Source organism: Apis cerana, unplaced genomic scaffold, assembly GCF_029169275.1.
Source record: "Apis cerana isolate GH-2021 unplaced genomic scaffold, AcerK_1.0 Chr0_AcerK, whole genome shotgun sequence".
Classification (NCBI taxonomy): domain Eukaryota; kingdom Metazoa; phylum Arthropoda; class Insecta; order Hymenoptera; family Apidae; genus Apis; species Apis cerana.
The window spans coordinates 3,104,878-3,176,966 of NW_026893558.1; the positions used below are offsets into that span (position 1 = coordinate 3,104,878).

Consider the following 72,089-nt stretch of genomic DNA (forward strand, 5'->3'; position numbering starts at 1 on the left):
AAATAAATAAAATAAATAAAAATACTAATTCAGTAAATCCTAGATAATATTCTTATTATAAAACCTAATTGTCTTAATGTTGAATAAGCAACAATTTTTTTTTAAATCTAATTCAAAATTTGCTGAAATTCAGCAAATAATATTGTTAATTTTGAAATTAATAAAATAATATTTTTATATTTACGCTCTAATAAATCTACATAACGAATTGATAAATAAATTCCAGCTGTTATCAATATTGAAGAATGAATTAAAAATGAAACAGATGTTGGATCTTTCATTGCCATTGATAATCAAATTGAAAAAGGAATTTGAGCTCTTTTAGTGAAAGCTATTAACAATAAAAAAATCATTATAAATTTATTTATTTTATAAAAAGATAAATTTCATCTTCCGTAATAAATTATTAAACATATAATTAATAATTAATAATAATCCAATATCACGTTTTAAAATAAACTATATGTAATAGTTAAAGTTACCTGAAGTAAATGATTTTATTTTTATGCGACAAATTACTAAAAAATAAAAAATTAATTCTAACTTATCTCAACCTAAAATAATTGATAATATATTTGGTCTTGAAATTAATATATATATAGAAATTAAAAATAAAATTATTAAATATAAAAAAATATAAAAATATTTATTTTTAATTCTCTTAAATTTATATATCTAATTCAATAAATAATAATTATAGAAAAATCCTTACTAAAAAAATGAGTATTAATGATTTATAATCAATTATTATTAAAAAATTAAATTTTATAGAATTAAATGTATAAATATTTTATTTAAAATAACAATTTTACTTAAATATAAAAATCTTAATAATATAATAAATAATCTAAATTTAAATAACAAAATTCCAATTAATTATATTTTTATGATAATTTAAAATAAATTTATATTTATATAATTTCACAAATCAATATTTTTATTAAACTATTTAAATAAATATTAAATAAAATATAATTTTGAAAACATTAAATTTAATGGAATTCAATTATTAAAATAATGTATTATTAAAATAAAATATTCAACCAATAAATAAAATTATTAATTTTAAATCTTATATAAGTTTTTCCATGATTAGTTAATATAAATAAATAAATCTAAATAAACGATATATTTTTAAAATAATAATTATAAATTTTAATCATGATACTAAACCATAAGTATTAATATAATTTCACTTACTAAATTTAATGAAACAGGTGATCCTATATTATATAGATTATATAGATAAATATAGATGAACATATTACAAATCAAAATAAAAATATTGTAGATATAAAGTTAATTATATCTTTATTAACAAATATTAAACGTCTAGTTTGTTTATAAATTATATTTACTAAGAAAAAATAATCCTGAAAATTTAAGACCACGAGAAATTATTATTAAATAACCACCATTTATTCTTATTTTAAAAAAAGTTAATATTCTTATAATTATTAATCCTATATATACAATTGATGAAATTGCAACAATAGATTTTATATCATACTGAGATAAACATATTAATCTTAAAATTAAAATTCCAAATGAATTAATTACAATTAAAATTTTTGTATAAAAATAAATTGATTCTTAAAAATTTTTATTAATCATAATATTCCATATCCTCTAATTTCAATATAATTGAAGCTAAAATTATTGATTCATAATAACCATCATGCTTCAACATGAGTCTTTAATAATCAACCATGAAGTAAATAAATTGGAATTTTAACTAAAAATGATATTAATAAATACATAAATAATATTAAATTTAAATTTAAATTTAATTTTTCAATTAATATTAAATTTAATCTACAATTAATTTAATCTACAATTCAATAAATATAATAAATAATATATAATATAATTAATGAAAAAATTATTGTATAAAATATTAATTAAATTTGATAATTAAGGATTTTCTTAATCATCATCATTTGGCAATTAAATAAAAAATCAATAAAATAAATCTAATTCATAAAATAAATAAAATACCAATAAGTTTATTGATATAAAAACTAATAATAATGAAATTATTAATAATAAATTTATAAACAAACAATTTATTCTATTATTATTTAATTATAAAAAAATTAATCAAAAAACTCATAAAGTTAATATTATTAAATAGTAAGAAATATTATTGAAACTAAAATTACAAAAAATAAAAATTCATTCAATTCAATTAAAAGTAAGTAAATTAAGTAAATTTATTAATAATATTATAATTAAATTTAAATTATTTTTTTAATAAATAATATAAATAAATATACAAATATTAATAAAATTATAATAATCCTAAGTTAATAAATTAAATCTAATATTCTTAATTTTCGATGACATAATTCATAATTTATTCTTGCTAATAATGATATACCCAAAACTAATTCACAAACAGAAAATATTAAAAAAATTAAAAATAATCATGTATTAATTTCATTATCAATAATATAAAATAAAACTATAATAACCAAAAATTCTGTTAAAATTAAAAATCTTAGAAAATTTAGATTATAGTATAATGTAAATATAAAAAATAATAAAATTATTAAAAATATTAATTTAATAAATTTTAATTATTATTTAGCTAAATAGTTTAATTCCAACTTTATTCGATAATAGATTTGAAGCGATTGTCATAGAATAACTAGGGAAAATTTAGTGTAAATGACAATGTTTTCTGGTTGCAATTATAACAAAATATATATATGTCTATTATGTCTATTATCTTCAGTAATTCACCTATTTTAAGATTACCGAATTCTAAGGATTCCAAAATTTCTTCATACGAGCATGAAACCCATTGTCGAGAGAACTCATTACATTCAATTTTGGCTGGTTATTCTACATTATGATCGTATAACGAATAGGAAATTTTGAAATTTTAGAATTAGGTAATGTTAAAACCACTTTATCTCTGGATATAATAATAATATAATACATAAATCATATATATGTACTATAGCTATTTTATTATATTAGAGCTACATTATAGCTATATAGCTATCCATACATAAATCGTATAAGTACATATATAAATTCATACACACAAGAAATAATATATATACAGATTATATACAGAAACTACATATATAAGATAAAAAGAAAACGTATTTTCATTCGTTACTTTACATCTCTGGATTTACGTATTATATTTAGATAAAAAGAAAAAATTTCATATTTAAAACCGTTGAATCTCCGAAAATATATCGCATATACAACGTAATATAAATATAGTAAGTAAACGATACAGCGCTATACAAACGCACAAAAATAATATATACACACATACGTTCGTTTAAGATATACATACACATACATTATTCGAATAATATATATACAATAGACATATAAAAACGATATCTTGAAAAAAGTTTTAACGTTCTTATGTACAAGAGTGGTGGTGTTAAGAAACACACATATATGGACAGATAAAATGGTATATATATAAACACACGCAATTAAAACTATATATATGTACAAATATAATAGGAACATAACATAGTATAACACGATATAAATATAGTAGGTATATAATAATAACGATTTACACACACATGTAAAAATCATATATATATGTACAAACACACACAGAAACGATATATACCTAAACTAAAAAAGAAATGTATCTTCCTTCATACTCCGAAAATATAAAATATATATAATAAATATATCGTAACATAAATATAGCGGATATTTAATAATAGCGATATACATTCGAACAATAATCACATACGTATATATACATATTTATACACAAAGCATACAGAAAAGATGTATATACATACAAATAAGAAGAAGAACACTTTCATTAAATCATCGTTAAGTATCCAAGTTTAAATACATATATTCCGATATATTTCAAAGATATATATATATATCTAATAACATAATAAATATAACATAACGCAATATAAACATAGTACATACGCATAATAATAGCAATGCACAAATATACGAAAGAACCATACATATATTGAATAAATATATAGTAAATATAAAAACGATACAATACATGTATAACGAAAGAGATTACCGAATTCTAAAGAAATTCAAAAATTTCTTCATCTTTATACGATCATAACGTTCGACATTCCTTATCGTGAGAATCCTTTACCCAATTTTGACTGTCTACTCCTCTACAAACAGTTCATACATTCAGATCATATAAAGAAGGAAAAATTTTAGAATTTTATGAATAGTGTATTATTAAAACGATTATATCTCTGAAGATAAAGGAGACAAATATAGTTCTCTTCGTTCTTTACAAGCGGGAAACGTTGATCTTTATGCTCAATTTTAGCTGGTTACTCTACAACAAGCGATTCGTACGCTATGGTACATTATCATGCTTTTAACATTTCATTTGTGCATTTTCAAAATAAGATACAAGATTGTCAGAAGAATTTAGTTGTGAATATTAATTTAGATGAAAATTATTTAAGCGTATCAAAAGAACATTAATGTATCACGTAACAAGATGAACAAGATAAAATAGTATAAGCATTGGAATAAGAAGATTGGAGAAGATGAAATATTTTTATGAAATATTCATTTTACTTAAATAAAATTTTAGATTTCGATAATCTAACTACGGATGATGCAGATACACAAGTTTTCGAAATGATACTTTAACAGTTGCAAGTTTGGATAGAAATAGATTATATTTGGATTCAACGACTCAACACAATTTAGAATCTACAATTTTACTACGCAGTATTGAAAATTTTGAAGTTAGATGTTATCGTTTCTTATTGGAGGATAATATGATATCTATCTAATATATTTTTATATATTTAACATATATTCTATGGTAGGCAATGATAAAGATTGGCATGATGAAATTAGAAGTTTGAAAACATAATAAGCGATATAATAAGCGATACGTAATTGAACGAATGAGTCATAAAAAAAAATTGAAGATAAATTTATGAGTAAAAATAAGTATAAATTTAATATCTTCGTTAACGGTATTCTTACGTATTCAGAAGCATTGAAAAAGAAAGAAAAAGAAGGAAATGCGATAATAGTAATTTGGAAAATAATTTGATAGATAAGAAGGAAAAAAGATGAAAAAGCTGGAAAAACTGATATATATATATATATATACAAGCATGCATATATATATGTATACGTATATATATAAACAGGTAATATACAGTAAAACTATCATATTTCATGAATAATATAAATTATTGAATTATCTAAAAAATTATATTACGCACTTAGACTACTGATATTATAAACCGTTAGTTTGATTATTCGAGGTTTTATTTGTAATTTGATATATAGACATGCAAATTTTTTTATAGTATCTTGTAAAGAAATTGAATTATTATGAAAGATTTGATTTCAATGAAAACTTATATATAGCAATATATTAAAGTGTTATGTATAGAATAATTTATTTTTGGACAAAAAATTTTTTTGAGTATGTGAAATCAACTTTCATTTTTTCATATTTTGGATACAATTTTTGCTGAAAATATACTTCTTTTTATCTCCGATGATAGATTTAGAATTAAATATCTTGTAATTTAAAATTTTATTTTATCTTGAAACATTACGTAATGAAATTATATATAAAGAAAAATAATGTTGAAATTTGAAAAATTAATTTCACTGCTTTGAAATGATGTTCCATAATAAAAAAAAATGGTTTCATATTATTATACTCGCAATATTTCATATAAAACAAAATTATCGTTGATTTCGATAACACGAATTTAATTGAATATGTGTAAAGTGTATGAAAACTTCTGCGACTAACTGTACATATAAAATTCTTATTAACAAGTTAATAATTAAAAAATAAATAAATTTTACACAAAGTGGATTTACATATTTACATTAAAAAAAGTACTTCGTTCAAACATATTATCTAAATTAATTTAAAAAAAATTAAAGATTGATCGTATTTTATGTGTTTATATATGTATAAATGTGTGTGTATGTATACAATACAAATGTACATATATATACGCATATATTGTATCCTTTTATAAAGGTGAAAATTAAAGAAAGATAAAGATTTTTGATAATATAAATAGTTTATATTTTTATGAAAAACGTCATATATATCGTCTGATAATATTAGTGTTATTTATTCGATAAATAAATTTGTGATATCATATATTTGTTAATTAATTTTTATAACTAAATATATATCAAAATTATGATAATTAAAATAATTAAAATAATATTGTGAACAGGTGTGGTACATTATTAATTTATAACAATGTAATTGTTATATTGTAAATATATATATATATATATTTATATATAACAATTTAAATCGAATGCTGCTATAAAAGAGCTAAGATACGTTTAGGATATTTAAATATCGTTTTTGCCGTCACGTTTAATTATTTTCCAATAGATATTCTGTGAATTTATATTTTGTAAATCATATACATATACATAAACATATATTAATAATATATTTAAAAATACGATGTAAAATGTAAATTATAAATATATAAACAAATTTAATGCATAATTTTAAAAGATTGCTACGAATAATGCGAAATAACACGTAACCTTAACGATTATAAAATGAAAGTTATGAAAGTTGAAAATTTGACAGTAAAAAGAAATAAAAAAAGAAAATCAATGGTATGAAATAATAATATTTTAATAAATGCTTAATACATAAATATTAAATAAGTGCTTAGTGAAGTGTTTTAGTTTTCTTTAGTTTTCTTTATTTATTTAATTTGAAAGTGTGGAAATGTAAATAATTCAACTATTTTTCTGGAAATTTTTATCAATTCTGGAATATTTTTACCAATTTGTATTATAAAATTAACAATTGTTTATATAGTAGAATTTTAGAACATACGTAAATATAAATCTCACATATAGTTTCTCTCCATATTAATTTTCATAGTTTTGTTATTTTGAAGATTATACTTTTTAAAATTATACGATATAATTAGAATACGAAGAATTATAATAATGCAGAAATATTTAAATTCATAATAATTTTGGTGTTTAAATATATTGATAAACGTTCGTAATAATAATAATAATAATAATAATCCATTTTAAATATATCTTGTTCTAAAATAAGATTTAATTGTCTATATTAATGTTATTTAACTATATTACGTGGAAATCGACAATGTGGAATTTATAATGGTCTAATCTCGTGATTTGTCTTGTAAAAACAAATTCTATGACGCAGTGTTTAAAGAATCATGTGGATAAAGAAAATTCATCAATTCCGAAGCACACGTAACCTTATTACGGGCACGATTGCCTTAATTTTTTCTGTAGAAGATAAAATCGAGATAAAGGTCGAAAGATCCGTGGATTTGTTCAATTGTCATTAATAAATGCAAAAATTTGTAATGTAATGTCATCTCGTGTTTCATTAGAATCCATTGCATGCATTGAATCCATAGAATCCATAGAATGCATTGTATTTTCTTGTAAAAGTGGTGAAGAAAGTTTTGACTCTAGTGTTCTTAAATGTCGTGTAAGTTTTCATAAAATCATAAAATTAAAAATTAACCTCTATATATATTATTGGAATAAGTCAAATATTAACATCTGACTTTTATGTAATAAATATATAAATATTTTTTGTTTTTTTATAAGGAAAAAATTCATTATGCCTGTCTGACACTGCACACTGTCAGAATACACAGGCAGCCTTAAAATGTTATGCAGAAGCATGACTTTACAGCTATTCTATTCTATCATTTTTAAATGTAAGTAATGAAACGGAACAAGAAATTTGATTGGATTAGATATAGGAATACTTTTGGTCCTTCGGTAAAACATATATCTGAAAATATAATGGCAATAAAATACTAAGCTTGGATTAAATGTCCATCAGGTTAAAATATTCATTTTCTTTTTTCATTAGAAAATTAAAACAAACAGAATCAAACATTGTTATTTTTGTTATTCTTCTATGATTATAATCTTTATAATTTAATATTTAATTACAAACATATTTGCGTACATTTTTATGCTTTTTATGTTTCATTTGTGCATTTTCCAAATAAGATACAAGAAGAAGAATTTAGTTGTGAATATTAATTTAGATGAAAATGATTTAAGTATATCAAAAGAACATTAATATCAATGTATCATGTAACAAGATGAACGAGATAAAATAGTAAGTATTGGTAAGAAGATTGATATGAAGTATATGATAAAAAAAATGCTTTCCAATAAAGACTCTCCAATATTTTTAATTAATTTTATAGTTATTATTGAATTAGTTAAATTAATTATTTGACTTTATCAATGAACTTTATCAATTTGATTATCAGCAAATTTAATTTCAGGACATTTAATTTTAACATTATTAGGTATTTTTATTAGAAATTTTATTGCAATAATTCCAATTAATTTATTAATTCAAAATACATTATTAACTTTAGAAATTTTTATATCAATTATTCAATGATATGTATTTTCAATTTTCTTAATTTTATATTTTTCAGAATCAAATGAATTTTAATTAATAAATAATGAAGAAAAACTTTTCATTTAATGTAATCATAAATTGGCCATGACCAATTATTTTATCTTTTAGATTATTTGAATTAACAAGAACAATTTTTTTACTTATAATTTTAAATATAATTAATACCACTTTATAATTATAATATTTTGATTTTGTGATATTATTCGAGATAGAATATTTTATTATAAAGGATTACATACATTTTTATTATTAATTTTTAAAAATTTAGAATAATTTTACTTATTTCAGAATTAATATATTTTGTATTTTTTTTTTTTTTGATTTTTTTTCATACATCAATTTTCCCAAATATGAAATTGGAATTGATATATTATGATCACCAAAAAATATTAAATTTTTTAATTCAATAGAAATTCCATTATTAAATTCATTTACTTTAATTTCTCCAGGTAAGATTTACAGTAACATTAAGTCATTATTATTTAATTATTAATAAATTAAAATATAGAAAATTTTATTTAACACAAACAATTTTATTAGGGATTTATTTTACTATTTTATAAACAATTGAATATTTAAATTCTTTTTTTTTTTTGCTTTAATGATAAAATTTATGATTCTATTTCTTTTTTTTATTCAATTTTTTTTATAGCTATTAGATTTCATGGTTTACATGTACTAATTGGATCATTTTTCTTTTAGTATCTCCATATCGACTATTAAAAATTCATTTTTGAAATAAACATAATATAAATTTTGAATTAGCCATTTGATATTGACATTTTATTGATGTAATTTGATTATTTTTATTTATTTATATTTTGTTTATTTATTGATTTAAATTTAAAAATTAAATTTTAATTATTTATATATATATATTGTATAAATAAATACGTTTAATTTTCAATTAAGAAAATTAATTAAATTTAATATAATTATATATATATATATCTTTTTATGTTTTTATTAATCACTTTAATTTCATTAATCCTTTTAATAAATTTATTTCAATAAAAAAAAGATTTTGAAAAGATCTCCTTTTGAATGTGGATTTAGCCCTATTAGAAAATCTAATTTATCCTTTTCACTTCCTTCTTTTTTTTAATAACAATAATATTCTTAATTTTTGATGTTGAAATTATTTTATTTTTACCTGTTATTTATTATTTAAAATCTTATAGAACATTAATTTCATATTTTTTAATTTTATTAATTTTAATATTATCATTTGAGGGAATAAACAATTATTTAAATTGAATATTTTAATTAGATTATAATAATTACAATAACTAAAATAATATAAGGATTTAATTAATTGAATCAATCTTTAAGTCGAAATTAAATGTAAATTATTACTTCTTATATATTGTTATAATAAATAAATTTTAATAAATTTTAAATTAATTAAAGCTAATTATTTAGCAATTTATTGTTAATAAATTATTTAGATATTATATTATTCTAACTAAATTATATATTATTATCTATTTAAAAAATTTAAAAATTTTCATTAATATTTTCAATATTACACTCTATATATAAGCTATTTAAATAAATAATTTAATTAATTAATTAATAAAATTAATTATGTTAATTAAAAAATAAATTACATAAATTATACTAGTTAAAAATACATTAATTTTAATATAATATTAGTAATTTTAAAACTATGTAAATTTAATGTTAAAAATAAAAATTTACTTGATAATATTTTAATAATTGATTTTTCAATGAATACTTTATAATTAAATATTGATAAAATTAATTTTTTTTATAAATTCTTTTATAAATTATATTTATAAATATAAATAATATTTGCAATAAACCAATTATTACTTAATAAAACAAATTTATAAAAATTATGTCCTATAGTTATTCTTATAATTATTATTTTAAATATTATTAATTTATAAATTCATAATAAATTAATCTTAAAATTATTATTATTATAGAAATTTCCATAATTTCATCTTCTTTTTTAAATACAACATTAATTATTAAATATTTATTTGTTATTACTAAAATTATTCAAAAAGAACACGAAACGGTTAAAATTGTTCCAATAATTAAATTTACTGTTGAAAAATATAAATATATTTTTCTAGAGAAAAAACATTCAATAATTAAATCTTTAGAATAATAACCAACTAAAAATATAATGTTAAAATTGAACAAATAATAATTATCCTTTTTAATGGATAAGCATAATATATTTGAAGCATAATATAATTGAATATCTTGATTTCAATTTATAAAATGTATATATCTTCCAACACATTAATAAATAAATATTAATGACTTAAATTTTGCACGAATAAATAAATAAAATAAATAAAAATACTAATTCAGTAAATCCTAGATAATATTCTTATTATAAAACCTAATTGTCTTAATGTTGAATAAGCAACAATTTTTTTTTAAATCTAATTCAAAATTTGCTGAAATTCAGCAAATAATATTGTTAATTTTGAAATTAATAAAATAATATTTTTATATTTACGCTCTAATAAATCTACATAACGAATTGATAAATAAATTCCAGCTGTTATCAATATTGAAGAATGAATTAAAAATGAAACAGATGTTGGATCTTTCATTGCCATTGATAATCAAATTGAAAAAGGAATTTGAGCTCTTTTAGTGAAAGCTATTAACAATAAAAAAATCATTATAAATTTATTTATTTTATAAAAAGATAAATTTCATCTTCCGTAATAAATTATTAAACATATAATTAATAATTAATAATAATCCAATATCACGTTTTAAAATAAACTATATGTAATAGTTAAAGTTACCTGAAGTAAATGATTTTATTTTTATGCGACAAATTACTAAAAATAAAAAATTAATTCTAACTTATCTCAACCTAAAATAATTGATAATATATTTGGTCTTGAAATTAATATATATATAGAAATTAAAAATAAAATTATTAAATATAAAAAAATATAAAAATATTTATTTTTAATTCTCTTAAATTTATATATCTAATTCAATAAATAATAATTATAGAAAAATCCTTACTAAAAAAATGAGTATTAATGATTTATAATCAATTATTATTAAAAAATTAAATTTTATAGAATTAAATGTATAAATATTTTATTTAAAATAACAATTTTACTTAAATATAAAAATCTTAATAATATAATAAATAATCTAAATTTAAATAACAAAATTCCAATTAATTATATTTTTATGATAATTTAAAATAAATTTATATTTATATAATTTCACAAATCAATATTTTTATTAAACTATTTAAATAAATATTAAATAAAATATAATTTTGAAAACATTAAATTTAATGGAATTCAATTATTAAAATAATGTATTATTAAAATAAAATATTCAACCAATAAATAAAATTATTAATTTTAAATCTTATATAAGTTTTTCCATGATTAGTTAATATAAATAAATAAATCTAAATAAACGATATATTTTTAAAATAATAATTATAAATTTTAATCATGATACTAAACCATAAGTATTAATATAATTTCACTTACTAAATTTAATGAAACAGGTGATCCTATATTATATAGATTATATAGATAAATATAGATGAACATATTACAAATCAAAATAAAAATATTGTAGATATAAAGTTAATTATATCTTTATTAACAAATATTAAACGTCTAGTTTGTTTATAAATTATATTTACTAAGAAAAATAATCCTGAAAATTTAAGACCACGAGAAATTATTATTAAATAACCACCATTTATTCTTATTTTAAAAAAAGTTAATATTCTTATAATTATTAATCCTATATATACAATTGATGAAATTGCAACAATAGATTTTATATCATACTGAGATAAACATATTAATCTTAAAATTAAAATTCCAAATGAATTAATTACAATTAAAATTTTTGTATAAAAATAAATTGATTCTTAAAAATTTTTATTAATCATAATATTCCATATCCTCCTAATTTCAATATAATTGAAGCTAAAATTATTGATTCATAATAACCATCATGCTTCAACATGAGTCTTTAATAATCAACCATGAAGTAAATAAATTGGAATTTTAACTAAAAATGATATTAATAAATACATAAATAATATTAAATTTAAATTTAAATTTAATTTTTCAATTAATATTAAATTTAATCTACAATTAATTTAATCTACAATTCAATAAATATAATAAATAATATATAATATAATTAATGAAAAAATTATTGTATAAAATATTAATTAAATTTGATAATTAAGGATTTTCTTAATCATCATCATTTGGCAATTAAATAAAAAATCAATAAAATAAATCTAATTCATAAAATAAATAAAATACCAATAAGTTTATTGATATAAAAACTAATAATAATGAAATTATTAATAATAAATTTATAAACAAACAATTTATTCTATTATTATTTAATTATAAAAAAATTAATCAAAAAACTCATAAAGTTAATATTATTAAATAGTAAGAAATATTATTGAAACTAAAATTACAAAAATAAAAATTCATTCAATTCAATTAAAAGTAAGTAAATTAAGTAAATTTATTAATAAATTTATTATAATTAAATTTAAATTATTTTTTAATAAATAATATAAATAAATATACAAATATTAATAAAATTATAATAATCCTAAGTTAATAAATTAAATCTAATATTCTTAATTTTCGATGACATAATTCATAATTTATTCTTGCTAATAATGATATACCCAAAACTAATTCACAAACAGAAAATATTAAAAAATTAAAAATAATCATGTATTAATTTCATTATCAATAATATAAAATAAAACTATAATAACCAAAAATTCTGTTAAAATTAAAAATCTTAGAAAATTTAGATTATAGTATAATGTAAATATAAAAAATAATAAAATTATTAAAAATATTAATTTAATAAATTTTAATTATTATTTAGCTAAATAGTTTAATTCCAACTTTATTCGATAATAGATTTGAAGCGATTGTCATAGAATAACTAGGGAAAATTTAGTGTAAATGACAATGTTTTCTGGTTGCAATTATAACAAAATATATATATGTCTATTATGTCTATTATCTTCAGTAATTCACCTATTTTAAGATTACCGAATTCTAAGGATTCCAAAATTTCTTCATACGAGCATGAAACCCATTGTCGAGAGAACTCATTACATTCAATTTTGGCTGGTTATTCTACATTATGATCGTATAACGAATAGGAAATTTTGAAATTTTTAGAATTAGGTAATGTTAAAACCACTTTATCTCTGGATATAATAATAATATAATACATAAATCATATATATGTACTATAGCTATTTTATTATATTAGAGCTACATTATAGCTATATAGCTATCCATACATAAATCGTATAAGTACATATATAAATTCATACACACAAGAAATAATATATATACAGATTATATACAGAAACTACATATATAAGATAAAAAGAAAACGTATTTTCATTCGTTACTTTACATCTCTGGATTTACGTATTATATTTAGATAAAAGAAAAATTTCATATTTAAAACCGTTGAATCTCCGAAAATATATCGCATATACAACGTAATATAAATATAGTAAGTAAACGATACAGCGCTATACAAACGCACAAAAATAATATATACACACATACGTTCGTTTAAGATATACATACACATACATTATTCGAATAATATATATACAATAGACATATAAAAACGATATCTTGAAAAAAGTTTTAACGTTCTTATGTACAAGAGTGGTGGTGTTAAGAAACACACATATATGGACAGATAAAATGGTATATATATAAACACACGCAATTAAAACTATATATATGTACAAATATAATAGGAACATAACATAGTATAACACGATATAAATATAGTAGGTATATAATAATAACGATTTACACACACATGTAAAAATCATATATATATGTACAAACACACACAGAAACGATATATACCTAAACTAAAAAGAAATGTATCTTCCTTCATACTCCGAAAATATAAAATATATATAATAAATATATTGTAACATAAATATAGCGGATATTTAATAATAGCGATATACATTCGAACAATAATCACATACGTATATATACATATTTATACACAAAGCATACAGAAAAGATGTATATACATACAAATAAGAAGAAGAACACTTTCATTAAATCATCGTTAAGTATCCAAGTTTAAATACATATATTCCGATATATTTCAAAGATATATATATATATCTAATAACATAATAAATATAACATAACGCAATATAAACATAGTACATACGCATAATAATAGCAATGCACAAATATACGAAAGAACCATACATATATTGAATAAATATATAGTAAATATAAAAACGATACAATACATGTATAACGAAAGAGATTACCGAATTCTAAAGAAATTCAAAAATTTCTTCATCTTTATACGATCATAACGTTCGACATTCCTTATCGTGAGAATCCTTTACCCAATTTTGACTGTCTACTCCTCTACAAACAGTTCATACATTACGATCATATAAAGAAGGAAAAATTTTAGAATTTTATGAATAGTGTATTATTAAAACGATTATATCTCTGAAGATAAAGGAGACAAATATAGTTCTCTTCGTTCTTTACAAGCGGGAAACGTTGATCTTTATGCTCAATTTTAGCTGGTTACTCTACAACAAGCGATTCGTACGCTATGGTACATTATCATGCTTTTAACATTTCATTTGTGCATTTTCAAAATAAGATACAAGATTGTCAGAAGAATTTAGTTGTGAATATTAATTTAGATGAAAATTATTTAAGCGTATCAAAAGAACATTAATGTATCACGTAACAAGATGAACAAGATAAAATAGTATAAGCATTGGAATAAGAAGATTGGAGAAGATGAAATATTTTTATGAAATATTCATTTTACTTAAATAAAATTTTAGATTTCGATAATCTAACTACGGATGATGCAGATACACAAGTTTTCGAAATGATACTTTAACAGTTGCAAGTTTGGATAGAAATAGATTATATTTGGATTCAACGACTCAACACAATTTAGAATCTACAATTTTACTACGCAGTATTGAAAATTTTGAAGTTAGATGTTATCGTTTCTTATTGGAGGATAATATGATATCTATCTAATATATTTTTATATATTTAACATATATTCTATGGTAGGCAATGATAAAGATTGGCATGATGAAATTAGAAGTTTGAAAACATAATAAGCGATATAATAAGCGATACGTAATTGAATGAGTCATAAAAAAATTGAAGATAAATTTATGAGTAAAAATAAGTATAAATTTAATATCTTCGTTAACGGTATTCTTACGTATTCAGAAGCATTGAAAAAGAAAGAAAAAGAAGGAAATGCGATAATAGTAATTTGGAAAATAATTTGATAGATAAGAAGGAAAAAAAGATGAAAAAGCTGGAAAAACTGATATATATATATATACAAGCATGCATATATATATGTATACGTATATATATAAACAGGTAATATACAGTAAAATTATCATATTTCATGAATAATATAAATTATTGAATTATCTAAAAAATTATATTACGCACTTAGACTACTGATATTATAAACCGTTAGTTTGATTATTCGAGGTTTTATTTGTAATTTGATATATAGACATGCAATTTTTTTATAGTATCTTGTAAAGAAATTGAATTATTATGAAAGATTTGATTTCAATGAAAACTTATATATAGCAATATATTAAAGTGTTATGTATAGAATAATTTATTTTTGGACAAAAAATTTTTTTGAGTATGTGAAATCAACTTTCATTTTTTCATATTTTGGATACAATTTTTGCTGAAAATATACTTCTTTTTATCTCCGATGATAGATTTAGAATTAAATATCTTGTAATTTAAAATTTTATTTTATCTTGAAACATTACGTAATGAAATTATATATAAAGAAAAATAATGTTGAAATTTGAAAAATTAATTTCACTGCTTTGAAATGATGTTCCATAATAAAAAAAATGGTTTCATATTATTATACTCGCAATATTTCATATAAAACAAAATTATCGTTGATTTCGATAACACGAATTTAATTGAATATGTGTAAAGTGTATGAAAACTTCTGCGACTAACTGTACATATAAAATTCTTATTAACAAGTTAATAATTAAAAAATAAATAAATTTTACACAAAGTGGATTTACATATTTACATTAAAAAAAGTACTTCGTTCAAACATATTATCTAAATTAATTTAAAAAAAATTAAAGATTGATCGTATTTTATGTGTTTATATATGTATAAATGTGTGTGTATGTATACAATACAAATGTACATATATATACGCATATATTGTATCCTTTTATAAAGGTGAAAATTAAAGAAAGATAAAGATTTTTGATAATATAAATAGTTTATATTTTTATGAAAAACGTCATATATATCGTCTGATAATATTAGTGTTATTTATTCGATAAATAAATTTGTGATATCATATATTTGTTAATTAATTTTTTATAACTAAATATATATCAAAATTATGATAATTAAAATAATTAAAATAATATTGTGAACAGGTGTGGTACATTATTAATTTATAACAATGTAATTGTTATATTGTAAATATATATATATATATTTATATATAACAATTTAAATCGAATGCTGCTATAAAAGAGCTAAGATACGTTTAGGATATTTAAATATCGTTTTTTGTCGTCACGTTTAATTATTTTCCAATAGATATTCTGTGAATTTATATTTTGTAAATCATATACATATACATAAACATATATTAATAATAGATATATTATATATAATATAGATATATTAATAATAGGAATATAACATAATATAATACGATATAAATATAGTAGGTATGTATAGTAGGTAGGTAATAATAATTTTTAACGAATATACACACATATAAAAATCATATAAACACACACAGGAACGATATATACATAAACTAAAAGGAAATGTATTTTCCGTCATACTTTGGAAATATAAAATATATATATAATAATAATAAATATACTGTAAATATATATAATATATATATAATATACTGTAAATATATATATATATAATATATATAAATATACCGAATATATAATAATAGTGATATACATTCGAACATTAATCACATACGTATATATACATACGTATATATACATATTTATACACGAACACATACAGAAAAGACGTATATACATACAAATAAGAAGAAGAACATTTTCATTAAATCATCGTTAAGTATCCAAGTTTAAATACATATATTCCGATATATTTCAAAGATATATAACATATATATATATAATAATAACATAATAAATATAACATAACGCGATATAAACATACGCATAACAATAGCAATGCACAAATAGACGAAAAAACCGTATATATATTGAATGAATATGTAGTAAATACATATATACATATATACATATAGACATATATTGAATAAATATGTAGTAAATATAAAAACGATACAATATATGTATAACGAAAGATATACGAGATTACCGAATTATAAGGAATCCAAAATTTCTTCATCTTTATACGACTATAATATATAACTTTTGAAATCCCTTAGCGAGAGGAGCTCTTTACACTCAATTTTGGTCGTTTACTTCTCTACAAGCAGTTCATATATTACGATCGTATAAAGAAGAAAAATTTTAGAATTTTATGAATAATGTATTTTTTTAACTGTATTTTTTTAGTGTATTTAATTAAAACGATTGTAAATCTCTGAAAATAAAGGAGACAAATATAGTTTTCTGCGTACTTTACAAGCGGGAAACGTTGATCTTTATGCTCAATTTTAGCTGGTTACTCTACAACAAGCGATTCGTACGCTATGGTACATTATCATGCTTTTAACATTTCATTTGTGCATTTTCAAAATAAGATACAAGATTGTCAGAAGAATTTAGTTGTGAATATTAATTTAGATGAAAATTATTTAAGCGTATCAAAAGAACATTAATGTATCACGTAACAAGATGAACAAGATAAAATAGTATAAGCATTGGAATAAGAAGATTGGAGAAGATGAAATATTTTTATGAAATATTCATTTTACTTAAATAAAATTTTAGATTTCGATAATCTAACTACGGATGATGCAGATACACAAGTTTTCGAAATGATACTTTAACAGTTGCAAGTTTGGATAGAAATAGATTATATTTGGATTCAACGACTCAACACAATTTAGAATCTACAATTTTACTACGCAGTATTGAAAATTTTGAAGTTAGATGTTATCGTTTCTTATTGGAGGATAATATGATATCTATCTAATATATTTTTATATATTTAACATATATTCTATGGTAGGCAATGATAAAGATTGGCATGATGAAATTAGAAGTTTGAAAACATAATAAGCGATATAATAAGCGATACTAATAATTGAACGAATGAGTCATAAAAAAAAAATTGAAGATAAATTTATGAGTAAAAATAAGTATATATTTAATATCTTCGTTAACGGTATTCTTACGTATTCAGAAGCATTGAAAAAGAAAGAAAAAGAAGGAAATGCGATAATAGTAATTTGGAAAATAATTTGATAGATAAGAAGGAAAAAAGATGAAAAAGCTGGAAAAACTGATATATATATATATACAAGCATGCATATATATATGTATACGTATATATATAAACAGGTAATATACAGTAAAATTATCATATTTCATGAATAATATAAATTATTGAATTATCTAAAAAATTATATTACGCACTTAGACTACTGATATTATAAACCGTTAGTTTGATTATTCGAGGTTTTATTTGTAATTTGATATATAGACATGCAAATTTTTTTATAGTATCTTGTAAAGAAATTGAATTATTATGAAAGATTTGATTTCAATGAAAACTTATATATAGCAATATATTAAAGTGTTATGTATAGAATAATTTATTTTTGGACAAAAAATTTTTTTGAGTATGTGAAATCAACTTTCATTTTTTCATATTTTGGATACAATTTTTGCTGAAAATATACTTCTTTTTATCTCCGATGATAGATTTAGAATTAAATATCTTGTAATTTAAAATTTTATTTTATCTTGAAACATTACGTAATGAAATTATATATAAAGAAAAATAATGTTGAAATTTGAAAAATTAATTTCACTGCTTTGAAATGATGTTCCATAATAAAAAAATGGTTTCATATTATTATACTCGCAATATTTCATATAAAACAAAATTATCGTTGATTTCGATAACACGAATTTAATTGAATATGTGTAAAGTGTATGAAAACTTCTGCGACTAACTGTACATATAAAATTCTTATTAACAAGTTAATAATTAAAAGTAAATAAATTTTACACAAAGTGGATTTACATATTTACATTAAAAAAAGTACTTCGTTCAAACATATTATCTAAATTAATTTAAAAAAAATTAAAGATTGATCGTATTTTATGTGTTTATATATGTATAAATGTGTGTGTATGTATACAATACAAATGTACATATATATACGCATATATTGTATCCTTTTATAAAGGTGAAAATTAAAGAAAGATAAAGATTTTTGATAATATAAATAGTTTATATTTTTATGAAAAACGTCATATATATCGTCTGATAATATTAGTGTTATTTATTCGATAAATAAATTTGTGATATCATATATTTGTTAATTAATTTTTATAACTAAATATATATCAAAATTATGATAATTAAAATAATTAAAATAATATTGTGAACAGGTGTGGTACATTATTAATTTATAACAATGTAATTGTTATATTGTAAATATATATATATATATTTATATATAACAATTTAAATCGAATGCTGCTATAAAAGAGCTAAGATACGTTTAGGATATTTAAATATCGTTTTTGTCGTCACGTTTAATTATTTTCCAATAGATATTCTGTGAATTTATATTTTGTAAATCATATACATATACATAAACATATATTAATAATAGATATATTATATATAATATAGATATATTAATAATAGGAATATAACATAATATAATACGATATAAATATAGTAGGTATGTAATAATAATTTTTAACGAATATACACACATATAAAAATCATATAAACACACACAGGAACGATATATACATAAACTAAAAGGAAATGTATTTTCCGTCATACTTTGGAAATATAAAATATATATATAATAATAATAAATATACTGTAAATATATATAATATATATATAATATACTGTAAATATATATATATATAATATATATAAATATACCGAATATATAATAATAGTGATATACATTCGAACATTAATCACATACGTATATATACATACGTATATATACATATTTATACACGAACACATACAGAAAAGACGTATATACATACAAATAAGAAGAAGAACATTTTCATTAAATCATCGTTAAGTATCCAAGTTTAAATACGTATATTCCGATATATTTCAAAGATATATAACATATATATATATAATAATAACATAATAAATATAACATAACGCGATATAAACATACGCATAACAATAGCAATGCACAAATAGACGAAAAAACCGTATATATATTGAATGAATATGTAGTAAATACATATATACATATATACATATAGACATATATTGAATAAATATGTAGTAAATATAAAAACGATACAATATATGTATAACGAAAGATATACGAGATTACCGAATTATAAGGAATCCAAAATTTCTTCATCTTTATACGACTATAATATATAACTTTTGAAATCCCTTAGCGAGAGGAGCTCTTTACACTCAATTTTGGTCGTTTACTTCTCTACAAGCAGTTCATATATTACGATCGTATAAAGAAGAAAAAATTTTAGAATTTTATGAATAATGTATTTTTTAACTGTATTTTTTAGTGTATTTAATTAAAACGATTGTAAATCTCTGAAAATAAAGGAGACAAATATAGTTTTCTGCGTACTTTACAAGCGGGAAACGTTGATCTTTATGCTCAATTTTAGCTGGTTACTCTACAACAAGCGATTCGTACGCTATGGTACATTATCATGCTTTTAACATTTCATTTGTGCATTTTCAAAATAAGATACAAGATTGTCAGAAGAATTTAGTTGTGAATATTAATTTAGATGAAAATTATTTAAGCGTATCAAAAGAACATTAATGTATCACGTAACAAGATGAACAAGATAAAATAGTATAAGCATTGGAATAAGAAGATTGGAGAAGATGAAATATTTTTATGAAATATTCATTTTACTTAAATAAAATTTTAGATTTCGATAATCTAACTACGGATGATGCAGATACACAAGTTTTCGAAATGATACTTTAACAGTTGCAAGTTTGGATAGAAATAGATTATATTTGGATTCAACGACTCAACACAATTTAGAATCTACAATTTTACTACGCAGTATTGAAAATTTTGAAGTTAGATGTTATCGTTTCTTATTGGAGGATAATATGATATCTATCTAATATATTTTTATATATTTAACATATATTCTATGGTAGGCAATGATAAAGATTGGCATGATGAAATTAGAAGTTTGAAAACATAATAAGCGATATAATAAGCGATACGTAATTGAACGAATGAGTCATAAAAAAATTGAAGATAAATTTATGAGTAAAAATAAGTATAAATTTAATATCTTCGTTAACGGTATTCTTACGTATTCAGAAGCATTGAAAAAGAAAGAAAAAGAAGGAAATGCGATAATAGTAATTTGGAAAATAATTTGATAGATAAGAAGGAAAAAAGATGAAAAAGCTGGAAAAACTGATATATATATATATACAAGCATGCATATATATATGTATACGTATATATATAAACAGGTAATATACAGTAAAACTATCATATTTCATGAATAATATAAATTATTGAATTATCTAAAAAATTATATTACGCACTTAGACTACTGATATTATAAACCGTTAGTTTGATTATTCGAGGTTTTATTTGTAATTTGATATATAGACATGCAAATTTTTTTATAGTATCTTGTAAAGAAATTGAATTATTATGAAAGATTTGATTTCAATGAAAACTTATATATAGCAATATATTAAAGTGTTATGTATAGAATAATTTATTTTTGGACAAAAAATTTTTTTGAGTATGTGAAATCAACTTTCATTTTTTCATATTTTGGATACAATTTTTGCTGAAAATATACTTCTTTTTATCTCCGATGATAGATTTAGAATTAAATATCTTGTAATTTAAAATTTTATTTTATCTTGAAACATTACGTAATGAAATTATATATAAAGAAAAATAATGTTGAAATTTGAAAAATTAATTTCACTGCTTTGAAATGATGTTCCATAATAAAAAAATGGTTTCATATTATTATACTCGCAATATTTCATATAAAACAAAATTATCGTTGATTTCGATAACACGAATTTAATTGAATATGTGTAAAGTGTATGAAAACTTCTGCGACTAACTGTACATATAAAATTCTTATTAACAAGTTAATAATTAAAAAATAAATAAATTTTACACAAAGTGGATTTACATATTTACATTAAAAAAAGTACTTCGTTCAAACATATTATCTAAATTAATTTAAAAAAAATTAAAGATTGATCGTATTTTATGTGTTTATATATGTATAAATGTGTGTGTATGTATACAATACAAATGTACATATATATACGCATATATTGTATCCTTTTATAAAGGTGAAAATTAAAGAAAGATAAAGATTTTTGATAATATAAATAGTTTATATTTTTATGAAAAACGTCATATATATCGTCTGATAATATTAGTGTTATTTATTCGATAAATAAATTTGTGATATCATATATTTGTTAATTAATTTTTTATAACTAAATATATATCAAAATTATGATAATTAAAATAATTAAAATAATATTGTGAACAGGTGTGGTACATTATTAATTTATAACAATGTAATTGTTATATTGTAAATATATATATATATATTTATATATAACAATTTAAATCGAATGCTGCTATAAAAGAGCTAAGATACGTTTAGGATATTTAAATATCGTTTTTGTCGTCACGTTTAATTATTTTCCAATAGATATTCTGTGAATTTATATTTTGTAAATCATATACATATACATAAACATATATTAATAATATATTTAAAAATACGATGTAAAATGTAAATTATAAATATATAAACAAATTTAATGCATAATTTTAAAAGATTGCTACGAATAATGCGAAATAACACGTAACCTTAACGATTATAAAATGAAAGTTATGAAAGTTGAAAATTTGACAGTAAAAAAAATAAAAAAAGAAAATCAATGGTATGAAATAATAATATTTTAATAAATGCTTAATACATAAATATTAAATAAGTGCTTAGTGAAGTGTTTTAGTTTTCTTTAGTTTTCTTTATTTATTTAATTTGAAAGTGTGGAAATGTAAATAATTCAACTATTTTTCTGGAAATTTTTATCAATTCTGGAATATTTTTACCAATTTGTATTATAAAATTAACAATTGTTTATATAGTAGAATTTTAGAACATACGTAAATATAAATCTCACATATAGTTTCTCTCCATATTAATTTTCATAGTTTTGTTATTTTGAAGATTATACTTTTTAAAATTATACGATATAATTAGAATACGAAGAATTATAATAATGCAGAAATATTTAAATTCATAATAATTTTGGTGTTTAAATATATTGATAAACGTTCGTAATAATAATAATAATAATAATCCATTTTAAATATATCTTGTTCTAAAATAAGATTTAATTGTCTATATTAATGTTATTTAACTATATTACGTGGAAATCGACAATGTGGAATTTATAATGGTCTAATCTCGTGATTTGTCTTGTAAAAACAAATTCTATGACGCAGTGTTTAAAGAATCATGTGGATAAAGAAAATTCATCAATTCCGAAGCACACGTAACCTTATTACGGGCACGATTGCCTTAATTTTTTTCTGTAGAAGATAAAATCGAGATAAAGGTCGAAAGATCCGTGGATTTGTTCAATTGTCATTAATAAATGCAAAAATTTGTAATGTAATGTCATCTCGTGTTTCATTAGAATCCATTGCATGCATTGAATCCATAGAATCCATAGAATGCATTGTATTTTCTTGTAAAAGTGGTGAAGAAAGTTTTGACTCTAGTGTTCTTAAATGTCGTGTAAGTTTTCATAAAATCATAAAATTAAAAATTAACCTCTATATATATATTATTGGAATAAGTCAAATATTAACATCTGACTTTTATGTAATAAATATATAAATATTTTTGTTTTTTTATAAGGAAAAAATTCATCCAATATGCCTGTCTGACACTGCACACTGTCAGAATACACAGGCAGCCTTAAAATGTTATGCAGAAGCATGACTTTACAGCTATTCTATTCTATCATTTTTAAATGTAAGTAATGAAACGGAACAAGAAATTTGATTGGATTAGATATAGGAATACTTTTGGTCCTTCGGTAAAACATATATCTGAAAATATAATGGCAATAAAATACTAAGCTTGGATTAAATGTCCATCAGGTTAAAATATTCATTTTTTCATTAGAAAATTAAAACAAACAGAATCAAACATTGTTATTTTTGTTATTCTTCTATGATTATAATCTTTATAATTTAATATTTAATTACAAACATATTTGCGTACATTTTTATGCTTTTTATGTTTCATTTGTGCATTTTCCAAATAAGATACAAGAAGAAGAATTTAGTTGTGAATATTAATTTAGATGAAAATGATTTAAGTATATCAAAAGAACATTAATATCAATGTATCATGTAACAAGATGAACGAGATAAAATAGTAAGTATTGGTAAGAAGATTGATATGAAGTATATGATAAAAAAAATGCTTTCCAATAAAGACTCTCCAATATTTTTAATTAATTTTATAGTTATTATTGAATTAGTTAAATTAATTATTTGACTTTATCAATGAACTTTATCAATTTGATTATCAGCAAATTTAATTTCAGGACATTTAATTTTAACATTATTAGGTATTTTTATTAGAAATTTTATTGCAATAATTCCAATTAATTTATTAATTCAAAATACATTATTAACTTTAGAAATTTTATATCAATTATTCAATGATATGTATTTTCAATTTTCTTAATTTTATATTTTTCAGAATCAAATGAATTTTAATTAATAAATAATGAAGAAAAACTTTTCATTTAATGTAATCATAAATTGGCCATGACCAATTATTTTATCTTTTAGATTATTTGAATTAACAAGAACAATTTTTTTACTTATAATTTTAAATATAATTAATACCACTTTATAATTATAATATTTTGATTTTGTGATATTATTCGAGATAGAATATTTTATTATAAAGGATTACATACATTTTTTATTATTAATTTTTAAAAATTTAGAATAATTTTACTTATTTCAGAATTAATATATTTTGTATTTTTTTTTTTTTTTTTGATTTTTTTTCATACATCAATTTTCCCAAATATGAAATTGGAATTGATATATTATGATCACCAAAAAATATTAAATTTTTTAATTCAATAGAAATTCCATTATTAAATTCATTTACTTTAATTTCTCCAGGTAAGATTTACAGTAACATTAAGTCATTATTATTTAATTATTAATAAATTAAAATATAGAAAATTTTATTTAACACAAACAATTTTATTAGGGATTTATTTTACTATTTTATAAACAATTGAATATTTAAATTCTTTTTTTTTTTTGCTTTAATGATAAAATTTATGATTCTATTTCTTTTTTATTCAATTTTTTTTATAGCTATTAGATTTCATGGTTTACATGTACTAATTGGATCATTTTTCTTTTAGTATCTCCATATCGACTATTAAAAATTCATTTTTGAAATAAACATAATATAAATTTTGAATTAGCCATTTGATATTGACATTTTATTGATGTAATTTGATTATTTTTATTTATTTATATTTTGTTTATTTATTGATTTAAATTTAAAAATTAAATTTTAATTATTTATATATATATATTGTATAAATAAATACGTTTAATTTTCAATTAAGAAAATTAATTAAATTTAATATAATTATATATATATATATCTTTTTATGTTTTTATTAATCACTTTAATTTCATTAATCCTTTTAATAAATTTATTTCAATAAAAAAAAAGATTTTGAAAAAGATCTCCTTTTGAATGTGGATTTAGCCCTATTAGAAAATCTAATTTATCCTTTTCACTTCCTTTTTTTTTTTTAATAACAATAATATTCTTAATTTTTGATGTTGAAATTATTTTATTTTTACCTGTTATTTATTATTTAAAATCTTATAGAACATTAATTTCATATTTTTAATTTTATTAATTTTAATATTATCATTTGAGGGAATAAACAATTATTTAAATTGAATATTTTAATTAGATTATAATAATTACAATAACTAAAATAATATAAGGATTTAATTAATTGAATCAATCTTTAAGTCGAAATTAAATGTAAATTATTACTTCTTATATATTGTTATAATAAATAAATTTTAATAAATTTTAAATTAATTAAAGCTAATTATTTAGCAATTTATTGTTAATAAATTATTTAGATATTATATTATTCTAACTAAATTATATATTATTATCTATTTAAAAAATTTAAAAATTTTCATTAATATTTTCAATATTACACTCTATATATAAGCTATTTAAATAAATAATTTAATTAATTAATTAATAAAATTAATTATGTTAATTAAAAATAAATTACATAAATTATACTAGTTAAAAATACATTAATTTTAATATAATATTAGTAATTTTAAAACTATGTAAATTTAATGTTAAAAATAAAAATTTACTTGATAATATTTTAATAATTGATTTTTCAATGAATACTTTATAATTAAATATTGATAAAATTAATTTTTTTTATAAATTCTTTTATAAATTATATTTATAAATATAAATAATATTTGCAATAAACCAATTATTACTTAATAAAACAAATTTATAAAAATTATGTCCTATAGTTATTCTTATAATTATTATTTTAAATATTATTAATTTATAAATTCATAATAAATTAATCTTAAAATTATTATTATTATAGAAATTTCCATAATTTCATCTTTTTTTAAATACAACATTAATTATTAAATATTTATTTGTTATTACTAAAATTATTCAAAAAGAACACGAAACAGTTAAAATTGTTCCAATAATTAAATTTACTGTTGAAAGATAATATATTTTTCTAGAGAAAAAACATTCAATAATTAAATCTTTAGAATAATAACCAACTAAAAATATAATGTTAAAATTGAACAAATAATAATTATCCTTTTTAATGGATAAGCATAATATATTTGAAGCATAATATAATTGAATATCTTGATTTCAATTTATAAAATGTATATATCTTCCAACACATTAATAAATAAATATTAATGACTTAAATTTTGCATGAATAAATAAATAAAATAAATAAAAATACTAATTCAGTAAATCCTAGATAATATTCTTATTATAAAACCTAATTGTCTTAATGTTGAATAAGCAACAATTTTTTTTTAAATCTAATTCAAAATTTGCTGAAATTCAGCAAATAATATTGTTAATTTTGAAATTAATAAAATAATATTTTTATATTTACGCTCTAATAAATCTACATAACGAATTGATAAATAAATTCCAGCTGTTATCAATATTGAAGAATGAATTAAAAATGAAACAGATGTTGGATCTTTCATTGCCATTGATAATCAAATTGAAAAAGGAATTTGAGCTCTTTTAGTGAAAGCTATTAACAATAAAAAATCATTATAAATTTATTTATTTTATAAAAAGATAAATTTCATCTTCCGTAATAAATTATTAAACATATAATTAATAATTAATAATAATCCAATATCACGTTTTAAAATAAACTATATGTAATAGTTAAAGTTACCTGAAGTAAATGATTTTATTTTTATGTGATAAATTACTAAAAAATAAAAAATTAATTCTAACTTATCTCAACCTAAAATAATTGATAATATATTTGGTCTTGAAATTAATATATATATAGAAATTAAAAATAAAATTATTAAATATAAAAAAATATAAAAATATTTATTTTTAATTCTCTTAAATTTATATATCTAATTCAATAAATAAATAATTATAGAAAAATCCTTACTAAAAAAATGAGTATTAATGATTTATAATCAATTATTATTAAAAAATTAAATTTTATAGAATTAAATGTATAAATATTTTATTTAAAATAACAATTTTACTTAAATATAAAAATCTTAATAATATAATAAATAATCTAAATTTAAATAACAAAATTCCAATTAATTATATTTTTATGATAATTTAAAATAAATTTATATTTATATAATTTCACAAATCAATATTTTTATTAAACTATTTAAATAAATATTAAATAAAATATAATTTTGAAAACATTAAATTTAATGGAATTCAATTATTAAAATAATGTATTATTAAAATAAAATATTCAACCAATAAATAAAATTATTAATTTTAAATCTTATATAAGTTTTTCCATGATTAGTTAATATAAATAAATAAATCTAAATAAACGATATATTTTTAAAATAATAATTATAAATTTTAATCATGATACTAAACCATAAGTATTAATATAATTTCACTTACTAAATTTAATGAAACAGGTGATCCTATATTATATAGATTATATAGATAAATATAGATGAACATATTACAAATCAAAATAAAAATATTGTAGATATAAAGTTAATTATATCTTTATTAACAAATATTAAACGTCTAGTTTGTTTATAAATTATATTTACTAAGAAAAATAATCCTGAAAATTTAAGACCACGAGAAATTATTATTAAATAACCACCATTTATTCTTATTTTAAAAAAAGTTAATATTCTTATAATTATTAATCCTATATATACAATTGATGAAATTGCAATAATAGATTTTATATCATACTGAGATAAACATATTAATCTTAAAATTAAAATTCCAAATGAATTAATTACAATTAAAATTTTTGTATAAAAATAAATTGATTCTTAAAAATTTTTATTAATCATAATATTCCATATCCTCCTAATTTCAATATAATTGAAGCTAAAATTATTGATTCATAATAACCATCATGCTTCAACATGAGTCTTTAATAATCAACCATGAAGTAAATAAATTGGAATTTTAACTGAAAATGATATTAATAAATACATAAATAATATTAAATTTAAATTTAAATTTAATTTTTCAATTAATATTAAATTTAATCTACAATTAATTTAATCTACAATTCAATAAATATAATAAATAATATATAATATAATTAATGAAAAAATTATTGTATAAAATATTAATTAAATTTGATAATTAAGGATTTTCTTAATCATCATCATTTGGCAATTAAATAAAAAATCAATAAAATAAATCTAATTCATAAAATAAATAAAATACCAATAAGTTTATTGATATAAAAACTAATAATAATGAAATTATTAATAATAAATTTATAAACAAACAATTTATTCTATTATTATTTAATTATAAAAAAATTAATCAAAAAACTCATAAAGTTAATATTATTAAATAGTAAGAAATATTATTGAAACTAAAATTACAAAAAATAAAAATTCATTCAATTCAATTAAAAGTAAGTAAATTTATTAAGTAAATTTATTAATAATATTATAATTAAATTTAAATTATTTTTTAATAAATAATATAAATAAATATACAAATATTAATAAAATTATAATAATCCTAAGTTAATAAATTAAATCTAATATTCTTAATTTTCGATGACATAATTCATAATTTATTCTTGCTAATAATGATATACCCAAAACTAATTCACAAACAGAAAATATTAAAAAAATTAAAAATAATCATGTATTATATTCATTATCAATAATATAAAATAAAACTATAATAACCAAAAATTCTGTTAAAATTAAAAATCTTAGAAAATTTAGATTATAGTATAATGTAAATATAAAAAATAATAAAATTATTAAAAATATTAATTTAATAAATTTTAATTATTATTTAGCTAAATAGTTTAATTCCAACTTTATTCGATAATAGATTTGAAGCGATTGTCATAGAATAACTAGGGAAAATTTAGTGTAAATGACAATGTTTTCTGGTTGCAATTATAACAAAATATATATATGTCTATTATCTTCAGTAATTCACCTATTTTAAGATTACCGAATTCTAAGGATTCCAAAATTTCTTCATACGAGCATGAAACCCATTGTCGAGAGAACTCATTACATTCAATTTTGGCTGGTTATTCTACATTATGATCGTATAACGAATAGGAAATTTTGAAATTTTTAGAATTAGGTAATGTTAAAACCACTTTATCTCTGGATATAATAATAATATAATACATAAATCATATATATGTACTATAGCTATTTTATTATATTAGAGCTACATTATAGCTATATAGCTATCCATACATAAATCGTATAAGTACATATATAAATTCATACACACAAGAAATAATATATATACAGATTATATACAGAAACTACATATATAAGATAATAGAAAACGTATTTTCATTCGTTACTTTACATCTCTGGATTTACGTATTATATTTAGATAAAAAGAAAAATTTCATAATTAAAACCGTTGTATCTCCGAAAATATATCGCATATACAACGTAATATAAATATAGTAAGTAAACGATACAGCGCTATACAAACGCACAAAAATAATATATACACACATACGTTCGTTTAAGATATACATACACATACATTATTCGAATAATATATATATAATAGACATATAAAAACGATATCTTGAAAAAGTTTTAAAAGTTCTTATGTACAAGAGTGGTGGTGTTAAGAAACACACATATATGGACAGATAAAATGGTATATATATAAACACACGCAATTAAAACGATATATATGTACAAATATAATAGGAACATAACATAGTATAACACGATATAAATATAGTAGGTATATAATAATAACGATTTACACACACATGTAAAAATCATATATATATGTACAAACACACACAGAAACGATATATACCTAAACTAAAAGAAATGTATCTTCCTTCATACTCCGAAAATATAAAATATATATAATAAATATATTGTAACATAAATATAGCGGATATTTAATAATAGCGATATACATTCGAACAATAATCACATACGTATATATACATATTTATACACAAAGCATACAGAAAAGATGTATATACATACAAATAAGAAGAAGAACACTTTCATTAAATCATCGTTAAGTATTCAAGTTTAAATACATATATTCCGATATATTTCAAAGATATATATATATATATCTAATAACATAATAAATATAACATAACGCAATATAAACATAGTACATACGCATAATAATAGCAATGCACAAATATACGAAAGAACCATACATATATTGAATAAATATGTAGTAAATATAAAAACGATACAATACATATATAACGAAAGAGATTACCGAATTCTAAAGAAATTCAAAAATTTCTTCATCTTTATACGATCATAACGTTCGACATTCCTTATCGTGAGAATCCTTTACCCAATTTTGACTGTCTACTCCTCTACAAACAGTTCATACATTACGATCATATAAAGAAGAAAAATTTTAAAATTTTATGAATAGTGTATTATTAAAACGATTATATCTCTGAAGATAAAGGAGACAAATATAGTTCTCTTCGTTCTTTACAAGCGGGAAACGTTGATCTTTATGCTCAATTTTAGCTGGTTACTCTACAACAAGCGATTCGTACGCTATGGTACATTATCATGCTTTTAACATTTCATTTGTGCATTTTCAAAATAAGATACAAGATTGTCAGAAGAATTTAGTTGTGAATATTAATTTAGATGAAAATTATTTAAACGTATCAAAAGAACATTAATGTATCACGTAACAAGATGAACAAGATAAAATAGTATAAGCATTGGAATAAGAAGATTGGAGAAGATGAAATATTTTTATGAAATATTCATTTTACTTAAATAAAATTTTAGATTTCGATAATCTAACTACGGATGATGCAGATACACAAGTTTTCGAAATGATACTTTAACAGTTGCAAGTTTAGATAGAAATAGATTATATTTGGATTCAACGACTCAACACAATTTGGAATCTACAATTTTACTACACAGTAAAATGAAAATTTTGAAGTTAGATGTTATCGTTTCTTATTAGAGGATAATATGATATCTATCTAATATATTTTTATATATTTAACATATATTCTATGGTAGGCAATGATAAAGATTGGCATGACGAAATTAGAAGTTTGAAAATGATATAATAAGCGATACGTAATTGAACGAATGAGTCATAAAAAAAAATTGAAGATAAATTTATGAGTAAAAATAAGTATAAATTTAATATCTTCGTTAACGGTATTCTTACGTATTCAGAAGCATTGAAAAAGAAAGAAAAAGAAGGAAATGCGATAATAGTAATTTGGAAAATAATTTGATAGATAAGAAGGAAAAAAGATGAAAAAGCTGGAAAAACTGATATATATATATATATACAAGCATGCATATATATATGTATACGTATATATATAAACAGGTAATATACAGTAAAACTATCATATTTCATGAATAATATAAATTATTGAATTATCTAAAAAATTATATTACGCTCTTAGACTACTGATATTACTACCGTTAGTTTGATTATTCGAGGTTTTATTTGTAATTTAATATATAGGCATGCAAATTTTTTTATAGTATCTTGTAAAGAAATTGAATTATTATGAAAGATTTGATTTCGATGAAAACTTATATATAGCAATATATTAAAGTGTTATGTATAGAATAATTTATTTTTGGACAAAAAATTTTTTTGAGTATGTGAAATCAACTTTCATTTTTTCATATTTTGGATACAATTTTTGCTGAAAATATACTTCTTTTTATCTCCGATGATAGATTTAGAATTAAATATCTTGTAATTTAAAATTTTATTTTATCTTGAAACATTACGTAATGAAATTATATATAAAGAAAAATAATGTTGAAATTTGAAAAATTAATTTCACTGCTTTGAAATGATGTTCCATAATAAAAAAAAATGGTTTCATATTATTATACTCGCAATATTTCATATAAAACAAAATTATCGTTGATTTCGATAACACGAATTTAATTGAATATGTGTAAAGTGTATGAAAACTTCTGCGACTAACTGTACATATAAAATTCTTATTAACAAGTTAATAATTAAAAAATAAATAAATTTTACACAAATTGGATTTACATATTTACATTAAAAAAAGTACTTCGTTCAAACATATTATGTAAATTAATTTAAAAAAAATTAAAGATTGATCGTATTTTATGTGTTTATATATGTATAAATGTGTGTGTATGTATACAATACAAATGTACATATATATACGCATATATTGTATCCTTTTATAAAGGTGAAAATTAAAGAAAGATAAAGATTTTTGATAATATAAATAGTTTATATTTTTATGAAAAACGTCATATATATCGTCTGATAATATTAGTGTTATTTATTCGATAAATAAATTTGTGATATCATATATTTGTTAATTAATTTTTTATAACTAAATATATATCAAAATTATGATAATTAAAATAATTAAAATAATATTGTGAACAGGTGTGGTACATTATTAATTTATAACAATGTAATTGTTATATTGTAAATATATATATATATTTATATATAACAATTTAAATCGAATGCTGTTATAGAAGAGCTAAGATACGTTTAGGATATTTAAATATCGTTTTTGTCGTCACGTTTAATTATTTTCCAATAGATATTCTGTGAATTTATATTTTGTAAATCATATACATATACATAAACATATATTAATAATATATTTAAAAATACGATGTAAAATGTAAATTATAAATATATAAACAAATTTAATGCATAATTTTAAAAGATTGCTACGAATAATGCGAAATAACACGTAACCTTAACGATTATAAAATGAAAGTTATGAAAGTTGAAAATTTGACAGTAAAAGGAAATAAAAAAAGAAAATCAATGGTATGAAATAATAATATTTTAATAAATGCTTAATACATAAATATTAAATAAGTGCTTAGTGAAGTGTTTTAGTTTTCTTTAGTTTTCTTTATTTATTTAATTTGAAAGTGTGGAAATGTAAATAATTCAACTATTTTTCTGGAAATTTTTATCAATTCTGGAATATTTTTACCAATTTGTATTATAAAATTAACAATTGTTTATATAGTAGAATTTTAGAACATACGTAAATATAAATCTCACATATAGTTTCTCTCCATATTAATTTTCATAGTTTTGTTATTTTGAAGATTATACTTTTTAAAATTATACGATATAATTAGAATACGAAGAATTATAATAATGCAGAAATATTTAAATTCATAATAATTTTGGTGTTTAAATATATTGATAAACATTCGTAATAATAATAATAATAATAATCCATTTTAAATATATCTTGTTCTAAAATAAGATTTAATTGTCTATATTAATGTTATTTAACTATATTACGTGGAAATCGACAATGTGGAATTTATAATGGTCTAATCTCGTGATTTGTCTTGTAAAAACAAATTCTATGACGCAGTGTTTAAAGAATCATGTGGATAAAGAAAATTCATCAATTCCGAAGCACACGTAACCTTATTACGGACACGATTGCCTTAATTTTTTCTGTAGAAGATAAAATCGAGATAAAGGTCGAAAGATCCGTGGATTTGTTCAATTGTCATTAATAAATGCAAAAATTTGTAATGTAATGTCATCTCGTGTTTCATTAGAATCCATTGCATGCATTGAATCCATAGAATCCATAGAATGCATTGTATTTTCTTGTAAAAGTGGTGAAGAAAGTTTTGACTCTAGTGTTCTTAAATGTCGTGTAAGTTTTCATAAAATCATAAAATTAAAAATTAACCTCTATATATATTATTGGAATAAGTCAAATGTTAACATCTGACTTTTATGTAATAAATATATAAATATTTTTGTTTTTTTATAAGGAAAAAATTCATCCAATATGCCTGTCTGACACTGCACACTGTCAGAATACACAGGCAGCCTTAAAATGTTATGCAGAAGCATGACTTTACAGCTATTCTATTCTATCATTTTTAAATGTAAGTAATGAAACGGAACAAGAAATTTGATTGGATTAGATATAGGAATACTTTTGGTCCTTCGGTAAAACATATATCTGAAAATATAATGGCAATAAAATACTAAGCTTGGATTAAATGTCCATCAGGTTAAAATATTCATTTTTCTTTTTTCATTAGAAAATTAAAACAAACAGAATCAAACATTGTTATTTTTGTTATTCTTCTATGATTATAATCTTTATAATTTAATATTTAATTACAAACATATTAATTATTTCCAATAGATATTCTGTGAATTTATATTTATGTACATTTTTATGCTTTTTATGTTTCATTTGTGCATTTTCCAAATAAGATACAAGAAGAAGAATTTAGTTGTGAATATTAATTTAGATGAAAATGATTTAAGTATATCAAAAGAACATTAATATCAATGTATCATGTAACAAGATGAACGAGATAAAATAGTAAGTATTGGTAAGAAGATTGATATGAAATATATGATAAAAAAAATGCTTTCCAATAAAGACTCTCCAATATTTTTAATTAATTTTATAGTTATTATTGAATTAGTTAAATTAATTATTTGACTTTATCAATGAACTTTATCAATTTGATTATCAGCAAATTTAATTTCAGGACATTTAATTTTAACATTATTAGGTATTTTTATTAGAAATTTTATTGCAATAATTCCAATTAATTTATTAATTCAAAATACATTATTAACTTTAGAAATTTTTATATCAATTATTCAATGATATGTATTTTCAATTTTCTTAATTTTATATTTTTCAGAATCAAATGAATTTTAATTAATAAATAATGAAGAAAAACTTTTCATTTAATGTAATCATAAATTGCCCATGACCAATTATTTTATCTTTTAGATTATTTGAATTAACAAGAACAATTTTTTTACTTATAATTTTAAATATAATTAATACCACTTTAATTATAATATTTTGATTTTGTGATATTATTCGAGATAGAATATTTTATTATAAAGGATTACATACATTTTTATTATTAATTTTTAAAAATTTAGAATAATTTTACTTATTTTAGAATTAATATATTTTGTATTTTTTTTTTTTTTTTGACTTTTTTTCATACATCAATCTTCCCAAATATGAAATTGGAATTGATATATTATGACCACCAAAAAATATTAAATTTTTAATTCAATAGAAATTCCATTATTAAATTCATTTACTTTAATTTCTCCAGGTAAGATTTACAGTAACATTAAGTCATTATTATTTAATTATTAATAAATTAAAATATAGAAAATTTTATATAACACAAACAATTTTATTAGGGATTTATTTTACTATTTTATAAACAATTGAATATTTAAATTCTTTTTTTTTTTTTTTTTGCTTTAATGATAAAATTTATGATTCTATTTCTTTTTTATTCAATTTTTTTTATAGCTATTAGATTTCATGGTTTACATGTACTAATTGGATCATTTTTCTTTTAGTATCTCCATATCGACTGTTAAAAATTCATTTTTGAAATAAACATAATATAAATTTTGAATTAGCCATTTGATATTGACATTTTATTGATGTAATTTGATTATTTTTATTTATTTATATTTTGTTTATTTATTGATTTAAATTTAAAAATTAAATTTCAATTATTATATATATATATATATATATTGTATAAATAAATACGTTTAATTTTCAATTAAGAAAATTAATTAAATTTAATATAATTATATATATATATCTTTTTATGTTTTTATTAATCACTTTAATTTCATTAATCCTTTTAATAAATTTATTTCAATAAAAAAAAAGATTTTGAAAAAGATCTCCTTTTGAATGTGGATTTAGCCCTATTACAAAATCTAATTTATCGTTTTCACTTCCTTTTTTTTTTTTTTTAATAACAATAATATTCTTAATTTTTGATGTTGAAATTATTTTATTTTTACCTGTTATTTATTCTTTAAAATCTTATAGAACATTAATTTCATATTTTTTAATTTTATTAATTTTATCATTTGAGGGAATAAACAATTATTTAAATTGAATATTTTAATTAGATTATAATAATTACAATAACTAAAATAATATAAGGATTTAATTAATTGAATCAATCTTTAAGTCGAAATTAAATGTAAATTATTACTTCTTATATATTGTTATAATAAATAAATTTTAATAAATTTTAAATTAATTAAAGCTAATTATTTAGCAATTTATTGTTAATAAATTATTTAGATATTATATTATTCTAACTAAATTATATATTATTATCTATTTAAAAAATTTAAAAATTTTCATTAATATTTTCATTAATATTACACTCTATATATAAGCTATTTAAATAAATAATTTAATTAATTAATTAATAAAATTAATTATGTTAATTAAAAAATAAATTACATAAATTATACTAGTTAAAAATACATTAATTTTAATATAATATTAGTAATTTTAAAACTATGTAAATTTAATGTTAAAAATAAAAATTTACTTGATAATATTTTAATAATTGATTTTTCAAGGAATACTTTATAATTAAATATTTTTTTATAAATTCTTTTATAAATTATATTTATAAATATAAATAATATTTGCAATAAACCAATTATTACTTAATAAAACAAATTTATAAAAATTATGTCCTATAGTTATTCTTATAATTATTATTTTAAATATTATTAATTCATAAATTCATAATAAATTAATCTTAAAATTATTATTATTATAGAAATTTCCATAATTTCATCTTCTTTTTTAAATACAACATTAATTATTAAATATTTATTTGTTATTACTAAAATTATTCAAAAAGAACACGAAACAGTTAAAATTGTTCCAATAATTAAATTTACTGTTGAAAAATAATATATTTTTCTAGAGAAAAAACATTCAATAATTAAATCTTTAGAATAATAACCAACTAAAAATATAATCTTAAAATTGAACAAATAATAATTATCCTTTTTAATGGATAAGCATAATATATTTGAAGCATAATATAATTGAATATCTTGATTTCAATTTATAAAATGTATATATCTTCCAACACATTAATAAATAAATATTAATGACTTAAATTTTGCATGAATAAATAAATAAAATAAATAAAAATACTAATTCAGTAAATCCTAGATAATATTCTTATTATAAAACCTAATTGTCTTAATGTTGAATAAGCAACAATTTTTTTTTAAATCTAATTCAAAATTTGCTGAAATTCAGCAAATAATATTGTTAATTTTGAAATTAATAAAATAATATTTTTATATTTACGCTCTAATAAATCTACATAACGAATTGATAAATAAATTCCAGCTGTTATCAATATTGAAGAATGAATTAAAAATGAAACAGATGTTGGATCTTTCATTGCCATTGATAATCAAATTGAAAAAGGAATTTGAGCTCTTTTAGTGAAAGCTATTAACAATAAAAAAATCATTATAAATTTATTTATTTTATAAAAAGATAAATTTCATCTTCCATAATAAATTATTAAACATATAATTAATAAGTAATAATAATCCAATATCACGTTTTAAAATAAACTATATGTAATAGTTAAAGTTACCTGAAGTAAATGATTTTATTTTTATGTGATAAATTACTAAAAAATAAAAAATTAATTCTAACTTATCTCAACCTAAAATAATTGATAATATATTTGGTCTTGAAATTAATATATATATAGAAATTAAAAATAAAATTATTAAATATAAAAACCGATTTATTTTTAATTCTCTTAAATTTATATATCTAATTCAATAAATAAATAATTATAGAAAAATCCTTACTAAAAAAATGAGTATTAATGATTTATAATCAATTATTATTAAAAAATTAAATTTTATAGAATTAAATGTATAAATATTTTATTTAAAATAACAATTTTACTTAAATATAAAAATCTTAATAATATAATAAATAATCTAAATTTAAATAACAAAATTCCAATTAATTATATTTTTATGATAATTTAAAATAAATTTATATTTATATAATTTCACAAATCAATATTTTTATTAAACTATTTAAATAAATATTAAATAAAATATAATTTTGAAAACATTAAATTTAATGGAATTCAATTATTAAAATAGTGTATTATTAAAATAAAATATTCAACCAATAAATAAAATTATTAATTTTAAATCTTATATAAGTTTTTCCATGATTAGTTAATATAAATAAATAAATCTAAATAAACGATATATTTTTAAAATAATAATTATAAATTTTAATCATGATACTAAACCATAAGTATTAATATAATTTCACTTACTAAATTTAATGAAACAGGTGATCCTATATTATATAGATTATATAGATAAATATAGATGAACATATTACAAATCAAAATAAAAATATTGTAGATATAAAGTTAATTATATCTTTATTAACAAATATTAAACGTCTAGTTTGTTTATAAATTATATTTACTAAGAAAAAATAATCCTGAAAATTTAAGACCACGAGAAATTATTATTAAATAACCACCATTTATTCTTATTTTAAAAAAAGTTAATATTCTTATAATTATTAATCCTATATATACAATTGATGAAATTGCAATAATAGATTTTATATCATACTGAGATAAACATATTAATCTTAAAATTAAAATTCCAAATGAATTAATTACAATTAAAATTTTTGTATAAAAATAAATTGATTCTTAAAAATTTTTATTAATCATAATATTCCATATCCTCCTAATTTCAATATAATTGAAGCTAAAATTATTGATTCATAATAACCATCATGCTTCAACATGAGTCTTTAATAATCAACCATGAAGTAAATAAATTGGAATTTTAACTGAAAATGATATTAATAAATACATAAATAATATTAAATTTAAATTTAAATTTAATTTTTCAATTAATATTAAATTTAATCTACAATTAATTTAATCTACAATTCAATAAATATAATAAATAATATATAATATAATTAATGAAAAAATTATTGTATAAAATATTAATTAAATTTGATAATTAAGGATTTTCTTAATCATCGTCATTTGGCAATTAAATAAAAAATCAATAAAATAAATCTAATTCATAAAATAAATAAAATACCAATAAGTTTATTGATATAAAAACTAATAATAATGAAATTATTAATAATAAATTTATAAACAAACAATTTATTCTATTATTATTTAATTATAAAAAAATTAATCAAAAAACTCATAAAGTTAATATTATTAAATAGTAAGAAATATTATTGAAACTAAAATTACAAAAAATAAAAATTCATTCAATTCAATTAAAAGTAAGTAAATTTATTAAGTAAATTTATTAATAATATTATAATTAAATTTAAATTATTTTTTAATAAATAATATAAATAAATATACAAATATTAATAAAATTATAATAATCCTAAGTTAATAAATTAAATCTAATATTCTTAATTTTCGATGACATAATTCATAATTTATTCTTGCTAATAATGATATACCCAAAACTAATTCACAAACAGAAAATATTAAAAAAATTAAAAATAATCATGTATTATATTCATTATCAATAATATAAAATAAAACTATAATAACCAAAAATTCTGTTAAAATTAAAAATCTTAGAAAATTTAGATTATAGTATAATGTAAATATAAAAAATAATAAAATTATTAAAAATATTAATTTAATAAATTTTAATTATTATTTAGCTAAATAGTTTAATTCCAACTTTATTCGATAATAGATTTGAAGCGATTGTCATAGAATAACTAGGGAAAATTTAGTGTAAATGACAATGTTTTCTGGTTGCAATTATAACAAAATATATATATGTCTATTATCTTCAGTAATTCACCTATTTTAAGATTACCGAATTCTAAGGATTCCAAAATTTCTTCATACGAGCATGAAACCCATTGTCGAGAGAACTCATTACATTCAATTTTGGCTGGTTATTCTACATTATGATCGTATAACGAATAGGAAATTTTGAAATTTTTAGAATTAGGTAATGTTAAAACCACTTTATCTCTGGATATAATAATAATATAATACATAAATCATATATATGTACTATAGCTATTTTATTATATTAGAGCTACATTATAGCTATATAGCTATCCATACATAAATCGTATAAGTACATATATAAATTCATACACACAAGAAATAATATATATACAGATTATATACAGAAACTACATATATAAGATAAAAAGAAAACGTATTTTCATTCGTTACTTTACATCTCTGGATTTACGTATTATATTTAGATAAAAAGAAAAAATTTCATAATTAAAACCGTTGTATCTCCGAAAATATATCGCATATACAACGTAATATAAATATAGTAAGTAAACGATACAGCGCTATACAAACGCACAAAAATAATATATACACACATACGTTCGTTTAAGATATACATACACATACATTATTCGAATAATATATATATAATAGACATATAAAAACGATATCTTGAAAAAAGTTTTAAAAGTTCTTATGTACAAGAGTGGTGGTGTTAAGAAACACACATATATGGACAGATAAAATGGTATATATATAAACACACGCAATTAAAACGATATATATGTACAAATATAATAGGAACATAACATAGTATAACACGATATAAATATAGTAGGTATATAATAATAACGATTTACACACACATGTAAAAATCATATATATATGTACAAACACACACAGAAACGATATATACCTAAACTAAAAAGAAATGTATCTTCCTTCATACTCCGAAAATATAAAATATATATAATAAATATATTGTAACATAAATATAGCGGATATTTAATAATAGCGATATACATTCGAACAATAATCACATACGTATATATACATATTTATACACAAAGCATACAGAAAAGATGTATATACATACAAATAAGAAGAAGAACACTTTCATTAAATCATCGTTAAGTATTCAAGTTTAAATACATATATTCCGATATATTTCAAAGATATATATATATATATCTAATAACATAATAAATATAACATAACGCAATATAAACATAGTACATACGCATAATAATAGCAATGCACAAATATACGAAAGAACCATACATATATTGAATAAATATGTAGTAAATATAAAAACGATACAATACATATATAACGAAAGAGATTACCGAATTCTAAAGAAATTCAAAAATTTCTTCATCTTTATACGATCATAACGTTCGACATTCCTTATCGTGAGAATCCTTTACCCAATTTTGACTGTCTACTCCTCTACAAACAGTTCATACATTACGATCATATAAAGAAGAAAAATTTTAAAATTTTATGAATAGTGTATTATTAAAACGATTATATCTCTGAAGATAAAGGAGACAAATATAGTTCTCTTCGTTCTTTACAAGCGGGAAACGTTGATCTTTATGCTCAATTTTAGCTGGTTACTCTACAACAAGCGATTCGTACGCTATGGTACATTATCATGCTTTTAACATTTCATTTGTGCATTTTCAAAATAAGATACAAGATTGTCAGAAGAATTTAGTTGTGAATATTAATTTAGATGAAAATTATTTAAACGTATCAAAAGAACATTAATGTATCACGTAACAAGATGAACAAGATAAAATAGTATAAGCATTGGAATAAGAAGATTGGAGAAGATGAAATATTTTTATGAAATATTCATTTTACTTAAATAAAATTTTAGATTTCGATAATCTAACTACGGATGATGCAGATACACAAGTTTTCGAAATGATACTTTAACAGTTGCAAGTTTAGATAGAAATAGATTATATTTGGATTCAACGACTCAACACAATTTGGAATCTACAATTTTACTACACAGTAAAATGAAAATTTTGAAGTTAGATGTTATCGTTTCTTATTAGAGGATAATATGATATCTATCTAATATATTTTTATATATTTAACATATATTCTATGGTAGGCAATGATAAAGATTGGCATGACGAAATTAGAAGTTTGAAAATGATATAATAAGCGATACGTAATTGAACGAATGAGTCATAAAAAAATTGAAGATAAATTTATGAGTAAAAATAAGTATAAATTTAATATCTTCGTTAACGGTATTCTTACGTATTCAGAAGCATTGAAAAAGAAAGAAAAAGAAGGAAATGCGATAATAGTAATTTGGAAAATAATTTGATAGATAAGAAGGAAAAAAGATGAAAAAGCTGGAAAAACTGATATATATATATATACAAGCATGCATATATATATGTATACGTATATATATAAACAGGTAATATACAGTAAAACTATCATATTTCATGAATAATATAAATTATTGAATTATCTAAAAAATTATATTACGCTCTTAGACTACTGATATTACTACCGTTAGTTTGATTATTCGAGGTTTTATTTGTAATTTAATATATAGGCATGCAAATTTTTTTATAGTATCTTGTAAAGAAATTGAATTATTATGAAAGATTTGATTTCGATGAAAACTTATATATAGCAATATATTAAAGTGTTATGTATAGAATAATTTATTTTTGGACAAAAAATTTTTTTGAGTATGTGAAATCAACTTTCATTTTTCATATTTTGGATACAATTTTTGCTGAAAATATACTTCTTTTTATCTCCGATGATAGATTTAGAATTAAATATCTTGTAATTTAAAATTTTATTTTATCTTGAAACATTACGTAATGAAATTATATATAAAGAAAAATAATGTTGAAATTTGAAAAATTAATTTCACTGCTTTGAAATGATGTTCCATAATAAAAAAATGGTTTCATATTATTATACTCGCAATATTTCATATAAAACAAAATTATCGTTGATTTCGATAACACGAATTTAATTGAATATGTGTAAAGTGTATGAAAACTTCTGCGACTAACTGTACATATAAAATTCTTATTAACAAGTTAATAATTAAAAAATAAATAAATTTTACACAAATTGGATTTACATATTTACATTAAAAAAAGTACTTCGTTCAAACATATTATGTAAATTAATTTAAAAAAAATTAAAGATTGATCGTATTTTATGTGTTTATATATGTATAAATGTGTGTGTATGTATACAATACAAATGTACATATATATACGCATATATTGTATCCTTTTATAAAGGTGAAAATTAAAGAAAGATAAAGATTTTTGATAATATAAATAGTTTATATTTTTATGAAAAACGTCATATATATCGTCTGATAATATTAGTGTTATTTATTCGATAAATAAATTTGTGATATCATATATTTGTTAATTAATTTTTATAACTAAATATATATCAAAATTATGATAATTAAAATAATTAAAATAATATTGTGAACAGGTGTGGTACATTATTAATTTATAACAATGTAATTGTTATATTGTAAATATATATATATATTTATATATAACAATTTAAATCGAATGCTGTTATAGAAGAGCTAAGATACGTTTAGGATATTTAAATATCGTTTTTTGTCGTCACGTTTAATTATTTTCCAATAGATATTCTGTGAATTTATATTTTGTAAATCATATACATATACATAAACATATATTAATAATATATTTAAAAATACGATGTAAAATGTAAATTATAAATATATAAACAAATTTAATGCATAATTTTAAAAGATTGCTACGAATAATGCGAAATAACACGTAACCTTAACGATTATAAAATGAAAGTTATGAAAGTTGAAAATTTGACAGTAAAAGGAAATAAAAAAAGAAAATCAATGGTATGAAATAATAATATTTTAATAAATGCTTAATACATAAATATTAAATAAGTGCTTAGTGAAGTGTTTTAGTTTTCTTTAGTTTTCTTTATTTATTTAATTTGAAAGTGTGGAAATGTAAATAATTCAACTATTTTTCTGGAAATTTTTATCAATTCTGGAATATTTTTACCAATTTGTATTATAAAATTAACAATTGTTTATATAGTAGAATTTTAGAACATACGTAAATATAAATCTCACATATAGTTTCTCTCCATATTAATTTTCATAGTTTTGTTATTTTGAAGATTATACTTTTTAAAATTATACGATATAATTAGAATACGAAGAATTATAATAATGCAGAAATATTTAAATTCATAATAATTTTGGTGTTTAAATATATTGATAAACATTCGTAATAATAATAATAATAATGATCCATTTTAAATATATCTTGTTCTAAAATAAGATTTAATTGTCTATATTAATGTTATTTAACTATATTACGTGGAAATCGACAATGTGGAATTTATAATGGTCTAATCTCGTGATTTGTCTTGTAAAAACAAATTCTATGACGCAGTGTTTAAAGAATCATGTGGATAAAGAAAATTCATCAATTCCGAAGCACACGTAACCTTATTACGGACACGATTGCCTTAATTTTTTTCTGTAGAAGATAAAATCGAGATAAAGGTCGAAAGATCCGTGGATTTGTTCAATTGTCATTAATAAATGCAAAAATTTGTAATGTAATGTCATCTCGTGTTTCATTAGAATCCATTGCATGCATTGAATCCATAGAATCCATAGAATGCATTGTATTTTCTTGTAAAAGTGGTGAAGAAAGTTTTGACTCTAGTGTTCTTAAATGTCGTGTAAGTTTTCATAAAATCATAAAATTAAAAATTAACCTCTATATATATTATTGGAATAAGTCAAATGTTAACATCTGACTTTTATGTAATAAATATATAAATATTTTTGTTTTTTTATAAGGAAAAAATTCATCCAATATGCCTGTCTGACACTGCACACTGTCAGAATACACAGGCAGCCTTAAAATGTTATGCAGAAGCATGACTTTACAGCTATTCTATTCTATCATTTTTAAATGTAAGTAATGAAACGGAACAAGAAATTTGATTGGATTAGATATAGGAATACTTTTGGTCCTTCGGTAAAACATATATCTGAAAATATAATGGCAATAAAATACTAAGCTTGGATTAAATGTCCATCAGGTTAAAATATTCATTTTTCTTTTTTCATTAGAAAATTAAAACAAACAGAATCAAACATTGTTATTTTTGTTATTCTTCTATGATTATAATCTTTATAATTTAATATTTAATTACAAACATATTAATTATTTCCAATAGATATTCTGTGAATTTATATTTATGTACATTTTTATGCTTTTTATGTTTCATTTGTGCATTTTCCAAATAAGATACAAGAAGAAGAATTTAGTTGTGAATATTAATTTAGATGAAAATGATTTAAGTATATCAAAAGAACATTAATATCAATGTATCATGTAACAAGATGAACGAGATAAAATAGTAAGTATTGGTAAGAAGATTGATATGAAATATATGATAAAAAAAATGCTTTCCAATAAAGACTCTCCAATATTTTTAATTAATTTTATAGTTATTATTGAATTAGTTAAATTAATTATTTGACTTTATCAATGAACTTTATCAATTTGATTATCAGCAAATTTAATTTCAGGACATTTAATTTTAACATTATTAGGTATTTTTATTAGAAATTTTATTGCAATAATTCCAATTAATTTATTAATTCAAAATACATTATTAACTTTAGAAATTTTTATATCAATTATTCAATGATATGTATTTTCAATTTTCTTAATTTTATATTTTTCAGAATCAAATGAATTTTAATTAATAAATAATGAAGAAAAACTTTTCATTTAATGTAATCATAAATTGCCCATGACCAATTATTTTATCTTTTAGATTATTTGAATTAACAAGAACAATTTTTTTACTTATAATTTTAAATATAATTAATACCACTTTAATTATAATATTTTGATTTTGTGATATTATTCGAGATAGAATATTTTATTATAAAGGATTACATACATTTTTATTATTAATTTTTAAAAATTTAGAATAATTTTACTTATTTTAGAATTAATATATTTTGTATTTTTTTTTTTTTTTTTTGACTTTTTTTCATACATCAATCTTCCCAAATATGAAATTGGAATTGATATATTATGACCACCAAAAAATATTAAATTTTTAATTCAATAGAAATTCCATTATTAAATTCATTTACTTTAATTTCTCCAGGTAAGATTTACAGTAACATTAAGTCATTATTATTTAATTATTAATAAATTAAAATATAGAAAATTTTATATAACACAAACAATTTTATTAGGGATTTATTTTACTATTTTATAAACAATTGAATATTTAAATTCTTTTTTTTTTTTTTTTGCTTTAATGATAAAATTTATGATTCTATTTCTTTTTTTTATTCAATTTTTTTTATAGCTATTAGATTTCATGGTTTACATGTACTAATTGGATCATTTTTCTTTTAGTATCTCCATATCGACTGTTAAAAATTCATTTTTGAAATAAACATAATATAAATTTTGAATTAGCCATTTGATATTGACATTTTATTGATGTAATTTGATTATTTTTATTTATTTATATTTTGTTTATTTATTGATTTAAATTTAAAAATTAAATTTCAATTATTTATATATATATATATATATATTGTATAAATAAATACGTTTAATTTTCAATTAAGAAAATTAATTAAATTTAATATAATTATATATATATATCTTTTTATGTTTTTATTAATCACTTTAATTTCATTAATCCTTTTAATAAATTTATTTCAATAAAAAAAAAGATTTTGAAAAAGATCTCCTTTTGAATGTGGATTTAGCCCTATTACAAAATCTAATTTATCGTTTTCACTTCCATTTTTTTTTTTTTAATAACAATAATATTCTTAATTTTTGATGTTGAAATTATTTTATTTTTACCTGTTATTTATTCTTTAAAATCTTATAGAACATTAATTTCATATTTTTAATTTTATTAATTTTATCATTTGAGGGAATAAACAATTATTTAAATTGAATATTTTAATTAGATTATAATAATTACAATAACTAAAATAATATAAGGATTTAATTAATTGAATCAATCTTTAAGTCGAAATTAAATGTAAATTATTACTTCTTATATATTGTTATAATAAATAAATTTTAATAAATTTTAAATTAATTAAAGCTAATTATTTAGCAATTTATTGTTAATAAATTATTTAGATATTATATTATTCTAACTAAATTATATATTATTATCTATTTAAAAATTTAAAAATTTTCATTAATATTTTCATTAATATTACACTCTATATATAAGCTATTTAAATAAATAATTTAATTAATTAATTAATAAAATTAATTATGTTAATTAAAAAATAAATTACATAAATTATACTAGTTAAAAATACATTAATTTTAATATAATATTAGTAATTTTAAAACTATGTAAATTTAATGTTAAAAATAAAAATTTACTTGATAATATTTTAATAATTGATTTTTCAAGGAATACTTTATAATTAAATATTTTTTTATAAATTCTTTTATAAATTATATTTATAAATATAAATAATATTTGCAATAAACCAATTATTACTTAATAAAACAAATTTATAAAAATTATGTCCTATAGTTATTCTTATAATTATTATTTTAAATATTATTAATTCATAAATTCATAATAAATTAATCTTAAAATTATTATTATTATAGAAATTTCCATAATTTCATCTTTTTTTAAATACAACATTAATTATTAAATATTTATTTGTTATTACTAAAATTATCTTAAAGAACACGAAACAGTTAAAATTGTTCCAATAATTAAATTTACTGTTGAAAAATAATATATTTTTCTAGAGAAAAAACATTCAATAATTAAATCTTTAGAATAATAACCAACTAAAAATATAATCTTAAAATTGAACAAATAATAATTATCCTTTTTAATGGATAAGCATAATATATTTGAAGCATAATATAATTGAATATCTTGATTTCAATTTATAAAATGTATATATCTTCCAACACATTAATAAATAAATATTAATGACTTAAATTTTGCATGAATAAATAAATAAAATAAATAAAAATACTAATTCAGTAAATCCTAGATAATATTCTTATTATAAAACCTAATTGTCTTAATGTTGAATAAGCAACAATTTTTTTTTAAATCTAATTCAAAATTTGCTGAAATTCAGCAAATAATATTGTTAATTTTGAAATTAATAAAATAATATTTTTATATTTACGCTCTAATAAATCTACATAACGAATTGATAAATAAATTCCAGCTGTTATCAATATTGAAGAATGAATTAAAAATGAAACAGATGTTGGATCTTTCATTGCCATTGATAATCAAATTGAAAAAGGAATTTGAGCTCTTTTAGTGAAAGCTATTAACAATAAAAAAATCATTATAAATTTATTTATTTTATAAAAAGATAAATTTCATCTTCCATAATAAATTATTAAACATATAATTAATAAGTAATAATAATCCAATATCACGTTTTAAAATAAACTATATGTAATAGTTAAAGTTACCTGAAGTAAATGATTTTATTTTTATGTGATAAATTACTAAAAAATAAAAAATTAATTCTAACTTATCTCAACCTAAAATAATTGATAATATATTTGGTCTTGAAATTAATATATATATAGAAATTAAAAATAAAATTATTAAATATAAAAAAATATAAAAATATTTATTTTTAATTCTCTTAAATTTATATATCTAATTCAATAAATAAATAATTATAGAAAAATCCTTACTAAAAAAATGAGTATTAATGATTTATAATCAATTATTATTAAAAAATTAAATTTTATAGAATTAAATGTATAAATATTTTATTTAAAATAACAATTTTACTTAAATATAAAAATCTTAATAATATAATAAATAATCTAAATTTAAATAACAAAATTCCAATTAATTATATTTTTATGATAATTTAAAATAAATTTATATTTATATAATTTCACAAATCAATATTTTTATTAAACTATTTAAATAAATATTAAATAAAATATAATTTTGAAAACATTAAATTTAATGGAATTCAATTATTAAAATAATGTATTATTAAAATAAAATATTCAACCAATAAATAAAATTATTAATTTTAAATCTTATATAAGTTTTTCCATGATTAGTTAATATAAATAAATAAATCTAAATAAACGATATATTTTTAAAATAATAATTATAAATTTTAATCATGATACTAAACCATAAGTATTAATATAATTTCACTTACTAAATTTAATGAAACAGGTGATCCTATATTATATAGATTATATAGATAAATATAGATGAACATATTACAAATCAAAATAAAAATATTGTAGATATAAAGTTAATTATATCTTTATTAACAAATATTAAACGTCTAGTTTGTTTATAAATTATATTTACTAAGAAAAATAATCCTGAAAATTTAAGACCACGAGAAATTATTATTAAATAACCACCATTTATTCTTATTTTAAAAAAAGTTAATATTCTTATAATTATTAATCCTATATATACAATTGATGAAATTGCAATAATAGATTTTATATCATACTGAGATAAACATATTAATCTTAAAATTAAAATTCCAAATGAATTAATTACAATTAAAATTTTTGTATAAAAATAAATTGATTCTTAAAAATTTTTATTAATCATAATATTCCATATCCTCCTAATTTCAATATAATTGAAGCTAAAATTATTGATTCATAATAACCATCATGCTTCAACATGAGTCTTTAATAATCAACCATGAAGTAAATAAATTGGAATTTTAACTGAAAATGATATTAATAAATACATAAATAATATTAAATTTAAATTTAAATTTAATTTTTCAATTAATATTAAATTTAATCTACAATTAATTTAATCTACAATTCAATAAATATAATAAATAATATATAATATAATTAATGAAAAAATTATTGTATAAAATATTAATTAAATTTGATAATTAAGGATTTTCTTAATCATCATCATTTGGCAATTAAATAAAAAATCAATAAAATAAATCTAATTCATAAAATAAATAAAATACCAATAAGTTTATTGATATAAAAACTAATAATAATGAAATTATTAATAATAAATTTATAAACAAACAATTTATTCTATTATTATTTAATTATAAAAAAATTAATCAAAAAACTCATAAAGTTAATATTATTAAATAGTAAGAAATATTATTGAAACTAAAATTACAAAAAATAAAAATTCATTCAATTCAATTAAAAGTAAGTAAATTTATTAAGTAAATTTATTAATAATATTATAATTAAATTTAAATTATTTTTTAATAAATAATATAAATAAATATACAAATATTAATAAAATTATAATAATCCTAAGTTAATAAATTAAATCTAATATTCTTAATTTTCGATGACATAATTCATAATTTATTCTTGCTAATAATGATATACCCAAAACTAATTCACAAACAGAAAATATTAAAAAATTAAAAATAATCATGTATTAATTTCATTATCAATAATATAAAATAAAACTATAATAACCAAAAATTCTGTTAAAATTAAAAATCTTAGAAAATTTAGATTATAGTATAATGTAAATATAAAAAATAATAAAATTATTAAAAATATTAATTTAATAAATTTTAATTATTATTTAGTTAAATAATTTAATTTAAAATATTAATTTTATAAATTAAAAATATATAAAATAATATTTTAGCTAAATTTATTTAAAATTTCAAGAAATTTAAATTATTAAAAATCGATAATTACCAAAAATTACCATTTTTAATTAAACTATTTTTTGAAGAATATATATTTATTATATATATATGTAATTAAAATTATAATTTATAAAAAAATTATTATAACAACGATTTTAATTTTATCTAAAATTTTATCATCAACTATAATTTTAACAATCTCAATAAATATTTAAATTGTATTTATAATAATCCATCCATTTTATTAATTTATTTAATTGTATATTCAGTTTATATTTCTATTATATTATTTTTAACTTGGCCAATAAGTTCATTATTAATTGTAATAACATTAATTGTTTTTTTAAGAGGAATATTAGTAATATTTTCATATTTTATTTCTTTAATAAATGAACTTTTAAAATTTAAAATTAAATTAATTTTAGAAATTTTATTTTTAATAATATTATCGTTTAAATTATATAAAAAAAGTAATAATAAATAATGAAATATATTTTAATCTAATTAAAAATATTGATTTAACTTATTTATATACAGAAATAAACATTACATTATTTATTATTATAATTTTTATTTTAATTTTCGCCTTATTATTAATAACAAAAATTACATATATTGGAAAAAAGTCTTCGAAAGAAAAAATAATTCAATATTTAAATTAAATCCAAAATAAAAATTTTTTTAAATTTATTTAATTCTAATAAATTTTTAAAAATAATTATATCAACAATCTATTTACCAACACCAATAAATATTAATTATATATGTAATTTTGAATCAATTTTAGAAATTTTTTTAATAATTAAAATTATTTCTAGATTTATATTATCAATATATTATTGTCTTAATACTGATATTGCATTTTGATCAATTACAAATATTATAAAAAATATAAATTCAGATTGATTATTTTGATTATTTCATATAAATAGTTCTTCATTTTATTCTATAGTTATATTTTTATTTTTTTATTTTATAGTTTTATTTTATAGTTATATACATTCATATTAATCGTAATATAATTTATTATTCATATAAATTACCTAAAATATGAGGAATTGAAATTTTAATTCTTTTAATATCAATAGCACCAGCATTTATAAGTTATGTTTTACTTTGTGGACAAATATCATATTGAGGAACTACTATTTATTACAAATTACTAGTTATTACAAGTTTACTTTCCCAAATTAAATTTTATATATCACTATTTTATATAATAACAATTTAATAAATAATAAATTAAATCTATTTAATAAAAGTTATTATTAAATATTTATTAATAATTTTATTTTTCATGATTAGATAAACAATTAATTGAATATCCTTTTACAAATATTAATATATTATTTACTATCACATACTTTTTATATTTTTTTATATCATTTTATTTAAGAAAATTATGAAAAAATTTAATTTGAAAATCTTCAAATAAAATTATCTAAATTTAATTAATTTATAAAAATAAGTTAATGAACTTGAATAAGTATATATTTTGAAAATATAATATAGAAATAAAATTTTCTATTAACTTTTAATACTTATTTTATTTTCTAAAATTATATATTTATATTTATTATTGAATAATTTCTTTTATATAATATAAATATAATAAATAAATTATTACTAATATTAATATATCAGTCCAACACATATATATTAACTTATCATAACGAATTCGACGAACTCAAATAATTAAACAAATATGAAATAAATAAATAATAATAAATTTAGTAAAATTCCACGAATTCAAATAATTAAACAAATATGAAATAAATAAATAATAACAAATTTAATTGATCAATAATTAAATCCATAAAATGTTAATCTTAAAATTACTCTTATAATATAAAAATATAATATAAAATATAATATTTATATATTCAGATAAAAAAAAATTAATAAAAATATTCTTCTGTGATATTCAATATTAAAACTAGAAACTAATTCAGACTCACCTTTAATCAAATCAAAAGATTTAATTCAATTAATATTCTAATAAATATTATTAAATAAATGGATATAATAAAATTGCAAATTTAATTTTATTTTGATAATTAATAAATTCACTAAAAAAAATCATTCAATTAATATTATTAATCTAAAAACTAATAAAAAATAAATTAATTTCAAAAGAAATTATTGTTGAAACTAAACGTATTAAACCTAAAATAGCACAATTACAATTTGAAATTCATCCAACAAATAGTACTGGATACACATTTAATCCTAAAATTAATAATATAAATGAAATAAATAAATTCCATTATATAAATAATATTAAGCCAAGAATATAAAATTCATATAACTAATGATAAAAAGAATATTATTATTGGTCTATAAATATATAAATTAGAATAATTAAAAAAAATCATTCTTTTGATAGTAATTTTAATGCAATCTCTAAAAGGCTGAAATAAACCAAATAAAAAAACTTTATTAGGTCCTTTTAGATCTTGAATATGTTCTAAAATTTTTCGTTCTAACAGAGTTAAAAATGTTACACTAATTAAAATATTATTATAACTATTAAAATTAATAAATTAATTAAAATTTAAAATTCAAATTATTATTTATTAATTTAAATAAATTAATATAATTAAATTTTAAATTTAATGCACTTTATATGCTAAAATAATAAATTTATTAATTATTTATTTATAAATAATTTACAAATTAAAGTTCTTTCGTACAATTAATTTATTTTTTATTGTAGATAGAATATATAAATAAATAGAATATAATATAGATAGAAACCAATTTGATCTACGTCGATTTGAACTCAAATCATGTAAAATTTTAAAAGTCGAACACTTAAAACTACTAAAACTTAAATTCCTATGTTTAACTTTTATCTTAATTCAAAATCGAGATCGCAATTATCTTTATCAATATGATCTATCAAAAGATATTATGCTGTTATCTCTAAGGTAATTCATTTTTAATTATAAAATATAAATCAAAAATATCTTTTAATCAAATTTAATTTTTAAATAAAATTTATTGAATTTATAAATCCTTCCAATCAAATTTAATTAATTATTTATTTAAAAATAATTTAAATAAATAATCTAATCTATAGGATCTTATGATATAATTGATTGGAATTTTACTAAAAATTTAAATTTATTTTATAAATTAGAGTTATTATTTCATTAATTCGTTCATTCTTCAATTCTTCAATTAAGACAATTTATTATGTTATCTTTGTACAGTTAATATACTGCAGCTATTTAAATTTTACTTCATGAAACAGATCGACCTAAAATTAAATTCAATAGGACATGTTTTTTTTGATAAACAGATGAATAATATATTTACCGAATTCCTTTAAATTGTATAATTTAAATAATTTCAATTTAAAATTTACTTTTATTATTAATTTAATCATTATTTCTGTATTTTTATAATTTTAATATATAGTTTTGTATAATAAATAAAATTTTTAATTTAAATCTTTATTAAAACAAATTAAATTTTTAAATTTTTTAAATTAAAAAAATATATTATTTCCATAAATTAAAATTTAATTTATTAAAATTTTTATATCTAAATTAAATTATTTATTTCTAAAAAAACTAGATATTAATAAGTTTGAATGACATTTAATTTCTAAATTTATATTTATAATTTTAATATTACAAAAAAAATTTTATAAATTTAGCTCTCTTATTTTTGAGATATTTCAAATTCTTAAATAAATTTTAATCAATTCTGATACTCAAGGTACAAAATTTATTCTTATATTTAATAATTTTCATTTACACTTTAATTATAAAAATAAAAATGAATTCAAAATTAATTATCTTTAATTAATTAATTTAATTAATTTAACTTTAATTTAATTTTTTTTAACTTTAATTTTTAAACTTTTAAAAATTATAATTTTAAACTTCAAAAGAAACTTTAATAAATTAATTTATAAAATTTAAAATTTTTTTTAATTTTTTTAATGTAAAAGAAATATTTTTTTTAAACTAAAATTTCAAATCTAAAAACACTTTCTAGTACTTTTACTACGTTACGACTTATTTTAACTTTAATGAAATAAACAGGCGATTTGTAAACTTTTTAAAACTATCTTTAATTAAAGTAATTAACTTAATTTACTTTTAAATCCTCTTTTATTTTTATATTAAAATAAGTAATCCAAAAATTAAATTTATTGAAACTCATTTATTATCTTGAATATATTACATTTTGATTTGAATTGTTATTATCTAAAATATTTCTAACTCAAACTTATTCAAATTAATTAAAAGAATAATACATAAATATAATATTTAATAAATTTAAATATTAGTTTCAAGTTTCTTATCGTGGATTATCGAATTAATAAACAAGTATCTCTAATTTAAATATAAAAGTCGTCATATTATTTAATTTTAATGATTCATAATGATAACATTTAATTATATAATATTTAATTTATTTTTCTATAATAGAGTATCTAGTTTTTTATTTAACTTTAAAATTTTAATTAATCTTAATTATAATTTAAATTTTTATATATAAATTTTACTAGAATAAATTAAATTATAAATCAAGTTTAACCGCTATTTAGCTATTGCTGGCACTAATATTTATCTTTATTAAAATTAATTTCCGAATTGAACTTTCATTTATTATTTCAGAATTATCTATTAATATTAATTTATACTTTTAATAATAATTTAAATTTTATAATTTATTAATATAATTAATAAATTTAAGAATTATAATATTTATTTTTAATATTATTCTTTTAAACTTTATAAATTCATATATATTTATATATACATAAATAAATTAAAAATTAATTATTTCAAATTTAATTTTCAATTTTTTACAAACAAATAAACATATTATTCATATTTTTTAATACTTTATAATATATATTCGTATAAATTCTTAATTCTCTTTTTTTTTACATATGTGTGTGTGTGTGTGTGTTAATAAATATATTTATTTAAATATAATTATATAATTCTATATATATATATATTATTTGCAATATTTCATTATACTTGAAACATTGCAATATTATACTTGCAATATTTCAAAACGAAATTATTGTTGATTTCGATAACACAAATTCAAGTCAATGTGTGTAAAGTGAATGAAAACTTCTGCGATTAACTGTACATATAAAGTTCTTATTAACAAATTCATAATGAAAAAATAAACAAATTTTACAAAGTGGATTATATTTACATTAAAAGAAGTACTTCGTTTGGATATATTAACTAAATTAATTTAAAAAAATTAAAGATTGATCTTATTTTATGTGTTTATATATATATATATATATATATATATATAGATGTATATGTATGTATATATGAAAGAATACAATATTAATAATACATGTGCATATATTGTATCCTTTTAGATAAATGAAAATTAAAGAGTGATAAAGATTTTTTAATAATATAAATAATAATATAAATTCATGAAAAACTGGTCTGATAATATTAGTGTTATTTTTTCGATAAATAAATTCGATGATGATACCATATATTTGTTAATTAATTTTTTAGAACTAAATATATATCAAAATTATGATAATTAAAATAATTAAAATAATATTGTGAACAGATATGATACATTATTAATTTATAACAATGTGATTCATATATTGTAAATGTATATATATATACATATATATAATACTTATATAATAGAATTTTAGAAGATACATAAATATAAATCTCACATATAATTTTTCTCCATATTAATTTTCATAGTTTCGTTATTTTGAAGATTATACTTTTTAAAATTATACGATATAATTAGAAGAATTATAATAATGCATAAATATTTAAATTCATAATAATTTTGATGTTTAAATATATTGATAAACATTCGTAATAATAATAATCCATTTTAAATATATTTTGTTCCATAGCAAGATTTAATTGTCTATATTAGTAATTAAGAATAATATTATTTAACTATATTACGTGGAAATCGAAAGTGTGTAAATGTTCGACAATGTGGAATTTATAATCTCGTGATTTGTGTCACAAAAACAAATACAGTGAAGTATTTAAAGAATCTGGTGAAAAAAAAAATTCATCAACCGAAGCACATGTAAACTTATTACGGATACAATTGCTCAATTCTTTCCTGTAGAAGATAAAGTCGAGATAAAGGTCCAAGGTAATATCGCATGGATTTGTTACATTGTTAATAAATGCAACAATTTGCCAGCAACACTATTATTTCATAATTGGTACTTATTTATTTTTCTTCAATACACTTACTTCAAATGTTTTGTAAGCAGATATTATGCAATTATTATAATTAAATATATTCATTTAGCTCATACTAAACATTTTTATTTATTTGTTTCACCGTTTAATCAACAAAGGAAGTAATTGTAAAAAAAATATATTTAACTTTTTAATTTGAAATATAGAATTTTATAAATTCATATAGTCAGATTGAATGTCATTCAACGATTTATTTGTGGATTTGAATAAAATGATATAAAAGATTTATTTATTAATTTAATTTTTTTTTAATTTGTCTATTAAAGAAAAAAACGTATTATATAATAAAATTTCTTATAATTTTTTCGCAATAAATTGTTAAATAATAAATTTTTTATAATAGTTTACAAAAATTATATATAAATAATGTATAAAAAATACAAGATTATTATTTCATTGATACATTGCAATATTATAATGTAAATGTAGCACACTAGAACGCTTTACTGTCATTTTGTTCTACCTGAAATGGTTATAACTCAGTCATTATGGTAAATATAGTCATTGTGGAACATATAGGAATTTTTTCATTATTTTGATATTTGGAATTTATCATCCAAGAATATTTTTTACAAACATTGTATATATGTATATGTATATATTTAGATTTTTTTCACTTAACTCAGATATTTTGTACATTATAATAATTATATATTCAAATAAATTATTTTTTCTATTTTGATTTTATTTGGATTGTTTGTTTTATATTTTGATTTCATTTAAATTTTTTTTTTCATTTTTTTAAAATATTGAAGAAAATGCTATAAATAAGAACATATATATATATATATATATATATATATAAAAGAAATTGGTAAGAATTAATATTCTGAAAAAATTGCATAAAAAAATTAAATTAAATTTTTTTGATTTTTTTACATATTTATATTTAATATTCTATTCTTTAAAAACAAATATAAATTTTTTAAATTTAACCAAAAAATGTGTTTAAAAAAGATTTTTTCATAAATAGTGTAAAATGTCTCAAGTTTTCACTTATCAGAAGATCGATAAATTTGTGGAAAGCATGAAAAACAAAATAGTTTATTTTCTAAAAATTTCATAATAAAACATGTTTGTTCGAATGCTTATATTAGCACATTGTATGAGCCATTATTTGAAATATATTTGATATTAAATCCAATGCTCATTTAGTTTCGAATATAAAATTTTAAAGCAAGATTTTTATTTTCTATATTTTCTACTCTCAATACTTATATTATTTTCATTTATATTAACAGAAACATACAATATAACAAATATCATAATTAAGATTTGTTGAAGTTAATAAATATTTCATTAATAATTTTTCTTCTTCAATTTGTAGATGTTATAAAATTTGAATAAAAATCTGTTATTTTCATATTTAATTATATTAGCTGTTTGTTCTTATTAATTTATTTTCATTAATAATTTTCGATATAGCATTTTTAATGTATGATTAAGTGAATTTATTCGACAACTTTTAAATTTCTATTTAAACAACATTTATTAAAATATATAAATTTCTATCATAATTCCTTTATATAAGAATATTTATTATAGATTATGTAAAATTAAATTATTTCAGAAAAGTTTAATATATATATCAAATTTTTCTTGACTGTATGTCTCTTACCTCTCTAAATATAGAACTTTAAAACAATAATTATAACAATATTTAATTTTACTGAAACTAATAAACTGATAAAGTTGGCATATAATATTGTATTTTCATATAAAATTAATAATATTTCATAAAAATCACTATATACGTTACTATTTTATGTAAAAAAAAATGAGAAACGAAAATATCAAGGGACGAGAAACAAAAGAGACTATTTTTCAACATGTCCTTCATTATTGAAAATATATCTTTGTAATTTGCTTTTCACTTTTTTTAACATTTTAAATATTATTTCTTCATATGTATTAATTATTCTTTAATTTTTCTAATCTCATTGTATTTCTAAAGTATTTATATTGAAAGCTATTTATATTGCACGTAATCTTATCTTAAAAAAATTGTATGATCAAAAATCTGGAGAAATCACTGGCCATACTAGATTATTTTCAATTCAACAGAATTTATAACGGTAAAATATAAATATAACATACATATAAATTTTGAAATTTAATAAATCCATAAAAAAAATATGAGTAACATTTTGAACATGTAACATATTTCAATATAATAAATTAATATCAAGATATATAATAAAAAATATAAAATTTCATTTAAAAATTTAAAAATTTAAAAAAAAATGTGAAAAAGAATTTCCGTTTTATAGAATAATTCAAAGTTATTCTATAATTAATACTTAACTTAATACCATTACAATATATTCCTATTAATATCATACAACTTATATCTGAAATTTTTATTATTTCTGATACTTTTTTATAGAAATATAATATATTTTATTATTTTTTATAGAAATATAATATAACGTAAATTAAATATACTTTTCATAAATATTTACATAATTTTTATAAAGTTTTTTTCATATCTTTCATGCATTATTATCTATAGTGTAATAAATCTATTGTGTAAATAATGTTGTTTGTCAAATATATTAATGGAGAATATAATAATTAGGAATATAATAAGCGTAAATATATATAAATATAGTGCTGATATACAATATAATAACAATAATATAATAATAATATATAATACAATCGTTAAGTAGAAATGCATTTAAATGTTTCTGATGTATTTATGTGTATCTAAATATTTTTCAATTTTACAATTTATTGATTACAAATATTCATTTATTTAAAATATTACGTAATTTAAATCTTCAATTATATTTATTAAATAATATTTTTCAATTATAAATTTATATTATACTTTTGAATATTTATTTTGAATATTTCGTTTATTATTTGCTTTATCAATACGTTACGAAATAATATAGGTGATAATCTGGATTTATATCTGTTCGTATATCTTTTCTAATGATTTTAATCCTTAATTCATTTCTAAAAAAACTCTCAGGATTTTCATGTTTTGTGTAATTTTGAATTATTGCCAAATACATGTATTTAATATTTTAATCTTATTCGAATGTTTAAAGATAATACATGATTTTTATTTACTGAAGAATATATCATATAAAATAATATAAAATAATATATAAAAAATGTTCATTTACAATTTGAATTTATCATAAAATTTGAATTTATCGAAAAAATGTATGAGATAATGTGATTTACGAAGTAAATTTGATTATATTATAAGAAAAATTTCAGATGTAACAATTTTTATTATAATTTTATTTCTTCTTTAGTATATTATTATTGAATTTATATAACAGTTATAAATGTTAATGGAGATTAAATGGAGTACAACATTCACTAATTTGAAATTTAATCTTTATTCATAATACTATTATAATCTTTATTTTTAATATTATAATAATTTATTATTAGACTATATTATTTTTAGACTATATTAAAATTAATTAAATTCAATACTTAAGATAGTTTCGGATCCATACTTTAAACAATTAATATACAATTTATTTAAGAATCATAGGTTTACAATTATTCATATATTTTATAGTGCGTTATTGCATTTTTGATGAGATCTTATAAATAAAAAATTACGTCTAATTCTTTTTGTCATTAAATTAAATACATATAATATAATCTGGCATTTTCATCATAACATTCATTCAAATTAAATTTTGAATCTTTTTTATCGTTAAGGACAAAAACCAGGATTAATTATGAAGCAGTCAATATAGTTTGAATTTCGTTTTCAATAGCTTCAGTATTTTTAATAGTTTAATAATTTACGAACGAATACAATTCCTTCATATTTTCCAAACTCTTAATAACACTCGAAACTAAGATATAACAATTGCTAGTTCACAAGTCACACTTGCATGCCAAATATTTTGCAATAAAAGCAGTCGCAAGAATTCTGATACTTATGCGTTATAATGAAACCTCGCAAGTGTCCATTTTTGGAAACCGATACTGTCATTAGTTTTAATTTGCATTTTTGCCGAAGATATCTATTGGAGGAAGAATCAAAACTTCCGACAGTTTTCCAAAATCGTAATCTTAAAATAAATTTCAGATCAGATTGTTAGGTAGAAATAAAACTCAGATTGAAATTAAAATTGAGATAGAGTTTAGATCAGATCGCAGTTAAATGTTACAAAAATCGCATTTAATCATTAATCATTATTAGAATGTGAGAAATCATAGAATTTATTCAGTTACTAACCGCAAAATAGAATAAATTTTAAGATCATATATAAATATATAATCTTATATAAATTTTATATAAGATTTAAATAAATTTTATAACAATAAATGATTAAAAAATATTCCCAATATTATAAAAATTTAAAATATCATCGATCTTCTTGATACGTAAATTCGTTAAGACCGCTCTATCGCATCGCATCGCATGTATAGAAGACCGCTGCCACTATTACGAAGTTCGGCGAAAATTGTATGTTTTCTATCGGTTGCATCAAATCTGATTTTTCGAGTAAAATATCGACGAATAATCCAGCTATTTTTTAACTTTTATTATTAATTATATAAATTATTGATCAATATTAAATTCATAATAATTTATTACGATAGAAAATTGACATATTTTTATTATTTTTATTGTTTTATTATATCTTTAACAATTTCTTAAGATAGTAAACGTAATAATCGATATATTTTTATAAAATAAAACTAAATTTACTAATTAATTTCTATGATATTAGTTTTCGATTTATTCAACTATAATTGTATTAAGATATTTTAAATATCATTTTACGTGGAAAACAATTATAGATTATTCATATGCAATAGATTGTTTTATAACTGTTATATAAATTAAAATTATATTAAAATAAAAAATAAATATTATATTAAAATAAATTAATATTATATTAAATAAATTATATTAAAATAAAGAATAAAAATAAAAAATATTGATTGAAATCTTAACTGTAGAACTAATATGTGCAATACGAATAATACCAATAACCTCAAACGATAAAACTATCGATCGAAGGAAAAAACATAAAAAATCAAAATATTAATTAATTTTGTTGTCACAATATTTAATAGGTTCTACTAATAAATTCCACGATAATGTAAGAATAAATGGAATGAAGTATTTACCACGTTTTTACCACAATTGAGATATCATTTGCACCGGTAATATATCTTGTCACGATGATTTTCTACAAAAAAGAATCACATTATACGCTATATAGGTTTCATTACTTAGGACTTTCTGATTGGCTGAAACGATGCAAATTTAATTTTCTTAACTGCGCGAAACTTGAAACATTAAATAAGTTAATATTAATTTTAGTTTTCTGTACATTGAGATCTTATGAATGTCCGTTAATGAAAAATATAATAAGAAATAAAAATAAAAATTAATTACCAATAAAAATTAATCAAATTAGACAGAATTAAAAACGCAATGAAATAATAATATTTAAGAAACTAAATAAATATGTAAAAAGTATAATATAAAAAAGAAAAGAAATACAAAAGCTCATTAAATTAGGAAAAACTAGAACTAGAACTTAGAAAAATTAAAGCATAGTAGCTTAGCTTCATTCATAGTTCTTATCTTTTCCAAGGAACAAAAAAATTAATGAATGAATGAAATGAAAATTATTGAATCTCTTTTTAATAAAATATTTTTCACATATTCTTTTTAAGAGAATTCTGAAAAGAAAAATTTTGGAAAATGATGCCAATTATCAGATCTCATCAGGAGAAGGTGACTACGCGCTACTATCGAGACTCATCTATAGCTAAAAAATTAAGAAAATAAATTAACAAACTAAGAACATATAAATGAAGTACGAAACATTAAAATTAACGCTTAATATAGATGAATTAGAAAAATATGAAATATAAATAATTGATTATTGAGATAAATTATAATTAATGTTAAATAAATTATGAAAAAACAAAAAAAGAAATAGAAATTAAATAAATAAAATGAAATAATTATTTAAATTAGTGTATAATTGTTTTTACAATGATCTTTTACAATAATTAATCGTTCGCAATTAATCCCATGTTATCCAAATCCAACAATGAAACTTAAGTCTAGTTTAATTCATATTTTAATATTATTTAATACATATCTTGATATATAGTTGATATATATACTTGATATACACTTATAGTAAACTTTAAATCTATAACGCATAACAAAAATATTTTCGTTTAATTTAAAGTGAGAAAATAATAATAATAATTAATTTATAAGAAGAATTGCAGTGTTTAGTAAAAAAGAGCTCAACACATGATCAATAAAAATGAAGAAGAAATTAAAAAAAATCCAACTTTCTATGAATCATTGCCATTCTCATATCACGAATTATATCGTGAGACTTATAAGAATTAGTAGACAAATAATTATTACCAGTCGTGATTAATCGAGAGTTACGTCAACAGCTTAATAGAAGAACTATTTATTCCAACGACACAGGAAAAAGTACAGAGTTGTAGATTCTAGTCCACTAGAGCCGGATTATAAAGATAAGTTCGACCTTAAGCAAGACCTTTGATTGAGTATTCGAAAATACTAATCACGGACCTAAACACGGACTCTTGACTGACCACCAGAAATAGAGCATCCATCCAACGATTCTTGTCATTGTTGCGTGACAGTGAATGATTGACAGTGAATTAAGAAAAGCTAGAAAAAACTTAGTAATCATTATAAGAATAATTATAGAAATAAATACAAGAAAAAATAAGAAATAAACGTTTCGAATAACTACAGAAATGGAAATTAGAGATGAAAGTGGAAAACGAAAACTATAATAAAACTCTAGATACTCGAGATCTATTTTAAAGTAAAAAAAATGAGATTTTTATTTTACGTTAAGTAATAAAGTTAAATAAGTTAAATGATATATTTTTGTTCGCATTAATCTATATATTTATCTTATAGTTTAATTTATTTTTTATTTGAATTATTATAACATGAAATGATTATTCATATTAAAAGTAACCAATTGTAAAATCGATTTTACAATTGTGTCGTAAAATTCATCATGAAAAATAACAGTCTCAAAGAAATCATGAGTTTCAAATGTATTGTTCTTTTATAAAAAAATATTTATTTAAATTTATTTTATTTACAGAATATACATTTTTTATAAAATAACTTTTTTTACGAAATGAAATTGTAAAGATTATAGAATTTAATATAGATTATGAATATATGTAATAAAATATTTCTGTCACTATTTCAATTGTTTATATAAACGCAAATGTATAAATAAATGTATCATTATTCTTAGTATTTGTTCATAGAGATTTTCTTTCGTGAATTCTTCGGATGCAAAAATAAATAAAAACAATTTTTTAAAAATTGAAATTGCAATAAATAATGTTACAAATATAGATATTAACTTATAATGATATTACGATATCATTCAACTCCTCTAATTTCCCTCTCCCAAGTTTAGTTGTGATGATATAACTTAATCATTATATATATATGTATATCGAATTGAAATTTTAAAGTGAATGGAATAAAAGACAGAATTCGAAATATTATATTTTAGTTGTGATATATATATTAGTACAGTGTATTATCTAAGAAATTAACGAATAATTGCAATATATTTATTTTTATTTTATTTTTATTAAAAATATTATTTTATATTTATTAAAAATGTTTTATATTTATTAAAAAATATAATCTTACATTTTATATTTATATATTTGTTAATATAGTCATAATGTTTATTGCAATATATTTATCAATTTATATATTTGATGATACGATAATATTGTAGATTATATGTTTATAAGAGAAATAGATAGCAATTATATATTTATGCATATATATGCATATATTGTAATATTATTTTAATTATAGACGGATGATCAAAATTCAACTTAGTAATAGTAACAATTTTTTGTAAATACAACAATTTGTTATACTTTACAACAATTAACAACAATTTAGACCATAATAAACATAATATTCTTCGAGATATATTTCAATAAAACTATCATAAATATTCATTGTTCCAATATTATATTAATAACAAAGAAAATATACAGTAACACTAAAATATATTTGCTAATTTTTTTTATATCTTATAAACCTATAAATGAATGAAATGAATATATTAAGCACTTAATAATAGTTTTTCTAGTTTTTTATATTTACAGTACATATATAATATTGTACATTACAATAAATAAATATATCTGGTAAATATTTATTTATTTTATATCATATATTAATTGTTTACTTATTTTCCTATTTGAAATTTATTTTTATTATTTATAAAAAATTCTTCAACTCGGAAATTCAAAAGCTATGAAACTGTAAAGATATGTAATATTTATGTAAGTATGTATTATGCAATTTTTATTTTGCTGTCCAAAATCATTTAAAGATGATTAATAAATCTTTATTAAATTCGACTTTATGTTATAACTATTTCTTATAAATTATAAAAATAGAAAAATTATTCAAACAAATATTTCATTTTAAAAGAATTATTGTCTAGCAAAACATTTATTAATTATTTATGTATTTAAAATAGTTATAAAAAAAATTAATAATTTTTTTAAATTTGTTTTTTAACTAAAATTTTAATCAAATAACTATGCCATGATATAAAAAAACAAAATAAATATTGTTCGTTTTTAATAATAAATTAAACTTTTTTATGATGCTGATTTCTGTTGAATTTTTAAAAATAGAGAAATTTATATTATACATTTTTATCTTTTATTAAATATTGGATTGATATATTAGATGAGAATAGAAAGAGAGAGAAAAAAGAAATTTATACATATATATTTTATAAGTATTTTTAATATAATAGTTATTAAAAATAACTTTGTTTTTCTTTATGTATTATATATAATCATAATCAAAGAGATAAAAAATGTTATACAATAACACTATCTGTATCCGCTACTTTATATAGTTATTATATTTTCAATAATATTAACTTTTTGCAAATTTCTTTCTTCTCTTTGTTTTATAAGAATATTAGAAAATAACGTTCAATATTTATATATGTACATTCTTTCTGAACTATATTTTTATAATATATAGGAAACTGAAACTTAATTAAATTTTATAGATTACTTAATTCATAAGCTTGAAAAATGAAAAATAAATGAATCGCTATATTTTTGTATGTAAGTGCGTATATACGTCTAAATCGATTTTTATTAAAAACAACAGAATAACAAAAATGACTATTGCATTTATTCTTTCCGATAACACCGAATAACATCGTTGTTTATACAGTTTTTTATTTTTGCAATTTAAACGATTCATATCAAGATATGATTATATATTTAAAATATATTATATATATAGTATCTTGCAATATATCATTTTCAATGAAATTTTAAAAAAATCACAATCAAATTTTTTCTCGTAAAAGTATAATAATAGTCTAAAAATATAGTAATACAATAACAAAATCTATTTTTATAAAAGAATTTTGATTTGCTTAATTCAAAAATATTTCTCTTAAAGACTATTTTATATTTTTATAATTTATAACTTAAAAATTTTTTATAGCTTATCGAATAATAATAATTCATTCGAAATTTAATTTTAATTCCTATATTTAAAATCTTTTAAAGAAATTCAATGAATGATATTCTGTCGATATTATAAAAATATATTATAAAAAAAATGAATTTTCGAATATTCAATTGTATCATTCTGGAATAGAAAAATGCAGATTATTATTTCTTTCATAAAAATCATATCATATCATATCATGAAAATATTGTAGACTTACCTCTATCTTATATCTAAAATTTTTTATTAATGAAATAAAATTAAACTAATATATTTATAATTGTTTCATTATATTTTATTTTTTACTCTTCAATTAATTCACTGATACATTTAATGATCTGTGAAACTGATTTAAGTACAATTGATTTTTTATTATATAAATCAAGCAAATTTGTATTAGAGCAAAATTTTAGAAAGTAATTAAAGGAAGCAAATAATTGTAAAAATATATTCAATTTTTAATTTGAAATATATAATAGAATTATATGAATTGTTCCCATAAATTTCAAATAGATAGATTGAGTATTATGTATGGATTTAAATAAAATAGTACATAATTTATAAATTTAAATAACGTACAATGTTGTACTGAATATTATACAATTTGCGATAAATTATTTGCATTAAATATTTCTTATATAAATTATATAAATAAATAATAAATAAAAAAAATAATAAATTATCTATCATACATTATATATATTATATTACTAAAATTTTATTAAAAAATAATCTAAAAAATAATATAAGATTATTATTTCGTTAATATAAAAGCGATATTGTGATACGATAAATATAGGTCACCAACTTAAGCGCTTTTAATTCTATTATCATTTCATTCAATCTAACGCAAAATTAATTACTTAAACTATTATAGAACATATGTATAAAATTTATTTTGTTATTTTGATATGTAGAATCGTCTAAAGATGTTTCATATTTTTATAAACACTATATATATATATAGATATATAGATATGTATATATAGATTTCCCTTCATTTTTCACCACTATTCTCTACTAATAATCTATTATTCATATTCAAATATTATTGAAAATATCAGATTTTACACTTTACATATTTCCATACTGTAATAATATAATAATAATTATTATATAATAATATTTATTATTTATTAATTATTAATATAATAATAATTATTTCAAGCAAAAGCCTTCTTTTTTCTAATTTAATTTTTTATTTATTTTTCTTTTTTTATCTTTTAATTTTATTTAAACATTTTTCTTTTTAAAATGTTAAAACATATTATGAAATGTGAATATATGAATATGATATATGAATATTTTTAAACTTTTTCTTTCTTATGTACTATATAAAATATTTTATATTTATATAAAACATTGAATCCCCATTTATAATTTGTTACTATAAAAACGTTTACAGAATAAAAATTAATAACAACAATAATTTCAGGTATAACAATTTTTACTACAACTTTTTCTTCATCCCTTAAAATTTACTGCTGATAGTTATATTCTTAACAATAGATTATCAATAATGGTGAATCAAGTGTCATGTTAATAATTTCATTATTTAAAAATTTAAAAATTTTTCTTTCAGTTTTTTAGTATTATAATCTCTTACTTGATTGTATTAATACAAATAAGTTCGTCGCCAATGAATTTAATGAAACTTTTAAGCAAAAGCCTGTAAGATTACTTTTATGATTTATTATTGCTAAAATCATAATTTACTTATTGTATTTCATAACACATCAATTGTAATTTATAAATAACAAAGTATATATAATAAAGAAATTGTTGGAAAAAAAATTTAATATTAATTCTTATCTATTTATATAATATTTTAAGTTTAAAATTATTATTTCAATATTTAATATAAGTATACTTTTTTTCATTTTATTAGATTTACTATCTTTATCTTTCTATCTATTTCGATATAATAATTTTTCTTTAGTACTTTAGTAAATTCGAAACAATAATAATTTTGAGATCGATGATTCTTCTTATTTAATAAAATGTTTACAATTGAGAAAAATCAGAAATAAAATAGAAGAAAAAATAGTAGCAAGATATAAAAAACATTTTATTTTTGTTGCAATTCTAAAAATTTGAAAAGGAAAGAATTCAAAATATCGTAAATAAAGTTCACGTTCAATTACGAAAAAATATTTGACATGCGATTATAAATTTTTTAAATTTGGAAATTTTGGAAGATTTTGGAGTTTAGAAATAATTTTTTGATGTTGTAATTGAGACTTGTATTAAATGTATATACAATTTTTATTTTTTACATTTCATGTCCTAACTTAACCTTATTTATTGTGATTCTCAATCATCATACAAAATAATAGCAACCAATATTTAAAAGTGATCGCAATCATTTAATGGAAACATTAGGTTGTTAGTCGCGAAAATCTATGTATTTTTATATAACGAAAAATTGTATTCGAAATTGAAAAAGAACGGATAAAATTTTTGATGCGAGAAATAAATCTGACTATTTTTCCTTGCTGTTATTAAGATTAAAATTATTATATGACTTACTTATTTTATTACGATAGTTTACAATTTACAATTAATTTATAAAACAATATTATACTATATTTATTTTAAATTTGAAAGATCTTTGAAAGAATTAGAAGCTCATTCTATGGATCTTTTAAAAAAATATAAAAATAAAATAAAGAATTTTTAAATGATGAAAATTAAAATCACCGAAGTTATAATGATAACGATTTTGGTATGCACATCTGGTAATTTAATTATAATCTTCTTGACTTAAACCTCAAGTTCTATTTTTCTTCGGACTTTTTTTAGGAAGTAAGATATTTTTTTTTAAAAATACAATTATGAATAATTTTTTAAGTATGAAGATTATAAAATATATATTAAAAGTAGCGAAAAATATATAAAAGAAATATAAAATATAATAATGATGTGTTTAATGTTAAAAATTTGTTTGATACATGTGTGTACATTCGCTATGAAAATTTATTGACACATAAATATTATCTATTTCTAATTATTTTTTGTTAAAAGCAAAAGATATATTTTTTCATTTTTTATGATGATTTATTATTATTTTTTAATATAGTTCTTATACTTGAAGTCTATTTTTAATTTTTAATTAATTAATATTTTTAAAATTAAAACTTATATTAATAAAAAATTATTATTATTTTCGTATTGGAAGTGAGTCGAAATATTTTCAATTATATTATACTTTATTACTTATGTTTAAAGATCAATTATTAAAATAATTTTTTATTTTGCAATATTCTTTATATTGTTTTATATATAAGTTGTTCTACATATATATATCTTTTTTAAAAAGCGACATTCTTCAATTCTTGAATATAAAATATTTATAGAAATAAAATTATGCGAATATTTTAACTTGAAAGAAGACATTTAGATACATTATATAATATATATATATAATATATATATATGTATATATATGTATATATATATAATATATAATTATAAATGTTTGCAACATTTATTAATCGCGTAATTTATAAACAATTTATTCGGAGAAATTTTTCACATAAAAACTCTTTTTGTTCTTATCGCACGCGGGTCATTATTAAGCCTAATTCAAGGACGATGTTATTTGAGAACAAACTGTCTTTGTGAATTTAATCGACATTTATAATTATATATTTCTGACGTATGTTAAATCAATTGAATCGATCCTAATGGTGATATATTCCAGATACGGTTAACTTAACGGCAATTAATATTATTCTAGTTCGAGAAAATCTATAAAAAAAATTAATTATTGATTATCAATATCTTGATATCTTCCTATATTGATCACCAACCAAATTCGAGGAATTTTTCTCTAACTTGGAATTCTGGCGAATCAGACACTAATCACGATATTATTATCGTACCTCATTGGAAAACTGAGATTGAACTAGATTGAAGGAATTTTCTGAGGGTATGAACTTCATTTGTAAAGAAAGTTTTATTGTGATCAAATCGTACATTGACAGACAGTTAGGTAGTTTGTGAATACATCATGTTCTCATTGTCGAACACGCACATTTATGTTGCTGCAACATTCTGAAAGACTGTCCTCTAATAGACAGACTTTTAACAGACCTGCTCTCGCGCTCTGCACGAACAATTACTTATAGAATCCATTTAATTTTAAGAACGTATATCATTTATTACGAATTTTTCGAAGGGTATTATTTATTATACAAATATCCAACTATTATCTTATATCCATTAAAATCATTACAACTACATTACATATTATTTAATATACTAAAAATATGTATATACATAAAATATAATATATAT

General features: G+C 18.2%; 3 long non-coding RNA genes across 5 annotated transcripts; all 3 read left to right on the forward strand.

The window, feature by feature from the left end:
- Positions 1-23,792: 23,792 nt before the first annotated feature.
- Positions 23,793-25,420, forward strand: LOC133667579 (uncharacterized). Its single transcript, XR_009833278.1, has 3 exons — positions 23,793-24,527; positions 24,651-24,767; positions 25,064-25,420. It is a non-coding gene; the product is annotated as an uncharacterized LOC133667579 (long non-coding RNA).
- A 9,108-nt stretch (positions 25,421-34,528) lies between these two features.
- Positions 34,529-36,791, forward strand: LOC133667538 (uncharacterized). 2 transcript variants are annotated; one of them, XR_009833229.1, is made up of 3 exons: positions 34,529-35,262; positions 35,384-35,949; positions 36,674-36,791. It is a non-coding gene; the product is annotated as an uncharacterized LOC133667538 (long non-coding RNA). The 2 variants fall into 2 exon arrangements; XR_009833230.1 differs by lacking the exon at positions 36,674-36,791 and adding an exon at positions 36,281-36,323.
- An 8,498-nt stretch (positions 36,792-45,289) lies between these two features.
- Positions 45,290-47,784, forward strand: LOC133667535 (uncharacterized). Of its 2 annotated transcripts, none has more exons than XR_009833225.1 (3): positions 45,290-46,024; positions 46,146-46,711; positions 47,438-47,784. It is a non-coding gene; the product is annotated as an uncharacterized LOC133667535 (long non-coding RNA). The 2 variants fall into 2 exon arrangements; XR_009833226.1 differs by lacking the exon at positions 47,438-47,784 and adding an exon at positions 47,043-47,179.
- Positions 47,785-72,089: the final 24,305 nt, after the last annotated feature.